Source organism: Podarcis melisellensis (genome assembly GCF_964234715.1).
Source record: "Podarcis melisellensis genome assembly, chromosome: 10".
Lineage (NCBI taxonomy): Eukaryota > Metazoa > Chordata > Lepidosauria > Squamata > Lacertidae > Podarcis > Podarcis melisellensis.
The window spans coordinates 53765581-53837669 of NC_138542.1; the positions used below are offsets into that span (position 1 = coordinate 53765581).

At 40.8% G+C, this 72089-nt stretch overlaps 1 protein-coding gene and 3 long non-coding RNA genes across 5 annotated transcripts; 2 read left to right on the forward strand and 2 right to left on the reverse strand.

Annotated features, from left to right (window-relative positions):
- Positions 1–368: 368 nt before the first annotated feature.
- Positions 369–36651, reverse strand: TRIM24 (tripartite motif containing 24). Of its 2 annotated transcripts, none has more exons than XM_081928203.1 (19): positions 36127–36651; positions 24778–24896; positions 24100–24247; positions 22590–22722; positions 21098–21214; positions 18809–18923; positions 16322–16468; positions 14589–14706; positions 12183–12460; positions 11553–11717; positions 9705–9884; positions 8242–8377; positions 7434–7494; positions 6857–7025; positions 6190–6482; positions 4439–4574; positions 3316–3390; positions 1783–1932; positions 369–1105 (listed from the first exon to the last, which is right to left on the reverse strand). In XM_081928203.1, exons 1-19 carry the CDS (start codon positions 36506–36508, stop codon positions 896–898), a joined length of 3132 nt encoding a protein of 1043 aa, XP_081784329.1. In that variant the 5' UTR covers positions 36509–36651; the 3' UTR covers positions 369–895. The 2 variants fall into 2 exon arrangements, with proteins under 2 accessions (XP_081784329.1, XP_081784328.1); XM_081928202.1 differs by having other exon boundaries at positions 11553–11720; positions 36127–36650.
- Positions 32052–45151, forward strand: LOC309379380. The gene is made up of 2 exons (XR_014172466.1): positions 32052–35780; positions 43623–45151. It is a non-coding gene; the product is annotated as an uncharacterized lncRNA (long non-coding RNA).
- LOC309379362 lies at positions 36807–38818 on the forward strand. Its single transcript, XR_014172448.1, has 2 exons — positions 36807–37177; positions 37246–38818. It is a non-coding gene; the product is annotated as an uncharacterized lncRNA (long non-coding RNA).
- LOC309379382 lies at positions 45123–47524 on the reverse strand. The gene is made up of 2 exons (XR_014172468.1): positions 47445–47524; positions 45123–47079 (listed from the first exon to the last, which is right to left on the reverse strand). It is a non-coding gene; the product is annotated as an uncharacterized lncRNA (long non-coding RNA).
- Between the last annotated feature and the right edge of the window lie 24565 nt (positions 47525–72089).

Consider the following 72089-nt stretch of genomic DNA (forward strand, 5'->3'; position numbering starts at 1 on the left):
TGTTGATTTTGATGGCACACTCAAAATTTGAAGTGAGGATAAATTTAAGGACATGATCTTCCTCTTTGTAATCATTCAGGAAAGCATCACACAGTATACGTTAATGAGTAAATCAGTGTGTTTCTAATGAAAAATTCCAAACCAGCTTATGGCAGCAGACCACACATTCTAATAAAAGCAGCAGAGGGAGGTTTCCTTCTAGCTCTCTGGGTAGGTGTAAAATAGGATAAACTATAAAGATGAAAGTCAACCTTAATACTTCCATTGCTAGATTAAAGTTTAGAAATACATGCAATGCTGGCCAGCAGGAAATTACAACCAATTGTATAAAATTTCTCTCCATATGAGCACAGCAAGACACTCAAATGTCCATTTTCAAAGTACTTTAATTCATCTCCCCACTCCTTACATTTCAGAGCACAAGTAGCTCTCTGCGGGCAACAACAATTCCATTGTATCCTAGGCCAATATCTGAGCATGTGCTTTTCTCTTCTCAGTGGCTAACAGTTATGTACAGTACAAAGAACTGAAATTATGGCCAGCCACATGTCGTTGGTAAATTAATTTCTGGTAAGATCACATTTTCCTGAAATCTACACATTAAATTTGTTTCTAACTTTAGTTTAATTTTTACAAATCCTTTCTAAATAAAAGATTTGAACAGTTGTCACTTTAGAGTGGTGGCAGAATGAATTCTAAAAACCAAGGGTAAATTTTATAGAATTTTTCTAATGTCTCCTACATGCCTCACTTCTTGGCAAATTTGTACCAAGGTAGGACTCCCAGTGAATGTCCACAATTGTAGATGTCAACGTGCTCATAAAATGCCCTCCCAAAAATCAATGTTGATAAATATTTATGAAAAAAAAAATCTTTAGCAGTGCCTATATCCAGTTCATTTTACAAACTGGCGTTCTTCCCATTTGAGACGTTTTTTCCGTGGCTGTACAAAGTCGTCATCAGAGTCATCTGTTGAGTTGGGACTATCTCTATCAGCACGGCAATAAGGCTGGGCAGGGAATTTTCTTTCTGGAAAAAAGTTCTTCAGCAGTTCCTCAAAATAAGCTTCCAGTTTCATGCCAGCATCAGCCACTTCTGAATCAGGCTGTTGGGGAAAGTCAACATATCATTGGTTTTATATTTGCAGTCCCATATAAAAAAAAAATGGGTAAGTCAAATGCCAAAGTAAATCAACTTGAACACACAAACACTACTAATAATTTTATTTGAATAAAATTCATCTTACTCAAACTAAAATTTGTGAACTCAATCAACACTTTAACAAATCAAAATATGATATGACTGTGATACAGTTGACAGTAGCATTTGTAGTATAAAACTAGTATGCAACGATATGTTAGCACCTTAGTTAGCGCTTTGGTATTTTCTATCACTTCTTGGCTAAGAGAGTTTGTTCACACACAGTGACTTACAGCAGCAGAAGAGAGATCTAACAACCTTATCTCAGAGTACAATATTACTTCTGCTGAGTAGCCCTCATTTCTCTCCCCCATGCAAATATTCTGTACTGTTCAATGTGTAAGGAAATTTATATGATTCAACTGTCACCTAATATCATATCTCAACTCCAATGCAGGCCAGACACTGCTAAAGAAAGGGACCTATAATTATATTCTGCATATAAATTACCAGCAATGTGACTCTGCAAACTATTATAGAATCCACAGTTAGACTCTGGTAGCAATGGTAGCTTCCTAGAAACACACACACACACACACACACACACACACACACACACACACACACAGAGTCTTTTCTGACCTCATTAAATTCAGCACAGTTTTGAAAGATCAGTCTGAAATCAGCTACAACATCTTCTGGTTTTGTGTACAATGGATGATGCAGTTGCAATCTATTTTTGATGGTTGACAAGTCCATTGGCTTCTTAATTATTTTGTAGTAGTCAGGCACCTAGAAAGGAATAGATGAATCTTCTCAGTAATACATTAGCATACTTCTTTGGCATTATCTGGGAAAGTGAACATCTACTGTGCAGATCTTAAGCAAATGACTCCTGCTATGAATGGAGAGAGCAATCTTTCTATCTTATTGAAAATAATTGGAAGGAATATATATACTGTAAACAGCAGTTATTGCAATGTCTCTAAAAGGCATATTATTCATCTAACATACACAAATTCTTAGATTCATTTTGCTATTTAAGATAGTGTCATAATGAAAATCTAGATAAGCTAACTGGAAATAAGTTTCCACAGAAACTGTATTTAGCAGCACATTGCAGGCTATCTCTGTAAAATCACAGCAAAACACAAACACATCCCCTATACCAGGAGAAATGTCAGAGAGCTGGGCCTCAATCTTTTATTATCTCTATTTTGGGCCCAGCACAGGATGTACAATGCTATGTATCGCTCTAGCACACTTCTAATACCTGCCTCAGAACAAGGTGGTTTATCTTTTGATCAATTTGCTGTTGCAACTGAGCCAATGACAGCATATGGATAATGGCTCCTATTTACACAGGACAACCTGCTCTAGTTCATATTGCATAGGAACTTCAAAGTAAGTGGAAAGTGTCTATGGAGTGTTTCATTTTTATTGTGTAAACTAATCTAAATATTTTGAAACTGCCAAGCCCGCCTACTACTGGGCTGTTACAAATGCTGGAGTTCCACACACATATCTGTGCATGCAACAGAATTTTGTCTCCCTCTCCTATTCCCCTCAAGCTCCTGGCATACCCTCAAAATCAGATGCGGAGGATTGGGAGACCTTCTGGAGCATAGTTTTGGGAAACTTTTTTCGGGAGGAGGGTGAAAGTTATGATGTGTAAATGCAATTACACTCATGATTAGCATTAGGTACAACCCACAGTATTTACAGATGGCATTCATTCATTGTTACTAATTAACTTTTGAAATGGAATAAAGTCTAGAAAAGGTTCCACCCTACATTTTTGGAAAGGGGTCTCTCTTTTCCCTTTTAATGCACTGCTTATGCAAAGTTATGTATCTCTAAACACACTGCATAGTAAAACACATAATGGATGGCTCTTGGTATCATTTACTTCAATGACATGCAGTAACTAATAAACAGCTGCAAGAAGATCAGAAACTGAACTACTGTATTAATAAATGTACTTCAATAAAAATTGGCAGTTAACAACTGTATTCAGATATGAGACTCAAATGGCATGCTGCTTTTACATCAGCATTTCTTCTCTCTCTGTTGAAATTATATACTGCACTGAAGCATGAATATAATATCTGACCAGTAATGAATGCCAACACAATCCTCACAGAATGTTAGTGGCAAATAAAATGACCATCATACCGTGGGAGGAACTGGATCTTGAAAAGCAAGGCTCATTTCATGGCAGTAAAGGTACAGTAGTAATCTTTCACACTTCTGCACAATAGAAAAGATAAATGATTTCAGTTACACAGAGTACCACCTTGAAGAGCTAGAACAGCAACGCAGTAGAAACTGCATTTTTCTGAGGCTACAGAAGACAGTGTTGGAATTCAGACATTGTGAGATCCACTCCCACCCTCCTAGTCAACTTTTCCTTCAGTGGCCTTTTTTGCCACCAGTACATAATTTTCAAGATGTATTGACAAAATGGACTACAGACACAGTTTGCAGGAACTCAAGAGGAAAAATTGTGGTGGCTTCACTCTTCCCCTGGTCCTGTTGCTGCTGTGTTATCCAGAGTGAATCCATGGTTTGACCTAGCATTATGTCTGAAAAACAGGATCATGGTTTGTCTTCCACAGAGAAACCAGAAGTGGAAAGCCAAGAACAAACTTGGCTACAGCTCATGATTTGTCCCTAGGGAAGGTAAGATATGAGCTTTGGGTTGGTACATTAAGTCAAACCATCTCTTAGCACTGCATAGTATAGCAGGAACAGGACAGGAGGGCTGTGATTTTTCCTCTGAATACATGCAGGCTCATCTGTTCATGCTTAGTGAGGCTATTTGTTCATGCTACTACATATACCTCAAATAATAGTTCTGCTAATTAATTAGCATATTTCCTAAAATTACAAAGAAAATGTGGGCATGGCAACTCAAATACTCCACACCTGACACACATTTACTTGATCTTCAAACCACTTTCAAAGTAAAGGAAACCCAGGAGTAAAAACCTGCCTGAGGATCAAACTGCTCTGATTTCAAGTGAGGTTTAAACTCAAGAAGAAGCATCATGGGTCTCATTTGTCCACACCTTCCTGTTTGAAAGAGTGAAGTGTTAATATGTGTTCAGTGAGATACTACAAACTTCTGGTATCAAAAAGGTCATGACCAGAGAAGAACCTAGGTGCAAGATGTATTTAGGACATATTCTCAAGTTCTCACTACTTACTAAGAAATTACAGGGGTATAATAATTTTATTACTACCATGGCATTTTTCAAGGTGTATTCACAATGCACTTCAATGACTATACTCTCACCCTCTGATCCATAGGTGGCAATCCCATATTGCCTTCCAGTTTTCTTTTTTCTTCAGTCACATGACTTGGGCCATCACAATCATATTCCATTTCTGGCTTGAACAAATCACGGCAGAATGTACAAATCCATTCTCCGCTAAACAAAGCGAAGACAAACAGGCATCAATCCATGTTCTGAGTGTTTCTAAGCAAACTCTTATCTGCTATCTATAATAAGTTTTAGAAAATACTGAGGCTGAGATGAAGTCAACTGATAAAAGATAGGCCTTGCCTCCTGCAATTTTTGAATTTCTTCACCCAAGCACCATTTGTCATCTCATTATCAGAAATAAAATCTAAGGGTACATATGAACACTTAAGGGACTTAGAAGGATGTGTGAGGCTTGCTCTATTAAAATTATTGTCTTCACGGTGCCTCCTATTTCTCTCCTCTCAGTTAGACTTGCTTCCTTCTTCTCAGAAATATAAGCATGCAGGCCATGGCTATGCAACATTCTCTTCAATCTATTGTTCTCCCTTCTCACCAAAAGCAAAGTGCTACATTGGTGGGAGGAACTTGCTGGGGGGCGTCTCTGAAGATCGAAGGAATGTGGCTTGCCATTCCCCACTGGCTTCAACAAAGTGGCCCTTGCTAAAACTGTCTTCTCATCAGTACCTTAGAAAAAGCGTGGATGAAATGTTAGCTGCCAGTAAGTACCAAAACTGCTGCCATTGTTAAAGGAAGCAATAGAAAGTATATTATGCATTACAAATCACAGGCACATTGTGGTTTAAAAACAGGGAAGTAAATGGGGAAGGTTAAGCACTGCCCTTAATATTGTGCTGTTCTTGATTAACAGCAAAACGGAAGAGACCCCTACAATTAGAAGCATTGGGCAGATCACAACCACTGGAGAAAACAGAAATTTCTCTCCAAAAGCATTTTCTCAGTGTGCAAAATGTCTCCCTCAGCCTTTCTTATTTGGATACATTATACTCTGTAACTGGATGACTAACTTATTTTGATCTGAGTTAGAATGCCACAGGTGGTCACACATATATGTATGCACAGAGAAGCAGACACACATACATGCATATATTCAGAGAACTTTTCTCCTACAACAGCGCTCCTGAAAAACATAATTTTGCCTCTATTTACCATAGAAAAAGACATCTTTCTCCTTTGAAGGATCTTAATAGCTTAGAAAACAGGAAGGAGTGCTCCTTCTTGCTTAACTAGGTAAAATAATCTTGCAATGGTACTATATCATCAGAAGATGTGCATTTCATTTCAACTGCAAATTCTGTGTGTTTGCATATGCAATTGTAGGAGAGGCTATTTGGGCCCAGAAGCGGCTCTGAGATCTTCGGATGAAGGGTAGTATACAATTTTAATAGATAAGATAGATAGATATATCTCATGTTTACATTTTCGAAATAATGTTTCTATTAAAATAGCTGAAATTGTATAACATACCACAAAAAATATTTCAAACATGACAAACAGTAACACAGAACAAATGCAGTACTAGATCAATAGCACTCCTCAGACTAAATAAATACGAACAAGAATGGAGAATGGAACAATGGAGCACTTTTTTAGGAATCACAATGCAAAACTATGGCACCACAACTGTAATGGGTATGTCGTTTCACACATCCACAATCTGAACTCCTGATGGCTCCTGTTTAGCTTTAAAATTAGAAAATGACTGTATATATAAAAAAGAATGAAGGTCTGAGGTAATATTTTACAGTCTAGCTGATTTTACCTTGGAAAATTCCTGAGTGTGGGAACATGACAAGAAAGGTGGAACACTTTAGGACATTTATCACAACACAAAAGCTCTCCTCCGTTCTGACACACTGCACACCAGTCCTCATTGGGGTCATCATCTTTCCTGCTTTCTCCAACATGAGGTGTCCCTATCCATGGTGCCTTGCCATTGGATGGTTGGTCACCAGTACTGTCTGGTGCTTCTGTTCTCAAGACGGTTGCTTCAGATGAGCGATTGCGATTGTTATTCAACAACATTGAGGTAAGTAAATTTCCTGGAAACCTAGTCTGTAGGGAAGAAGAAAAAAGTATGCAGCCTGAAAAGAATGTAAAATTGTTACATACATGTGTGTATAAAAATGCACACAGTCATGCCTCTTCTGCAGTAAGGGTCTAGCTAATTGCATCAACTACTATAGCTGGATAAATTTATGGCTTTAGAAAGAGCTTCCAGCATTTTAAAAAACCCCTGAACATTTAGTTCTTGAGTGCGGAAGAGTAGACAGCATGAGTGCTCTATGATTTCCCAGATCAGCATGAAGAACGTAGAAGTTTTCCTTTGTATTCTAGAATAATATAAATCCTGAGTAGAACAGTAACAACTCAGCCAACTTAATAATTACGCTCCCAAATTTAGAGACTATTTTTATAACTTTGATTACATTTTGCTTCCGGGATTCTTCATCTGTTTCTTGCTTCACTATTACAACAGGGAAATCATAGTGTTCACTTGGCACACCAGACTCTTGTTTTATTCTGATAGGCTCCAACATGACCACAGGGACTCGCTGGGTTGAATCTGCACCTGATGGTCTGCTAGAAGAGCCAGAGCTGTAAAAGGAAGAAGTAGTGGGGAAGAGGATAAAAGATCAAGCAAGACTAAAACAAGACTATTGTGACATGTTCTAGATAATTTGAAGAGGGTACATCATCATTGTATGAACCAGTCTGTGGTATTTTTTCCACATTTGATCATTCAAAGTTTGTGTTTCAGCCATGACAACACAAAAAATCAAGTGCTTTAAGTGGACAGTTACATTAAAAAAAGCAAAAATATTCTTCTCCATCAAGTTCAACTAAAAAAAGGGGATGGAACTAACATTCATCTGCAAGATGCAAGAAACAAATTATAACCAGCACCCATCTTCAGTTTCTTAGATTTCTGTATTGCCAGATAAAAACACCTTAATTGGACAATTCACACTGACAGTTTTTTCATAACCTATTATTTTTGCTTACCTGCCTCGACTTCCAACACTAGAGGCACTGGGTGAACGAATTGGAGGATGGACAACCGCACCTGAATTTTTACAAAAATCTTGTCAAAAAACTTATTTTATATAGATTTAAAAACTTCTGTTAGGTTGATCACATGATCTTAAGATGTAGTTAAGCATTATTTTGATTTCCACTCCACTGCCCCAATACCGCAGAAGAAATCAAGGGAAATAAATTATGAACAGCAAAAATAAGTGCCCAGAGCCCCCTGTGCTGCAGATAAGGAGGTGCATGGGGACATCCCTGAATAGGGATGAGAAATATTTTATCTCAAGGCCACATTCATGGCTTGTGGGATGAAAGAGCAAGCGTGATTCATTGCATCTCCACCTTAGTTAACTAGAACTAGGATCTTTGCTATCAAGCACGTACTTCTTGCAAGAAATGTAGCTTTCATATTTTCCTCAATTCAAGGAGTCAGTGTGATTACATCCAGGCTGAAATGTGCTCTTTCAACAGGGATCCAGTGTTCTGCTCAGCTTCCAAGAGTGTTAACTCTAAACACCAATAGTTATCAGAGAGTGAATGACTCTTGTCAGGCTCCCTTAATCTAGGAAAGACTAACTGGTGAGCCAGCCATAGTGGTGAGCCATAGTGATAGCACTGGATCAAGGCACTGCCAGCCTACATACCTGCTCCTTTAGGGGAAATACAAATACAAATCTATCCAGAGCCGGTGATTAATCAATTTTGGGGCAAGAGAATAACCCACCAACAGTAATCCATTTTATCAGAATATTAGGAGTTTAATAATAAATAATAGCCATACCTGAAAGGCCTGGAGATGGCACTGATGAATTTGGGGACTGGACAGTTTTGCGTGAAGGAGGTTTGGGTTGGCTCTGCTCAACAATTCCCTCTCTCCTCCCAATGCTTTCCAGTGAAATGCTTCCTGCACAGTCAATCTTAAAACAATTAAGAGATAGTTAGGCCAGAGAGACTCAATGCCACCACTTTTCATTACTCACTCATTTCAAGACTGCAACAGGTAAAACAAACAAATGCAGCATACATATAATCCAACTAAAATTCCCTCCAAGAGTAAAGGGGGTGGCCCTCTGCTGACCAGCAAGGGTGTTTGCATACCTGGGGAAAACTAGGGATACAGAAAAGTATTGGTTTAATTTTTTAAGGGGGAAAATCTTCAAAATATGAGAAGACACAAAGAGCTGTGTAGGTGCAAATCTTGCCTCTGCTGAAAGGCCATTGGGAGCAGTGGGTTGGGGGGAATTAGGCTCGAAGGATGCTTGCCCCCACCATTTGCTTTAAGCTGGGGAAAGAAATCCTATTTTGCTGTTGAGAGATGCATTCCCTTGGGGAAATCTGCTGCAAGAAATTCGACCAGGGACCACAAGTTCCCCACCAATACTTTAACCTGTTAAGAGCTCTGTCCTCTTTGCATCTCAAAATGTCTTTTCTGAGTAGTTCATTAGGATTGGAGGAAAGACACATCCTTCAGTACTAATTAATGCCTCCTCCAAGTGTTTTTTAACTGCTAAAAAAGAGCTTCATGGTCTGTTTCCTCTCATATTTCTCCCACACACATGGGACAGAAGGTTTAAATTTTAATTTACAGATTTAATCCTCAATCCATCTCCATCAGGACCTGCATATATATATTATAAATAGGCTTCTTAACTAGGCTACATACAGTGCTCAACACTGAATATAGCTGTTTGATTTCACAACCACTGCCAGACCTTTACAAGTGTTCAGCATACAAATCATCCAGGCAAGCTGGCTAGCCCCATAGCTCTATTGGGAGGGAACATGTATGGACAGCCCATGGGTAACTTGGCAGAGGGGTGCATGTTCTGCTAAGGGAATAACTCTAGGCAAGAACCAATTTTATGGAGTTAGGAAAGACAGTCATATCAGGGCTTTTCTTTAATATATCTATCAGATGAAGAAGTAACTACAAAGTGGCTTAATGTTAGAATTTCTTTTTTGAGTGTTTGTACATATGACAAGGTCTAGACTATAACCACATAAAATATAGGCTCTTAGCTCTGCTCTTAGCATCAAAAGAAAATAAGGGAAACAGGTAAAATCATACTAACATAAGCCCCAGTTACTGCTATATAAACTGGTGGAATATGACATACTATTGATTTGTGGACTAGACTGTTTTCTGTGTAAGCTGTCACATTCCCCATCTGCCAATTCAACACATGAAAGTAATAAAGCTTTCAAGAAGTCGAGATACAAAACATAGCGCAATATCCATCTTACATCAGGAAGAGAAGGCAGTGTATAGGAGCCACCCATTGTTGAGGACAGATCGATCATAGGTGGAACAGGTGTTTTCCCATCATATCCAGCAGCACTATTAATGGTAGGACTGGAGGGAGTGGATGTTGTACTGCTGGCATTTGAGGGAGTAGCAGAAGCATGCCCACTGTTGATTTGCCACTACAAAGAACAACAACTGTATTAAGAAAATAATAGTTTATCACATACACCAATAATAAAACTGCAGTGCACTGGGTTAATCTGCTTTATATCACTTTGCTGTACTATTTGTAGTACCTTGGTGGTGTGAGGTGATTTTGCAAAATTTGGTGTTAAGAGAAAAAAATGTTCCAAGCTGCTTTCAGTTGAATGAAATTGTTGGTTGCCAAGTTACAGTGAACACTCAGGTTTTAGTTAACTGTGGTTTACACTCAGGCACCAACTTCTCTCCAACTATGTTAACCTTTGAAAAGGAGAACAGATACAAATATCTTGTTGACAGACTAAAGTTGTAGAACTGTGCTTAGCACAGAGTTACAGTAGTGGTCAATAGTCCCATGACAGTGGGTGCTGCCATTCAATTGCAAGTTGGGAGACAACATGTTATTTCAATGTGTATTCTCTACAGTTTTTACTTTTACATGAAAAGTTAAATAGCATTATTAAAAGTGTGTCTCCTTTCCAATAACACCTCTTTTTTTTTGAGAAGCCCTAATCTCTCCCTGCTCTGCTCTGTAGTTAAAACAGATACATTAGACACAGTTGGAAGTGTTTTTCGCTCAGAGATTGTTATGGACAGCAAAGTAGCTCTTATTTATTTACTTCTAAAACCTGCATATTGCACATATCAGCCATGGCTTCAAGAGGAGTGCCTGTCATATCAATAGCAAAATCTCCCAGTCTTTTGGAAGCCAATTGGTTCCACCAGCCTCCAAAGGCAAGCTATTCTAATAGGTCCCCCATCTTGGAGGAGGGGGGACGTGGAGGGGAGAAGCTGCTAAAAGTCTAAATCTCAGCAGGAAATGATTTGACCATTACAAGGAACTGGCATTAATATTATCCACCTTAAGATCACCCTCTTCCTGCCCGGTTGAGAAGACCAGAGTCAGTTTGTGGTCAGCCACAAGTGTTGGTCTGATGACATGTTGGAACAGCCCCACAGTTGTCATGGAGGCCACAAAGTTCCAAGCCACCTCATAATGAGTGGCCTCAGCATGTCCCCCAACACCAACAACCTAGCGTGTAAGTGTGTTTCTTCAACTTCCTAGCTCAGGCAGAGAGACTGTGGAGTAGGGAGTGAGGCAGGCAGTAATCCAGCAGTATCCCTTTGATTGCCCAAAGCAAGACACGCACATGCTCTAGATCGCAATACAAGGTTTCTTAAAGAGTGGTCACAACACTGTCTCCTGCTTGAAGGCAGTTCACATAATTCACTCATTCAAAGATGCATTTATCACCTTCTGGACTGATCTTGTCAATACCCTTTGGGCTAAACATAATTACCCAAGAAGTGAAAGGGACGAAAACCTTGTCTACACCATGGTCCCTTCCAACTCTACAATTCTATGATTTTATGAGGCTGCAACAACTGAAAATCATTCCAAGTAACTAGACTAAAAGGTGCTTCAGATGCCTTCATAGGAACTTCTTCAACAGTGGTGTCAAGATCAGAGTGGATATGAACAATTTTGTCTGCAAAATACTTAGAATACTTGTTACAGCAGGACTCCATGTGGTCAATATATCCTTTCTAGGGTTCTGTCATAACCGCTTCATTGCTCCTTTTAAGTTATTGTGCTCCAGTTAAGTCTTTTGGAGGCAGGGTGTTCAACAATAAAAACGCTTTACCTGTTTAATAGCTTGCTGTGCCAAAAATGCCATCTGCAGTGGATTGGGCCGTACAGCTGACTGTGGTATATTCTGATTTTGAGGAAACCTCATTGGCTGAGCTGGGGGAACAGAGCCATTGGGTTTCAGGCTGTGATTCTGAAAGTTAACCAAACGTGGAGGTGGCTGCTGGAAAGATAAAACAATGTTCTTAATTGTCTAAGTTGGCTGCTGGGAAGATAAAACAATGTTCTTAATTTTCTGTAAGTTAAGAGAAATCCATTCTCAGATATTCAGAAAAAATGAGCAGTAACAGTTTAGAGTACTGTGGGATTCACCCTCAACATAAAGCTATGTAGCCTGATAACTAACAGTTTCACAATCTGCTTGAACAGGGAAAGCTACACAGCAATATGACAAGAGATCTCCTTAAGATGTCTGTAAGCATCTAGGAAATCTACAGAGGGGACTGAACTCTTGGACACATAAAACATACACTGGTGGTCATACAATATGGTGTTACTATAATTCTGTGAAATGCATAAAGTTCATATTAACTGTCTTTAGAGGTTGCCCTGCTGACTTCAGTTTTCCTTTTGAACAAAATACAAATGGCTAAGGGTCTTCTACTCTGGACTTGCCCTAATTTACCTGAGGAGGTGGTGGTGGTGGTGGTGGAGTCTGGTACATGGGCCCTGCAATTCTAGGATTTGGGAGCCCCACAGGACCTGCCCTCCGTTGAGCCTGCTGCCTCTGAGCGAGGACCTGCTGCTGCATGTGCTGAAGTCGCAGTTGAGCTAAACTGATCTGTGTTGGGAACTTGGATAGTTGATTTGAAGGTAAGCCACTTTGTGGCTGTATGTTTGGTTCCATCACAGGGCTTTTAGGCATGTGTGGTGGGGTCTCATTATCTTCAATTACCAGAGAACCTGGATAAAAATAATTATATTTACAAGTTAAGGATTTACTGTCTACCATTAGGCAATGTCCTCTGCCACATTAACCTTTCTGGCATGTGTCATTGCCAAATATCTAAACTAAAAACCCTTCTGTTAACTCTGGAGCTAAGTTGTGCACATACACTTTTATTTAGCTGCCTAGACCAACACAAACGTAGTCAGATAATGGTCAGATATTTACGAGCTAATAAGTATGAACTTATCGGTTATCCTCTTAACCTAGCAATGCAGGGGGTTGGACTACATAACCCTCAGGGTCCCTTCCAACTCAACAATTCTATAACTCATTCCAAGACACTGATGGCCACTTCATCATGGCAAATTTCCTACAGGATGTCACTTCCATGTAGGGATTAAAGGATCAGCCTAAATTCAGTCTGTGTCCTTTTCTTATTCGATCACAACAAAGCCTGCTCCTTCCCACTTTAGCATTTAATGTGTAGATCTTTTTCTTTAAAAAATCAGAATGAATTACATTTAAAAAGACATTAAAAATATTTACAAGGTTACCATAGGGCCAAGTTTAAACATTTTCTCTCTCTTTACATGTAACAGTTGCCTGGAAGTGCTAGAAAGTTGCTGTGCAAGTTGAAAAAGTTGGCATTAATGCCCCTGAAAGTGGTAGGGGATAATGATTTGCTGTCCATCCTAGGGACTTTGTATAGAAAAAAAGATAATTGGCCTACTGATCTGTGGCAAGTAATTCCACTTCTGCACATCCTGCCTTGGATGACATTGCTCAATGGATTGGACCTCATAGCTGATACTCAAGATAAGTAATGTCCTTCAACCTAATGAAGTACAATTCAGCTTGTTACACTGAGAATGAAGGCATTCTTTGTATCTTTGCGATGTCCTGAACATTTTACAGAGCATCATAACTGGTGAGACAAGCTGTGCTCACATATCAATCCTATGGTTTCCTTTTCTTATCTTAAAACAATGCAACTTTTGCCCTGCCATAAAATAATGAAACTTTAAGCAGTCACAGCTTGCACCCAGATAATGAAGAAAGGTTCCTCAACTATTTGATTGGTCTGATTTCTGTAATGCTTTGTTTCTGAGTTACCTCATTATACTATGTTTTTACATGTTATTGACTAACCTCACTTTTTTTCTGTAATGCTGAACTGGTCTTATTAAGTAGAAGAAATGTGTTAACTAAATCTGCATGTCTGAGGCACATTCCTGGATCCTATATTTTTTGTATACTGATGCAGACAGATTAATCCTGCTCCACCTTAACGTGACATCTGTAAAAGGAGGAACTAGTGTGCTGCTTAACCAATAAACTGAAGGAAGTCTTGTCTAAGACTTCCACCCTGAACAAAGCAAAAATTGCTTTAGATCCATGCAAGCACATTCTTTATCTGTACAAAGTCCTTGGGTGGGACAGAACATAATGCCCCCATTGTTCTTACGAGCATTTGTGCCCCAATTTTCAATGTGCACAACAGGAAACATACTTTCTAGCCACTCCAGGCAGCTACTACCTATTAAAAACAAACACCGAGAGTCTGCCCTTGGACTATGCCATAGACTCTTTTGTGTGTGTGGATTTTAAAAAGAACCATATTCCAATCGGGGATATGCAGATCAGGTGAGTTTGCTTTGGAAATACACACCCCATCTGATTCCTTGAGCATCCCTATCCCCATCTTTGAAATGTAATGTACTTGATACATACATGTGTCGTGTGACAGCACATTTTTTCAATGTGCTTATGCATGCAGTACAAACCTAATTGGGGATTCCTACCGCCTGCACAGGCAACAAGACAGATGTGTGTATTCGGAGCATACACAAAGAACACAAAATGTCCTGTCAATAAATGATATCTCTACGTAGAAATTCATCATGAGTGGAGGCTTTCTTGTTCATAATCCCGAAGTGGAGGGAAGAAGTATAAAATAACAGAAAAAGATATATTCTAAGAAGGGTATCAAGTTTGGAGGGGGAATGCATTCTCTAACCATTCCTAAGACACCGCTTAAAAGAAATCAATGCCAACAGTTATTTCAGAGAGTAAACATGTTTAGTAACATCAACAGTTTCAAACAAAGAGACTAACAAAGATGTACATGGAAATGTATCATACCTAAATTGAAGATATTTTGGGCCCAGAAGCTAGGATCACAGTGAAACACGGTGGTGGTGTTAGACACTGGTAAGGCATCACACCTTGCTCTAAGGAGGTATCTTAATCGATATGTAATCTAGAATAAATCAGGAATAATGTATGAAAAAGTTCAACTTTTTCTGCTGTTATCTGGGGAAATTGTTCCACGTAAAGGCTGTTTTTCCCCATGATACCCGCCCTAAAATTGATAAAAAATATATAGCATGTTTCTCACATTCTCCTAGCAAAGTTTTATTAACAATAATATTATATTTCATGAATTCCCATGACACAAATAGTGTTGGTTTTAAAAAAATACTATTATTTAAATTAGAATACACAGCATCACTCCTGGCAATGCAACAGGAACTCTTTCAAAACTGTGCACTAGCATGACAGATAAGATACAACTTACACTAGCTAATAATAAACAGAAATAAATACATAATATAGTATTGTAATAATAAACAGCTAATAATAAAAATGAAAGACAAAAAATGTCTAATACAGGAAGCTTTGGCTATTATTAGTTGATGTAACAACTGAGAGAGGAGATACTTCGACTGAATTTATTTAACCTAGATTCAGCAGTGGTGCATGATGGAGGTGAAGTGGCAGCTGTGCCCTCCCAGGGATAATGGTGCTACACTTTTTTAAAAACCTGGTTATTGTGGTTTTTAAAAAAATATATAATAATCAGTTTCTTGTTTCTTTCTGGATTGAACAACTGCCCTTTATGTGGCTTTGCTGGAACAAAGCAACTTCAAAGGGGGACTTCAAAGGGGCAATGTGAAACTGCTGACCTGCACCAAAGGTTCAATGCTTTCACTTGTGGATTTATTTGAGACAAATGTTTTTTTCTCATGTAAAGGTGCTACACTTGCCAAGACAAGGGCAAGAAGGCAGCAAGATCAAGGGAGCTTTGGGTTGCGGGCAGCTAAACAGGTGTACACACAGCTTTAGCACTGCCACCACAAAGATGCTGCTGTGACTTCCCCTCTCCCCACACTGCTGCTGAGTGGACTGCTTCATCCTTTGCAGTGGTAAACCCATGGTAGCCATTACCATCAGGTGCATGCTCACCTGGTCAATCCCAGCGCATTAATACATCCACCAAAAATATGACTATTAAACTGATGCATTACATTTTTTATCCCTGCTTGCCCAGTTTATTTTTAAGCACTCTTTCTAGTTTTTAGCGTGCTTTCATAGTAGAAATAGGAACAACAGTAGCACATTTATAAATAACTGTTCAGCAGACTCTTGCTTTCCCATATCCTGCTAAGAGCACACTGTCTTTGTAATCAACTTGCCATGACTATGGCTTTCCTAGACAAAAGTCCAGTAGCTCTCTATTCTTACTCTTGAAATGTATGCACAGAGTGTGGGGGCTAGCTTGTGAATCTGCTGCAATCACACATGTGGAGACACTTGTTGAGGAAAAATAACAAATAATTTATTATAAGAAATACATAACATGGAGTTTAATTTAGAATTAGAAAATCTATTCTAAGTTGGAGCACCTTTGTGTCTTGGAGAGGAGTAAATTGGAGAGAAGGCAACCTGAAAATATCAGACAAGATCAAAGGATAGGTCAGCATCGATATCAAAGGGACAGAGACAGTGAAGGAAACTGAAGCTCTCTTACTCTATTTTAGTCCCATGCAAACTCTTCTCTGCAAGCAAGTTGCACCCCAACTTCCAACACTTACTAGGCGTTTGCTGTACAGTAATGCGGTGCTGCTACCACTGGCGACAGCCCATTTAGAAAAGTCCATGACGTGTTCCAGTTGCTTAGAAAGACCTGCCACTTCCTGTTGTTGCTGTACAAGCTTCATTCGGTGTTCTTTGGCTAGACACTGCAAGGGACAAACCCAGACACTCATCGGTTCTTTTGCCAAATCAAACAGTTGAATTTTTCAGAGAAGATACAGGAACAGCTGTGTTCATAAAAAGTGGTAACTGCCGCTAAGACATTACTCTAGTTGTGTGTGTTTATTATCTCCATCTCTTCAAGTGATCAAAAACAAATAAGCTTTGTCTTTTACATCTTATTACTATTCAAACCCTTTGATTTCTAGCCTTTGTTAGCAACCCTTTGACTCAAAGTGCTATGCTAGAAGAGTGATGTGCTAGAAGTGATCATTTGAATGATAAGTGCACTCTGAAAGAGAAGTTGTAAGTGCTAAGAAGGTTGTGAAAAATCCAGGAGCTGAGAGAGAGGCACAGACCCCAAGTTCCTAGCTATCTGTCCCAATATGTAAGCTCCCGGAATCTAGGCAATACTAGATCACACTTGATTAACACACAGGCAGATAATGCCCAACAGAGTGCTTTTATTTAACAGCAGAAAATAGACAAGTAAACATTCACAATCTTCCACTGCAAAAATGTAAAACTCACGAACTTAGAAACAAAGCAGAAAAGCAAAGTTCTTTATCGATGAAAGACCACACCTGCCCAGATCTGCCCAAACAGTGTCTACCTTGATTGTCTAAGAAATGATGGTAAACAAAGACCAAGTTCTGCTTTTTATACCCTCTTACTGTATGACTATAAACTTATATGAGAAGCCTATTTAAGTTAAATAACATTTCCATCCTTAAAATGACAAAGTGGTTTTATTCTAAATAGTGCTCAAGGTTCTAAATGCTATTTCCTGTTTTCAGTGACTACTTGAACACAAGCTCATGGAAACAGACACTTTTAACCACTTTAACCATTTTAACCACACTGCTCTCTCAACCATTCTTTGCACCTGTTTTTAACCACAGAATGTACCATACATTTCCAGGTATAAGACTAGGTTGTTTTACTTTAAAAAACAGTGGTTCCTCAGGTTACAGACGCTTCAGGTTACTCCGCTAACCCAGAAATAGTACCTCGGGTTAAGAACTTTGCTTCAGGATGAGAACAGAAATCGCACAACGACGGCACGGCAGCAGCGGGAGGCCTCATTAGCTAAAGTGGTACCTCAGGTTAAGAACAGTTTCAGGTTTAGAACGGACCTTCAGAACGAATTAAGTTCTTAACCCGAGGTACCACTGTATGGTTAAAAATCTGGGGGAATCTTATACAGAGATAGTGAATATGCCCATATTACATCTTGTTCAAACACAAGAGAAGATATCCTGCTTTTCTCACTGCATTTTACCTGCAGCGATGTGGGCAGCCGAGGGAAGATGATAGCCCAAAGTGTAGTTACAATGGCCCAGCATTTCAATGCCAAACATCAAATATACAAATAGCAAATACGTTATTTGAACCTCATGCAGTCAAAATGAACCCACACTTACACAAAGGACACAAGGGGATAAAATCCCTAAACAGTCAGAAGCATCTAACATGCTCAATGGCCACAGAATACAGGTGACAGGGGGCAGAGATGGAAATGGAGTAACTAGGTAAAGATCATGACCAACCTTACTCACATGATGTGCTGTATGTACATAAAGAGGCCCTGCTCACAGGCTCGTTGCTAAGGTCAATTAGGTTGGTAAGAATAAGAGGGCTTTTTGTTGGTGACCACTCCGCTCAAAGCTTTATGCATTTCTCTCCATAACTGTGTATGGATTTTTCTGTACAAGTCTTTAAAACTGGATTCATTTGTTCTGTTTTAGCTGCTGATGGTTTTGAAATTTTTGAGCTGTTTGAAGATGTGTTATGCTAACTTACTGAAATGTCTCTGTTATGCTTTAAAGTTGCCGTTTTTCCTATTTTTTATAAATATTTGTTTGGTGATTTCCGATGTATTTTATAATGTGGGAAGGCTAAAGGCTTAAATACACTCTACACATATTTCTGTAAAAAACAAATAAGCAGGAGTACTCCACACTGCAACAATTTGTTTTCAATGTAAATATAAATTATCCAAAGTAATCACATCCCTAGTGTGAAAGCGAATACTCAATATCTGATTGTGTTTGCATGGGTAGTATTCAAAGACATACAATGGAGTTTTAAAAAATTACAGGATTGTCTATCAATATGGAATCCCTCCTATGAAGAAGAAAATTTTGAAATCTTTCAAATTGTTCTTCTGAAAAGAATTTAATAAATTATAACAACTGCATTTAATAAAGCATGATAAATACATTCAGATCTATTTAGCAGTACATATTACTGCAAAGTGATTTAAAAAATGTGCAGTAATGTCAGAGTGGGGTCTTAATGTTGCCCCTCAGTAAAGAATAATTTACCTCAAGCTGATGGAGTAGAGCTTTCCCCTTTTTGTTTATTTCTACCATCAATGTGAAAATAGCAACTTTAATGTCCTGTTCCACCAGCTTTTGATTCCGATTCACTTCATGAATCCTAAAAAGGTGGAAAACAGAAATGCTCTTTAATATGTTCAACATGGGAAATGTGCAAAATAATTTATTATGAAATCTTTGGATACTAGTAAACTTAGTCCTAACTAAGCCCTAGGAAATAAAAGGAATGAAACAGCCACAAACTCAAGATCCACTTATTTCAACTGGATTTTTGTTGCAACTAGCATTTGCTGGATTATGCCCAATCAATTTCATGAGCCTTTGGGAAAACCTTTGAATTGTCCCTTCTTACTATAACAATTCTATGATTCTATGAATCTTGAATGTTTGAACTTAAATGGTAAATTGGAAGAAAAGTGAACATTAAGACCCTCAGCCTTATGGATAAAAGAGAAATACCAAAAAAGTGCTTCTTTCACATATTGTGTTACCAGCAGTGATGTGTAGTGGACAATTTTCAATGAAATTTTTCTGCAGAAAATGTTCTGTTTCATATTTTTATTAGTAAAAATGAACAGCTGTGAACTGCAAGTGCAATGTTAGGCAAGCTTGATAGTTTCAAAGTTTTTAGCCTTGTTTACTAAAAACAATTTAAAAAGTCCTCTTTAGGCCATCAGAAAATGTTCTTATTTAAATTATGCTAATTTGCAAAGGAACATTTTCTGCAGTTTTTCCATTCAAAATTTTCTGGATAACCCACATCACTAGCTACCAGAAAGGTAAAGAATATAAAGGCACTGTTCTTTTCCCTGTCCTTTTTATTCTTCTCTGTCAGGGATTTTCTCTCAAAACATACATGCCACTATTCCTCTATGTAAGTGAACACCTCAAAATCAATCTCCTTCCCTTCCCACATAATTTAATTTTTTGAATGACTAATGTTTGTTTTTTAATGATTAATTATAAGCAATATAATATTGTAGTGTGTGTGTTTTATCAATATAATTTTGACTACACCATTATTTGCATTTTCTGTTCCATCTCCCACTCTGTCATACTTCCATTTTTTGACAGCTTGCCTTAGGGCAGAGAGTTCTCATTTGGATGAAGCTACTGAGGCAATGCTCATCAAATTTGCAGATGACACCAAACTGGGAGGGGTAGCCAATGCCGCTGAAGACAGAATAGGGATTTCAAGGTGACCTTAGCAGATTAGAGATCTGGGCCCAAACTAACAAAATTATTTTCAATAGGGACAGATGTTAAGTTCTACACTTAGGCAGCAATACCAGCTGCACAAATATAAGATGGAGGACTCCTGGATTGCCAGTAGTACATGTGAAAAGGATATAGGGGTCTTAGCAGATGACAAGCTTAACATGAGTCAGCAGTGATGTGTCAGCACAAAAAAGCAATGTTATATTCTAGGCTGCATCAACAGAAGTTCAGTGTCCTGCCTTGGTTGGACCACACCTGGAATACTGTGTCCACTTCTGGGCACCACAATTTATGAAGGATATTAGCAAGTTGGAATGTGTGCAGAGAGGGCAACCAAGGTGATAGTCTGGAAACCAAGATTTATAAGGAATGGTTGAGGGAATTGGGTATGTTTAGCTGGGTAAAGAGGAGATTGAGAGGAGATATGATAGCCATCTTCAAATACCTACAGGGCTGTCCATCAAATAGAGGGTAGCGCAAGCTTGTTTTCCCCTGCTCTGGAGGGTAGGACCCAAACCAATGAATTAAAGTTATAATAAAAGAGATTCCAACTTAATATCAGGAAGAACCTTCTGACAGTAAAATCTGTTTGACAGTGGGAAAGACTCCCATGAGAGGCGGTGGACTCTCCTTCCTTGGAAGTTTTTAAGAAGAGAGTAGTAATGTATGATTTAGTTGAGATTCCTGCATTGCAGGTGGTTAGACTAGATGACCCTTGTGGTCCCTTCCAACTCTATAATTCTATTATTCTTTTGTAAAGCAGTATATTTTTAGGAACAAAACAACAACAATAATCCATAGTAATAGTAATGCAAATGCAGTCACATTAGATATAGTTCATCAAACCTCTTTACAGTGATTCTGATAAATGTTTTGTGCACGTTAAACTGTTATATTGTATAGTACAATTCCAATGGTCATGGAAACCAATTACAGAAATACTTCTCAAGGGAAAATATCACCTGAAACCCACAACATGAGAAATAGCTATAAATTAAATTTAGCCTAGAATATATGTCGTATAAACATAATATTTTATTATTATAAAACAAGTACCTATTTTGAATCTGCTCCTCTGTATATTTTATATATTTGCTTTTCTCCATCAGCTTCGTAACTAATGTGTCAATTATAACCTTTTGATTCTGAAAGGCTTCTTCTATAAACTGGTACCTGCAGTAAAAGAAAAATAACAAACCATGCACATAGCAAAATATTCCCCATCTTGCCTTACTAAAAAAGTTGCTAAAAGACAAATTATGTGACAACAATTTTTCATATGAAATCATTTTATTTTCATAGGTCATGGGGGGCCAATAAAATAATGATCAATAAAGCATTTGATTGCCAAAATTGTATGGCCTATGGCCATAAACATTGTCCAAGATTATATTGTAAAACCTCTAAGTACTTTTGACATTTAGACTAGTCATGCCAAAATTTACCGCCCCTTTTTCTGCAAAAGAGGAAAACCAAAGTTGTACTGATATAACTACAATAGTCTCATAGGAAGTTATGTCAAATATTTTTAATTTTTGTTAAACCTGAAAAAGATCAGATTATTCTGAGAAAGTGCAGTGGTTTAATGCTATTCTTTATCAGGTAGTGTGCCCCTTAAAAATTCAACAGATGGATGTGTTTTAGCCATTTTGTATTGAGCTCTTGGTTGTAAAACCTAGGTTGTTGAATGGTTAGGGTTGAATGGTTAGAGTTTTGGTGTAAAGACTCTTATGCATAGGAAGGTCAAAAGTTTACAGGAAGGTTAAAAGAGCAAGACCATATTTTGCTCAGGTTGTTCATCCAAGAGTCAAGATGATATTTTGCATGGGAAGGTCAAAGCTTCATGCTAGGAATCTGGCAATTAAGGGGAAATAGAAACTGAACTAATACATTCTTCTCCTGATTAGCTAAAAGGTTGGAAGTGGAGATGAAATATTGTATATTAGTCAAGCTAGAAAATAGCTAGTTATGGAGTCAGAAACTCGAAGGACTGAGAGTTGAAGAGCTGCAAGAAAGAAAAGGACCTAGACTGCTTTAAGAGAACAGGAACACTGGAATGTGTCAGAGAGCACAATGAAGAAAGCCAGAAAGCTGAACCATTCGGGAAACAGTCTAGAACAGGTATAGCTGGGTGCATTTAATTTAAACTGCTCTTACGTGTAGCTACCCAAACTGAAAAATTAGGTGTGCCCCCCATCTGCTTGGGGGAAAATTGGTGCAAGGTCTTCTTACTCATTCCATGCCCAAGGGCCACACTACTCTACCCAGTATAGAAAGAAAGTTGGGCCCCTTAAAGTCCAGAAGGTTAATGGCCTGTTTAGTGGAGGTGGTCAGAGAAAAATAAAGTTACCACCTTGGCAGCAATGGTTAAGTTAACAAGGAGGAGTGGTAGGTTTGGCTGATTTGCTTGCCTCTCTTCTCTCTCACGGTTCAGACTACAACCTGAATTACCACAGAGGTTATAGGATATTTATATTTTTGGAATAAATTGAAATCTGCCTCTAACTTCCAGTTTCACCTTCAATTTGGTTACATGGAATTGTAATACCTGTGCTCTTTGTGTTCCAGCAACTGGCAATCCCGACATGTCAGCTTGTCACAAGTTTCACAATAAAGCTTTAGCTGCTCCTTCTTGTGATAAGGACAGAACACAGGTCGCTGACTAGTTACACCAACAGCTTCTGCAAAATTAAACGGGGGAATCAACTTTTCTTGTTACTGCTAGGATTAGAAGGGGCAATTTATTACTACAATTAACCCCACATATATTACTAGAAGGGAGGCGGGTGGGGCTGTGGGTTAAACCACAGAGCCTAGGACTTGCCGATCAGAAGGTCGGCAGTTCGAATCCCCGTGACGGGATGAGCTCCCGTTGCTCGGTCCCTGCTCCTGCCAACCTAGCAGTTTGAAAGCACATCAAAGTGCAAGTAGATAAATAGGTACTGTTCTGGCGGGAAGGTAAACACCGTTTCTGTGTGCTGCTCTGGTTCGCCAGAAGCAGCTTAGTCATGCTGGCCACACGACCTGGAAACTGTCTGCAGACAAACGCTGGCTCCCTCGGCCAATAAAGCAAGATGAGTGCCGCAACCCCAGAGTTGGTCACGACTGGACCTAATGGTCAGGGGTCCCTTTAAAGGTAAAGGTAAAGGTACCCCTGCCCGTACGGGCCAGTCTTGACAGACTCTGGGGTTGTGCGCCCATCTCACTTAAGAGGCCAGGGGCCAGTGCTGTCCGGAGACACTTCCGGGTCACGTGGCCAGCGTGACATCACTGCTCTGGCGAGCCAGAGCTGCACACGGAAACGCTGTTTACCTTCCCGCTGGTAAGCGGTCCCTATTTATCTACTTGCACCCGGAGGTGCTTTCGAACTGCTAGGTTGGCAGGCGCTGGGACTGAGCAGCGGGAGCGCACCCCGCCGCAGGGATTCGAACCGCCGACCTTTCGATCGGCAAGTCCTAGGCGCTGAGGCTTTAACCCACAGCGCCACCTGCGTTTACCTTATATATACAAGTATCTACAGGCTATAATACACAAGCAGTTCATATAGTCAAACAGAGTACCCGGCTGCACCTTAGGGCAAATAGGAAGACCTTTCTTTCTATCTTTCTCTCTCTGACAACACTCTTTTACACCAGCAATTACTGCTGGACAGGTTTCCCTTTTAAACCGATGGCCTCCAATCAACTGACAGCACATTACTGCTGAGTCTTTCTGACCCAGCACTTCCGTAGAAAGTATTGCAGGCTGGTTGCATCAGCTAACAAACTCAAGCCTCCAGACTTACTATCTCACATAGTATCCTGTGAATCCCGAAGCTGAATAGCCTCATTCACACGTCACATTAAATTGTAGTTTAAAACAATGGATATCCCTGGCCCCCAAAATAGCCTTGATCAGGAGATGTTTCCCTGAAAACATTTGTGTAGAATATCTGAAGACTGGTACGGATGTTAACCCTGAAGTATACTGAAATAATGAAAAGAACAAAACTATACATAGAAGAGAATGTGTAAAAAATGCATTAGATAGAACTGAGCATTAAGTAAAAGAACTTTTACCTGGAGATACTTCCTCTTTCTGTCTGACTGTATGATCCTTCGTGAATTTCACCCTTTGATGAGCTCGTATGCAGGTCTTACATAACCATTCAACACACTCCACACAAAAACCATTGGCTTCTGCATTGTCTTCACAGCTTGTACAAACCTGGTTTAAGTAGAAATAAAAAGTATGCCTATTGAAACAAATCAGCATATTTGCTTTCAGTGGTATTACTAGTAGGAATGGAAATCAGGTGAGGAACAGAAATCAGATTTCTCACCTACACATATACTTATTTTGTAGGCTTCTGTAACACTGCAATGCTAAAAACCACTGACTTTTGGTTGGAATGTAGCCTACTCTACCTTTTGCCTCTGATCCTCCTGAAGGTTATTCATGAGTGAATGTAGATACTGGGATGAAGAAAGTTCTCCCCCATTCCAAACCTTGTGCCCTCCCACATTGCAATATTCACTATTACCCTTTGATAACTAGATTCTCTCTGTAAGATGCAAATCTTACATATAAAATGTCAAACAACAAATATTTTACTCCTTCTCCTATACTTTCATTTCCTAGATGACAACTAGTATTTAAAATATGACTACAATAACATTTTCATTTTAAGTATAAGGCATGCAGAGAAGACTGACAAGTTGACAGCTTAGGGAATTTGAAAAGCACCAGACACTCACCTGATTTGACTTCTCCACTGTACTGCTAGGAACCTCAGTAGTATCCTTCACAAATATGTTATCGATGATGTGTCTTTCTGCACATTCCTGGCCACAAATTGGGCAACGAACAACACCAACTAGGGAGAAAGAAAAAAATGACATGAATTAATAAGTTTAAAAATAAAAAACAAATTTACGGTCTGGTATTTCCCCCTTTTTATAACCCCTTTTCAGGTGGATTCTTCGTTACATTTATTAATCTACAAGTTGACCACCATTTCTCTTTTTGTTTTTGTGCAGGCCATTTATATGATGTCAATTTATATGATGTAGGAAGGCAAATTTTTCAAACAACTTTTATGTTTTAATTCTTCATGCTCCTTGACCAGCTTTATTGTGTTGCAGGTATTGACTCATAAAAGAGAAGCAACAAATAACCACACCAGTCTTCAATTAAGGGCCAACAGGAATACCTTGAAATTCAGCAAACTAAACTGAATATTAAGGCTGAGGAAAACCGAAAGTGGACTGTTTAAACTTAGCCAATATCTCCATGTCTTATATACTTATTTCTTTCACTTCTGTGAACTAGGAAACATAATATTTTAAAAGCCACAGAAAAACAGAATAGCTGAAAAGTTTCCACAATACTGTACAGTGAAAGAAATGTTTGTTGTGAACGTATGATGAAACCAAGCAATTAACAATTCATACATGTTAAGACCCCATATTTATATCATATTATATCAATAGTTTAATATTTATATTATATTTGTCTCCAGAGATGATCCAGAAGATGGCAATAGGTGTTTCCCAACTCCTTGGCTCTTGAGCTATACAGTGCTGCACAGCATTATATTGTCACCTCTATTATTTAACATCTATATGAAGCAGTTGGGAGCAGCTGCCAGTATGCTGATGATACCAAACTTTATTCCTCTGTAACATCTGAATCAGGAATGACTGAGAAGGCCTTGGACCAGTACATGGATGTAGTGGTGGGTTGAATGAGGGCTAAACAACTCAGTCTGAATCCCGGCAAGATAGAGGCTCTTTGGATGAGTGATTCTGAAGTCTGGGAAGTTGTTTAGCTAAATTTATTTGCATGTGATTGCACTTTTCTTGAAGGAGCAGGTATATATAGTCTAGGCCATGTTCCTAGATCCAGCTCTGCCACTGGAGAAACAGGTGTCGTAGATGACAAGGAGTGCTTTGTACCACCTTTGGCTTGATAAGGCAGCTCTAGCAGTACCTGGATTAGTATAGCTTGACCACAGTTGCCCATGCACCGGTAAACATCAAGGTTGGATTACTGCAAGATTACAATCCAAGATTGTCTTACCGGCACACGTGTACTTTGAACATGCGCAAAATGGCTGTTCCCTGTATACCCTTTTTTAACACAAGTAAAATTTGACTATAAGGTTTGGCAAACAACTACCTCCATGTACAAGAGTTCCAGCAGACAGTTCCAAAACCCATGCCTCTGTGTGCGCAATTCCACAGAAAAAAAGTGCAGAAGGTGCTATGTCAGAAAATTTCAACTTCCAAAGCATCTCAACCATTTTACTTTTCAGCCAGCTTCTAGCCTTAATGTTTGAAAATGTGTGAGCAATGTTTGATGAAAACTCATGAGACAGAGGGATAATGGAATAAGATTTTAAATAACTGGGGCAGAGATTCAGTATACTGCATCACTCCTTGACACACTATCTCTGGAAAAACAGAATTTTGCAAAATACAAATCGTGAAATTTACATAATATACACAGTGCATGGAATTTTGATTGCCTTGGTGCAAAACTAAATTAATAAAAAGTTCACACACAGCAATTTCACAATTTCTAAACAACTCCATTAAAACTGGCACACTTTCCCCTGCACCTCTGGATACATGGCCAGCTTGTCTTGCAGTTCTTCGTGCAAGGGATCCTCAGACAGCGCCTGGTTCAAGGCGATGTTGGGTTGGCTAGGGAGGCTGACCTTGGCCCTTCATTAGAAAGTGGCCAGGTCCTCATGCTGCTCCTCCTTGTGCCTGAAGAGACCCTCAAGGCTGCAGGTGTCCAAAATGGGGCCAGCCCAAACTGTTGGTGAAGATGGCCTTGTCCACCTCCCTTTTACAAGCCTCAACCTCTACACCTGCAACAATGAGCCAAGACTGTTCTCTATGTTATGACTAATCTTCCTGATGGGCACCTGCATTCAGATAGTGCCTCTCTTGCTGTGTGTGGTTCCATGTCACTTTAATTAGTTCTTTTAATGTCTCATGTTGTTGAGCAAATTCCTTTCTCAAACTCCCTCTGGCGGGGGAGGCACCATGTTATCATCAGCCTATTTAAATCTCGGTTAACATGTGTTCTTCATCTTCTGGAGTTTTAAAAAGTTTGTAAGGTCTCCTTGTTTGCTTTGTGAAAGACCCACAGGCATCTCCTCCGCTAATTTGAGAGCTAGTAGCAGGTGGAAAATTCTTCTCATGGCCAGATTTTACAGGCAGCTCCCAGCATTTAAGGGAATGATGAAATTTACATTTAGTAATATATATTGTAGTAGGTAAGAGTAGCCAATATGGTGCCCTCCAAATATTGCTGGCTTCGAACTCTTATCAGCGCCACCCAACAAAATTTAACCAAGTAATATTTAAACCATATTAAGTGCAATAATCTTTTCCCATGATATTTCAGGTCAAATATTTGAGAAGTATTAGGTCAAAAAGATAACTGGCAACTTTTTCAGCTTTGTGTACTACATAAAAGTAAAATGAACGTGTAAAATTATATCCCTAGGACATCAAAGAATTATCCAATATAAACTGAACATTTTCTGGTGCAAATTATCCTAATTTATATGAGTATTTTTCTGAAAACCAGCATCACTAGACAGAACACTCAGAATTCCACAGAATTCTGAATTATGTAGAGGTCAGTGTTTCCTGGCACTTGACTGAATGTGACTCTTCCTTCTGGGAAGTATGCAGTCAGTTATGTAATAAATCTCTGAATCCAGCCCTATGTAAAGGCAATCCTCAATTTGTGCAGAGGTTCCACTCTGGAGCCTCACACGCATCGGTGGAGCATGCTTAAGTCCCCTCTGCCCTGACCAGTCCCTTTCCGTGATGACTTTTGATGTTTGGGGGCTACTTCCAGGTTAGACACCTACACCAGGATTTGCCTGTTATTTACCACGTAGCACTTCTTTAGCTGACATTTATGCAGATTGAAGTTTTTTCTTAAAAATAATACTAAAAGGTAAGAATTTGAGTTTAACTTCTTTCGTTTATCAATATTTCTGGCTAAACCATTTGTTGTTGTTGTTGTTTAGTCGTTTAGTCGTGTCCGACTCTTCGTGACCCCATGGACCAGAGAACGCCAGGCACCTCTGTCCTCCACTGCCTCCCGCAGTTTGGTCAAACTCATGCTGGCTAAACCATTTACAATGTTTCTTAACTCAGAATTGCTTTCGAAGGACAATAATTTTTGTTCTAATTTAAAAATGGTTGTGTCCTTGAACTTATACTGTTTCTTTGCATCAGTCATAACCTGGCTCCACTGCATTTCTTGATTATATTATCTACTGAATGTAGACAAATGTATCAGAATGAGACAAATGTATCAGAATGAGACAAATGTAACAACATCCATAACAAACATTTGCATTTCTGCCAGGCAATATTGCTTGTCAATTCACCCATTGTTTTCAAACTATTTCTTGTCTGATTTGTTTAAAAGGTAGCCCAACCAAATACCACTCATTATATGACATGCTATCGGTTTTCATTTTATTTATAGACATCATTGATGTATTTCTGCATACGCAGAAGAATCTCTGCCCTGTGGGCCAATATGGCCAGTGAAGCCATTTTCTGCAAAAAGAGCCATTTACCTATCAGCTGAATAGTGATCTTAGCTAATAGGTGGGAAGACAGGATTTAATTCTGCATTGGCTGCATGTGCTCCCAGTAGGGAACACAACTGTGCAGCCAAGACAGCAGAATTTAAATCTTCACTCGTCAGTCCCTTTCAAGTGGGACCCTTTGTAGGTTTCCCCTTTTACTTTTAAGTCTCCAGTCTTGCTCTAACTTTAAAGGGGGTGGGGGAAGCTCACAAAGGCTTTTGTAAGACTTCACTCCTCCCTTTAACACAGGAGTAAAAGGGACTTTGACAGGTAGGTGGCTACAGCCACCTACCTATCAATCGTATGACATCTTAACGACATGTGATTGATAAGGTTCTGGCCTGTGGAGCCAAAAATGTTTCCTATCCCTGACACACATGGGTGTCCTTCTGAATATACCTTTAACTGGTTTTTGCAGTGCCATTCAGTGGTACAAGGTGCCATTTACCAGAGACTGACATACTGAAATATATTATCATATAATATATTTAATGTTAATGGCTTCTTTTTTATATGTATGAATATAGTTTTATTTTTCAAGCTGTGTTTTAGTCACCAAAACAGTTATTAAGTGTAAGAGCTGTTAGAAGCACAAGATAGCCTATTACTGAATTTACTTGTATCAAACCTTAACATGCCAATTGTATTTTTTGAATTGTCCTATAACATGCATATGTTCTAATGAAATAATAAAATATGATTTAACTACTGAGTTTCCTTATACTAAACCTTTACATGACAATTACTGGTGCTATCACCTTAGAATGCTTTAACTTTAACTATAAAACATGTTTTACTTTTTAACTTGATACTTGCAAGTGACAAGTAGGCTTGTGCTTATATATTTTCCCTGTGGTACTTTACTAAACAATATGTTTCCCTATATGTCAACAGTGCTGACCTGCTAACCAATAAGAAAGAGTTTTTCAATGCATTAAAATGAATATTCTCCTATTTTAAATGAAAAATCTCTAATATTCTCATTAATTAAGAATATTCTCAATAATATTCTCCAGAAACTTATTCTCGAGAATTTAACATCACTAGTTGGGCTACAGCTCCCAACATCCCTAGCTAACTGAGCTTGCTCAACACAGCAGAACATAGTCTTCTGGAAGATGGCAAAGGTCATACTTTGCTTCTCTGTGGCTCTGTAGTCCTATGGCTGCTTGCAGCTGGAGCAACCAGGTGTTCTTTCTGATAGAAAATGGTAAACCCAGCATCTTACCACTTCTTCTATGGCTCATAAGTCATCCATACTTAACTCTGCTCCACATTTCTAGGCACAGGTCCTGGCTTTCCAGGTTTGTGTTCAAGAACTTTCTTTTACCCCTGGTGCTTTCCCCACACAAACCCACTCTTTACCACAATTGAAGTAAATGGCAAACTATGGGACTGATGTTTGCTCTGATTCAGTGATAAAAGACCAGATTTTCCTAGGGAAAGCACCAGGGCCAAACACACACACAATAACAACAAAACAAAACAAATGCATGGACAGGAAAAGTGAGGACCTGTGCCCAGAAAGCATGGCGCACCAGGTAAGTCTGGATAAGTCCTAAAATAGGCTAAAATAATATATCTTCCACGTTTGTACAAGAAAAAAGTGGGGGGTTACATATCATATTGCATGTAGCACAGGACATTACAATTACTGCAACAGTCAGAAACATCAGTAAGTGACCTGGAAAAACCATGAGCAATTTTCAAGTGATCTGGGGGCAGGGGGGAATGTTTGGTAGTTACTGCTCTAGAACAGTGGAGGGCAAATCAACAAACCATACAGACTTTCTACAGCTCCTACTTTTATCTACCATAACTATGTTATAAGTGAAGAAAGGCAGATGGAATTAAAATCATTCCTTAACAATTTAATCAAAGAACAACATAAGTAATAGGTTTCGGCTGTGTGTGCATTGCAACAGATGTTAGATAGCACAGACCAAGATGCATATGCTACAGGAAGAACCTGGTTTCCTGCTCTTCACCAAGCAATGATTTCTTGCATTGCTCAGGTGAGCTTACTGGCATAATTATGAGCTATGTGCATATAAACCATTCAATTTCTAACAGATAAATGAGTAAACTAACTTGGAATGTACTGATTGCATTGGTGTTGTTATGTCAAGAACCTCTAGCCAGCAGCCCCAAAGCTAGTCCACCAAGCATTCCTATTTGACCCGTAAGACTGTTTTGGTTAAGGAACAGAATTATAGCCATGCAGATCAATCTCTTCCATTCCTTCATTGCATTTTAGTTCAGCAGAGCATCAAAGTTGTGGATGAAATTTTCTAACTGTTCTTAAAATTCTGTCACACAGATCTCAATTGAGTCAGCATGATAGCACCACATGCTGAATAGCAGTGACTGTTGTTGCTGACATCAATCTGTCAATGAAGTGTGCCTCTCGGGGTGAAGTCAAACCAGTGAAGAATCACAGCAACTGCTGTGGCTTCAGAGACTGTTAACTCATAACTGCTGCTTTCCACATTTGGCATTACACTGGTACCTCTGGTTACTAACTCAATTCATTCCAGAGGTCCGTTCTTAACCTGAAACCGCTCTTAACCTGAAGTACCACTTTAGCCAATGGAGCTGCCCGCTGCTGCCGCACCACCAGCACACGATTTCTGTTCTCATCCTGGGGCAAAGTTCTTAACCCGAGGTACTACTTCCAGGTTAGCGGAGTCTGTAACTCGAAGTGTTTGTAACCCGAGGTGTTTGTAACCTGAGGTACCACTGCACTTGCCTACAGGAGTCGTACAAGACACATCTAACCATATTAGGGACTGCACTCAAGATTTGTGTAGGGTTTACTCCTTAGCCTTTTCTTCTCCTGAAGATGTCCCACAAGACACAGACACAGGACGGAATTTTCCTCAGGGCTTACTCCTGAAGTCTTTCTTGCGAATGAATATATCCACAAGACAGCGGAAGTATAGGATCAGTTTTTCTTCTCCCAGGGCTACTTTCCCAGGTTGATGGGCCCCAGCAGCAACCACTTTCTTGACTGTTGGTCACACTACAGTGGTACTTCAGTTTTTGAACAGCTTACTTCCCAAACTCGGAACCCGAACGCTGCAAACCTGGATGTGGGTCTCCTGAGCTTCAGTTTTTACTGTTGCGGAGTTGTGTCCCCCCCCCCACATCATAATTAAGGCTTTCCCCCTCCCGTTTTTACCCTTAAGCAGCAAATTTAAGTTGTCCCTCCCATCGTAATTAAAGCCTTCTGTTTCTGATTGCAGTGTTCTGACGTGATATTTGGTGCTTTTGTTTTTGCTGCCATTTCATTTTTGTGTCTGTGGCTTGTTTTTCATTTTATGATTGATTGACTGTGTGACTGTGGAAATGGATAAAAGCCATCCATCCAAACAATGACTATCATCAGTGCAGGTAAGAAAAAAAAATTTTCTGTGGTGTGGCCACTGTCACATGCTGACCGCTTCTAGGAGCCACAGGTGAGAGCTGAGAGCAGCGTAGAGACCAAAGGTGGACAAACTACCCCAGGATGAGTACAATGTGTCTCCCACCAGAGGCAGTACTCCTCCCCTAACACCTCATACACCCCAATAACAGTGTTGGGGGCTATGGATTTGTGAAGTTCTTGAAAGTACACAGGAATACACTGAAGCTAAGAGGCAAATAACAAAATAGTCCATGAGGAAATCCCTGCACTAAATATGTAGTTTAAAGTAAAAAGTCTAAATGCTGACATAGGGTTACATATATAAAGAATACAATATACTGTACAGGCACCCCATGCAATCTTCTTATATCTTGGGCTGGAAAGTATGAAACACTGCTACGTGCATGTGTCATTAAGATCAATGAGGCAAACACTAGGGACTCATTCATAGTTGTTTAATGTGGATAGTAAGCATCTTGTACTTCCATTAATTATCTGTTATCTATATGATGTTCTCCTAATCACTGCCTTCTCACACTTTCCCCTCCCCTAATCCAGATTTTTATCATACCTTTTCCTTTTCAGCATATCCCTGGCATTTCTGAAACTGTGGTTTTATTATTGATAAGTGTTATAAGCAACCCCGAGCTGAATTTGCACTGAAAGATGCCCTAAAATATTTTAAATAAATAGTAACCTCTAGTCTCACTTTACAAACATTTTTCTCAGCTGTACAATACAGATGTGTAACTGCAATTTGCTTGCATTCTTTTTCTATCCAAGTCTCTTCTTGCATACCCTGTTCTTGTACATTTTAGATTGTATGCTTCTTGGAGGAGAAGAACCTGTACAATTTTTGTTCACTGACTTCTGTAAACTCTTGAGCCATGTATAGTGATGTCAGGATAGTAACAATAGTAAAAAATGAAAAAAGTAGTTGCAGAAGATTGAAAGTCACAAAAATGGAATGCTAAAAGAGCTATTGCAGAATGAATTATGTTCATTAAAATAACATGTGACCAAAGTATGTAAAAGCCACAACACATTTTAGAATAGGGGTGGCGGGTCCCAGCCCACAAACTGAATTAGTCTCACCTGGCCTCCTCTTGGGACTGCCATTTCAGTCAACACACACCTACCTGCCCTACACCTGGTATTATAGTGGTACCTCTGGTTACGTATTTAATTTGTTCTGGAGGTCTGTTCTTAACCTGAAACTGTTCTTAACCTGAAGCACCACTTTAGCTAATGGGGCCTCCTGCTGCCGCCGCCGCCGCTGCACAATTTCTGTTCTCATCCTGAAGCAAAGTTCTTAACCTGAGGTACTATTTCAGGGTTAGCGGAGTCTGTAACCTGAAGCGTATGTAACCTGAAGCATATGTAACCCAAAGTACAACTGTATATCAGCGTCATGCAGCAAAGTAAAAAACGCAGAGTTTTCACAGTAAATGAATAAAACTTTACGGAGGCAATCATACTTCTTTACAAACACATAATGGAGAAGAGCAAAGTAAAACAGAATAAGATTAGACAAGGCTAGAGAGCACACTGAGCCCATTGTATTTATCTTTCCTGGCTCTGAGTGTCTTCCTGTAATTCAGGGGTCAGCAAACTTTTTCAGCAGGGGGCCGGTCCACTGTCCCTCAAACCTTGTGCGGGTCCGGAATATATTTTTAGGGGGGAAATGAATGAATTCCTATGCCCCACAAATAACCCAGAGATGCATTTTAAATAAAAGGACTCATTCTACTAATGTAAAAACACGCTGATTCCCAGACCGTCCACAGCCGGATTTAGAAGGTGATTGGGCCGGATCCGGCCTCCGGGCCTTAGTTTGCCTACCCGTGCTGTAATTGATACAATATTTGTACAAGGAATGAGTCATAGAGGATGAGTCAGAGTGAGTCAGCACTTTTCAGCATTTTCCAACACTTTCTACCCTTTACTGCTTCTGCTCTCAAAGACCTTTGTCACATGACAATCAGGTGTGGGGTATGTAAAACTTGTCAGTGAAAGAGGGCTTATGATCAGCTGATGGTTGGATCTCCAAAAGTCCTTTTCAAAACACTGTTCAAGTCCAACCCCCTATAATGAAGAAATCTCAATTAAAGCATCAGTGGCAGATGGCCCACCAACCTCTGCTTTACAATCTCCACACCTCACTCACAGGTCCTCCTTGAATTCCAGCAGAAATAAGCTATGGCTGTCTCTCTGCCTTTCTAGTCTGCAGCTTTTGCACCCAGCTTCTAGCTAACAGCACTCAAACTCTATTCTGGCCTTTTGTCTTTCTAACTAACAGACAGTTAAGGGAGGAAGGCACACTCATTTGTCATCTAGCACAGAACCACTTGTTTTGCTCCCCTACTCACTCATACCAAAAGGCCATAACCAGGCAAGTCTGGCTATTACAATAGTTGAATCTACACTGGATCTAGGAATTAGAAGGGGGGCTCAGGTATACACCCTAGCAGCCCCCAAACTCATAACACGGATAGGAACTTTTAGAACAAAATTCCAAACTGGTATATGGTATTTGTGGTCTGGGAAGTGGAACAATGGAAAAAAGAGCTTTTACTCCTTACCATGCAATATAATAATTTTGCTATGGACGAAAAATTATCAGACAGGTCAAAAGCTGAATTACCTTTACAACAGACATAAGAGAGTAAAAAACATGTCACTGGAATAATTGTATATAGTTCTTAAAGTAAGAAAAAAGCATATTATGCTTGAAATTATGTAACGTATGGGAAATCCTGACAATATAGGAGGCTCATGGAAATTTTTTAAAAGAGAGATAAATATATAACATGCATAGATGACTATCCTCAAACACACTTATCACTATTAAAACAAGCCATCTCCCTCAAGCACACAACATACTTACTATGAGCCAAGGGTTAGTGACAAGTGTTAGCTATATCTGTCATCCAGACAAAATATGCACACAAATAGCTCTTTTTTCAGCAAAAAATGCACTTTCTGAAGAAACTGGGAACTCCAGAGAGGGACAAGAAACTCTCCCTCCAAAAAAACAAAAAAAAACTACCAAGAAAAGCCTAGCCTGCTGTACCTTACTGAAGTACAAAGAAATAACAAATTGTTACTACCCTGTCATCTTTGTTGAGCAAAATGAGGACTGATGCTACAGCTCTAAAGCTTTACTTTTGAAGTGCTTATCAGCCCCAACATCTTCAGTAGAGGAACGAAATAGAGTAGACAGTTGCCTTTTGGACTATGCTGTTAAGCACAAATATTTGCTTCAGCAAGGATAATAAGGAGCCCAGCCCCTGAATGGGGAGTTCTTGGCTCGCATCTATGCTAGCACAGGATGCAGTGTATAAACAATGGGAAGTTGCAGTCCATTATGGTTTCTTTCCCAAAGGTGGCGTTTTACATCGGATCTCGGCGCCCCACGTTTAAAATCCCACAAGTTTCCTGCACAGCAGCATAAATCCCAGAGCTCTGTGGAGAGGCAGAGAGCCTGTGTCTTCATAGCTCTTGCCTCCACAACCTGAAAATGACCACATTCCTCCCCCCCCCCCCCCACTATTGTTTGCTTTTCGCATGCCAGCTCCCGGGATACTGGGTCCTTCGCACGCCTGCTTGCCTACAAGTCTCTCGACGGCTGCCTCTCAGCCTCTGCATATTTACGCACCCGACGAAGCAGGCTCCCGACTTGACTACCACAGCTCATGCCGCTACGGAACCAGGCTCAACTTGAGGTAAGACTCGGCCCAGGAGCCCATTTTGTGAACCCCGGGACTCCTCTTTGAAACGTACGTGGAGAAGAATGCTCCCCCCGCCTCCCCTCTTTTCCCCACTTCTCCTGCCTCAGGACTTGGGGGGAAAGGATTTCCATGACAAAGAGCGCTATTGCAACCTCAGCGCCACTTTTCGCCAACTGAACCCTGCCTCGGTTTGTCTTTTCTTCCGGTATCAAGTGCTGAGAGGAATCGCGACAACCGCCCTCTCCCGCCCGCCTTGCTCTGAGGTAACTACGAGCTCTTCTCCTCCTCCTCCTCCTCCTCACCCCCAGTCGTGACACGGCCGCCGCGCGGGCTTCCTTACCCGGGTTGCAGTGCAGCGGCGAGGGCGGCGTGGCGACGGGCGACGAGGGGGCCGGGGAAGGCTGAAGCAAAGGCGGCGGCGGAGGCAGCGGCGGGTCTTTGGGGCCGCCGGCTCCCGGCGAAGGCGCGGCGGGAGGCGGCAGCATGAGGTAGCGATGCGGCGGGGGTAGGCAGCGCACGCAGAACGAGTGGAGGCACGGCAGCAGCTTGGGCCGCCGGCTCTGGATGTTCTGGCCGCACACCCCGCAAGTGTCCAACAGGTTGAGCCGCGACTCTCCGTCGGCCCGGTCCGCGGGGCCTTGCCGGCTTTCAGCCTCGTTTTCCCCACCCATGGCGACAGGACCGGCCGGGGTGGGCCCTGCTCCCGCCATAGGCTCGTCCATTGTTCGGCGGCGGCGACGGCGGCCACTTCAGGCGCGAAACGCCTCTCTCCCAACGGCCGCTTCTGCTCTCACGCCCCCCCCCCCTTCTTACAAGCGGAACGCCCGCCCCTCAACGGCCGCTGGGAGCAGCGACGTCGGTTGCTCCTTGACCGAACCCGGAGAGGAGGTCGCCAGCGCGCACAGCCGCGCGCGGGCAACGGCTACCGATGCCCCGCCCCCTTCACGCCCCCTCCGGTGACAGGACCGCCGCTTCACGCCACGCCCCCTTTATCGACCCCTTCTAAGCTCCGCCCCCTTCTCCTCGGGGTTCTCGCCGTAGCCGCCTCAGAGTGTCATTTTCCTCCTCAGGTGCCTGGCGACCGTTTGGATTCCAACTGCTATTACGTTTGTATAAAAGGTGGGATTGGCAGGCTGTTCTGGGCTTGGTCGAATTCGGGGCGGGGGGGGGGGTCATTTCGGGCCATGGGAGAGAAATAGCAGGCTGGCGGCTTAAAAAGGACGAAAGACGCCTAGAGGAGGAGGAGGAGGACGGCTTGTGGTAGGTGGTTGTGGGTCAATTTGGTTTGCTCCTAGGAACCAGCGATGGGGCTGAGTAAAGTACTAGTGAAATGAGACTGTTTCCACGACCTCCTCCGCCCTAGTGCTTTGCAAGCCCCTCAGAAAGAGCAGGTAAGCACCATCGAAGCAAATGGTCGGGTGGGGGGAGAGTGAAGGTATTAACTTTTTCCTTTCTGGAGCTACACCCCTGAGGGATGCTGAGCTCCCTCCAAGGAGTTCTGCAGGGCAACTAGTGAAAGGGAGAGCCCGGGTGACCAACCTCCTCCCCAGGTCTGCAAACTGGCCAGCACTTCAATGTCAACTCTGCCAGAGGTGACGCTTAAGAAAAACCAGGATCTTCTCTCCTCACACCCCACCCTTGAGAAGACTAAACCCAGAAATGGTCCAAAGGAAAACCGGAACATGTCCTGAACTGAGCTTCCTTGAATTAGAAGGAATATCTGTGCTCTCCCAGAATGTCGGTGAGCAAAGTGGCTCCTGAAGCAGGAGAGAGATGGGAGGAGATGCCAAAGACCGACCACCCTTGTTTTTCTCCAGAGGACAGCTTGCCTCCTCAAGAAAGAGCAGCTTTTCCAGCAGAGCTGATGGAACAAGCCGGACTTCTCATCTTCCGCTGAGGCATGCTACTGGAAAAAGTGCACAATTCGTAGGGAGTTAGTTGGAATAGTAGGGATGAGTGTTGGTTTGGCTGTACCACGATTGAGTGGTTGGTGACCGCTCCTATAATGTTTTGCTTTCTGTTTACATGGGTATGGAGGAGTATTACTTGCTGTGTGAGTTGATCGTTTGAACTGTCTGCCCAAAGGCCAAGAAGCAGCAGAGAAAGTAAGAGGCTTCCTTATTCAGAAGTAATAAAAACATATACAGGAATGTAGCCATTTGGACCATACAGACAGACTAACATATGTTCTAACTGGGTTAAGGAGAATACCACATTTATCTGAGAAACAAGTGAAACTTCTGTTACTATGCAGGCCTGCTCTGAAAGAGACTGTATCCACCACCCAATATAAATTTGCAGTGGAAAGATGGACAGTTGCTGGGACAAACTCCTGGCATTGCAGGGGTGTGCTGGTCTAGCAAAAACACTGTAGCAGACCTGTGTTTAAAGCACTGCCATGGAGCTGTATATAATCCTACATTACTGGTACCAGTCTGAATATGTAATTGAAGCTTAGCAGACCACAACTCTCCCAGTCCTTAAGTTCATGTCTCTGAGGGCAGTAACACTCCCATTAACAAATTGCAAAAAGCTAGTTTCACAAGGAACAATTTGGTGGAAAGAATCTTGAAGTGAAGGGGTAGCAAGTAAAATCCACTGTTCAGAATCCTGTTTTTATCTTGAACAAGATATTTATAAATAAAAGCATGTATAACCACAGCTCACAGGAAATGCCTAATTTCCCTTTAGGTCAGGTCATCCAAAAAAAAAAAAGGAACAAATCTGTTTGATGCTGAAATACCTGAACATTTTGTTCCCTTTGGAGTAGTAAAAGAAAAAAGTTGAAATAAATGGAAACTGGTCATCTTGCTGATCATAGGAAACCTGAATTAAGCAGGGAGGAGACAATCATTTACCAATGTGTCTCTGCATTTTGACAAAGACTCTTAATAGAATACTAAATGGGCAAAATCATAGTGGTCCATTAACTAGGTGTGACAGGGCAGGGGGAGAAATTGTCTCATTTATTTTGTTCATTTATGAATCACCTCACATGAAACACCTCAAAGCTATTAACAATAAAGACATCAGTAGTAACCATTTCAAATGCAATACAGATACACTGGAGTAAGAATCTCTGCTTCAAATGCTTGTTGAAAAAAATTATATGGAGGAAATAATTGGGGAGCATACAGCCTTTGCTCAGCTACTTGAAATTGACTAAGTTCATGTCAATATCATTTTTAATAGTTTTTTATTTTGCAAATACAACAAAAAGGGAATAAAACTCACATTAACAGAAACAGTAATCCTGATTTAAACATACCTATTAATATATGTCCAAATAGTGGAATGTGGGTGTTTATCCATCCAGCCTTGAAGTATAAGTCTTTTAAAAACTATATAATCCCGACACCACAGGAATATCATTTAAAAGTGTGAATATCTGCAAGTGTCAAAGGTTTTCCCTAAAGTTAATATGAACAATCATTTATTAACAGAAAGAGAACACTACAGGACATTCTCACGTCATATGCCTCAAAAAGCATATCTGTATTTTGTCATCAGTATATATCTGAACTAGGCATTTCCCTTCTATCAAGATGCCGGAGAGCCCATTATACTCAGAACCTCAATTTCTGTTTAATCAGTATTTGCTTTAAATCTGAAGAAACACTAGATACAGATGCTAAAGCAGCTCTCCCATTTATTGAGACGAATGGAACACACCCTATTCCAGTCATCAGTAAAATGCTGAACAACTTTCACCTTTCCAATAAACATTTATAAACAACTTTTGTATTTTAAGTCTAGATGTCTGCAAAGATAAAATGATTTCCTCTAAAAATATAGGTGATGCTGAGATGCTCAAAGCCAATGGTCCATAAATGCACTCTAAAAGGTGCAGTAGTGGAAGAGTTACTGCCATTCGGCACTAGCTATCCAACTTGAAAATGACAAATAATTTCTCCATCTGATCCTATTAACTGATCTAATGTATAAATCCCAGCCTGCTTCTTCTACAAAAAAGGACTACCTCTCTATTTTCAAATCCAGGTTACCCCATAAGGTTGTGAAGGGAGAAATGGCTTCCCCCCAATTGCTCCCAAGTTACCTTAGAACAGACATAGGCAAACTTGGCCCTCCAGATGTTTTGGGACTGCAATTCCCATCATCCCTGACCACTGGTCCTGTTAGCTAGGGATCATGGGAGTTGTAGTCCCAAAACATCTGGAGGATTGAGTTTGTATGCCTGTTTAGAACATATTCTTGTTGTTGTTTAGTCGTGTCCGACTCTTTGTGACCCCATGGACCAGAGCATGCCAGGCACTCCTGTCTTCCACTGCCTCCCACAGTTTGGTCAAACTCATGTTTGTAGCTTCGAGAACAGTGTCCAACCATCTCGTCCTCTGTCGTCTCCTTCTCCTTGTGCCCTCCATCTTTCCCAACATCAGGGCCTTTTCCAGGGAGTCTTCTCTTCTCATGAGGTGGCCAAAGTATTGGAGCCTTAGCTTCAGGATCTGTCCTTCCAGTGAGCACTCAGGGCTGATTTCCTTAAGAATGAATAGGTTTGATCTTCTTGCAGTCCATGGGACTCTCAAGAGTCTCCTCCAGCACCATAATTCAAAAGCATCAATTCTTTGGCGATCAGCCTTCTTTATGGTCCAGCTCTCAAAACCATAGCTTTAACTATACGGACCTTTGTTGGCAAGGTGATGCCAACTTCTAGACTAGTATAAATGTGAAAACAGAAATAATGGAAAGTTTTATTGTTTATCTGGATGTTAAATACTAATTAATGTATCAGGGAACGCTGACTGTGTTGACCAAAGGCTGTTGACTTGTCAGCTTAACCTTTACTCAAATATGAATGACCTGTGTTCCCAAATATGAACACTGTGCTTTGTGTGTAATTATAGTTGGTAGGAACTAATGTTGGCAAGAATTAATATCAAAAGTTGAATAGTTTGGTTCATATGTCAGGGTGGTTTTTTAATGGGTGTAGAACATACAGTTTCTGAGTAGTTAGCTACATTTTATCTTAGTTATGGCAGATGTGCACCTGTTTGTGAATTAACTCTGCTGAGTCTGTAAAGAGCCAAGGTCACAGATCCGAGATATATCTGGACCTCTAAGGGGATCCAGTGATGCTGTAACTATGTTCTTAAGCTGTTGAACCTCAGTAAATTATTACTGATGAGCTTTGCTGCCTGCATGTGTTTCTGCTTGGGCACAGCACTGAATTTCTTCTCCTACTGCACATGTGTGGGCACTCTTTTTCTTACCTTTTCATGTGCATGCACTGGAAGTGCTTACCCAGGCATGGAGCCAGGTTGGTGACTGGATTTTGCACCAGCCTGGCATGGTAGTGAAAGGTAAATAACACTTTATATAGCAATAAAAGACATTAAGAATGTTAGTAAGGTAATTCAATGCATATAGGGATACATATATTCATATTTGGAAAGTATTAGTTAGCTTGAACATGGTTATAGCATAAAACTGCATAGATCCAAGATCTATGTTTGATTAGGTTAACGATTAACCATTGTGTGATCTGCTTTTGTTTGTTGTTATTGATCAAAGGTTAGTTTATTGTACTAGTATGACTTGTAGGATGTTCCGATATGGAGATGTTGTCATGGCTGATGTGGAATGGACAAGATGGAACTAGTTATGTACTTAGCATGATGTAAGCTGTATGTAAAAGAGTATAAAAGGCTGCGTGAAACCTGTGATCAGTACAGTACTTATGGGACTGTCCTTTACTGCAATAAAGTTAATAAAGGGTATTGTCTTGCTGGAATCCTTGGTTGCATTTCTTATTGAATTTCCTACCAGAAATGAACCGGACAGGGTTAATTTAACACAAGCAATTGTGGTCCACTATGCATCACACTAACTTGAAACCCATTGGGTGACCTTGGGTCAATATAGCCCTGTCAAACAAAGGGATCATTGTCAGACCTGTCCTACAACACCCCAGGCTTATAATATTGGCAAATAACGTTCCAGCACCCAGCATAATCACTCCTGCAGTAAACACCCCCTGTGACGAAAAAGTTGGTTTTGCTGGACCAGCTGGATCAAAATGTGCTTGTTTTTTTCTTGCTTTCCCTGCCAGCAAATGGTTAATGAATGGCAGCCTCTAATTGGCTGTGGTTCCAGGAGGGAGAGTTTAAAAGGAGGGGATTTGAGAGAGGAATAATAATAATAATAATAATAATAATAATAATAATAATAATAATAATTTATTATTTATACCCCGCCCATCTGGCTGGGTTTCCCCAGCCACTCTGGGCGGCTTCCAACTGAATATTAAAAACAATACAGCATCAGACATTAAAAACTTCCCTAAAGAGGGCTGCCTTCAGTTGTCTTTTGAAAGTTAAATAGTTGTTTATTGCCTTCACATCTGCTGGGAGGGCGTTCCACAGGGCAGGCGCCATTACCGAGAAGGCCCTCTGTCTGGAGAGGGTTGGTTGAAGTGGGTTGGAATAGAGGTTGGAGAGGTCAAGAGATAGGTAGGGAGACAGGTTGAGGTAGAAGTGTAGCCTTATTGGACTTTACCAATTGGTAGGGTGTGCGTTGCTCCTGGATGGGAGGAAGGAAGTCAAATGACACCGAGGGTTGGTTCAGAGAAAGAGTTTATTCTGCTCTCCGGATAGCAGAAGGCACTTGCATGGTCAGCTCACAGCAAGTCCAAAGAAATGAGAAATTTCATGCAGTATATATATCCTCCAGGCACCCTCTCCCCACTTCCCCAGGAATTCAAGCACGTCAGCTTATACACGCAAGTTGACATCCATGACCATAAACAGTTATTCCTGTTCCGGCACTCTTGACCATAAAAGGTTGTTCCTGTTCCTATTCCTATCTTGGGGCAGGAAGTCACCAACTCCTAGCACCATTCCCGGGTCTCTTGTCAGACTTGACAAGGTCTTTTGTGGTCAGGATGTAAGATAAGACCCAGACGCGTCATCCCTGCTCTACTGGAACTGGCAAGGTCACTCATTGCCGTCATGGACTGATAAGGGAGAGAGCTTTGAGCACTTGTTTATACAGCTGGGTTTTGGCTCAAGAGCTCAAGTTAGAGCATTTTAGAAATGTTCCCTTGGAGGAGGAAAAATGGGGATTATGGGTCAGTTTCAAACTGACTGCACAGAAACCCATTCCTTCAGAAGGAGTGAAAGCAAGAAAGAGTTGGTTCTGGAAAACAAAACCACAAAAAGAGTGTGGTGTCCTGTTGGAGGAACAGACCTGAATTTTACTGGGAGGCAGAGGTTGAGCCAGGAGAAGTAGGAGCTGGAAAGGTACAGCCTACTTGGGACTCAAATCTAGTCTGGAGGGGAGAGATTCTTCTAAAGAAAAGAAACTCCCAAACCCAGGGAAGGGAGGGACTGTGGGGAATCCTTGGGTCTATTGCTTTAGGTACCTCAGGAGCTGGATTGTTGAAGGGGGTGAATAACTGAAAGAAAGTATCACCGTATAAAGGAACCAAACCGATAAGGCAAAAACAACTGAGGACAGCATTAAAGTGAAATTGCACTCTATCACTGAAGTAACCATTTGTGTTAAATACTATCATGCCTTAAATAAATCTTTATTGTTTATTTAAAGAAAATCTGTTGAAGACTCCAGCTTACTAGAATTCCCCTCACAGGATACTCTGGTTTAGAATTTAAAGAGGAAAGGAAAAGAAACCTTCGGGTAAAGGGTTGTTCAGTGAGGTGGGGGCAATTTATCTAAATGGGAGCGGGCCCGAGGCATGAGAGGAAAAAGTGCCATCGTCACCCCCCCAATATGTTTTTCCTTCTCTATACCATAGCATTTCATGTAAATGAGCATATTGTTTAGTTAATATTTTCCTATCCCACCTTTCTTCCCTCACAGAACTCAATCCACTATACATGGATATTCCTGGAGGCACTGATCTACCTTGTCTTCAGTGAAGTCACTTTATCATATGCCTTCATATCATGCCTTGGGATTGTGTAAAAAGTGAAGACCTTCTTCTCCCCAATGCATAGTGGATGTAGCTTTTCCATTACAAAAGAAATCTGGAGCATGCATGATGGAATATCTTGATTTCATGGTGCTTGGCCTGCCCTTTATAATGAGGAAGTAAGCAGACAGCAAAATTGAAAGATGTGGCCTTGAATTCCTCATTCCTTTTAGTTCCTCAAAGTTTAAAGTCTTTCCGTTTGAGGAACTGAAAAATGGGCCTAGCACATGGGTAGGCAAACTAAGGCTGGATCCGGCTCAATCACCTTCTAAATTTGGCCTGCACATGGTCCAGGAATCAGCGTGTTTTTACACGAGTAGAATGTGTCCTTTTAATTAAAATGCATCTCTGGGTTACTTGTGGGACATAGGAATTCGTTCATTTATTATTATTTTTTTCAAAATATAGTCCGGTCCCCCACAAGGTCTGAGAGACAGTGGACCGGCCCCCTGCTGGAAAAAAATTGCTGACCCCTGGCTTAGCACCATGAAATCAAACCTGGAGTCATTCAATGTAATCTCTTTGCTGCATAGGAAAAACAGGCATATTTGCATTTAGACAAACAGTGACCTCACCTATTTACATGAGCTGGACAAATTTGCAGAAGATATGCACAAGGTTTCAAGAAATATGGTCAAATTAGCTGCAGGATGAAGAGCTCACACACCTTCATAATCACAGTTGGTTACAGGAAACAATTTTCTGTAGCTTGTTTCAAAACACCCCCCCCCCAACGTTGCTTATGAAATCTCTTGCAATAACTTGTGAATTAAAAGCTAAAAAGTTTGAGCAAGTGGTGTTTGTAGCTATTGTGATGTTCTGTGGTTTCTCTTGAAGGAAGCCATTTTGAACCAGAGAAGAGGGGAAAGAACATTGTGACACTATGAAAGGCTTGTCAGGGCAGGACTAAACAATGCAGTACATCAGCCTTCTCCAACCTGATGCCCTTCAGCTGTTTTAGACTACATCTCCCATCACAGTTGGGACAGATGAGAGTTGTAGGCCAAAGTAGCTGGAGGGTACCTGCTTGACAAAGGCTACAGAGAATGAACGGCTTCTGCTGAAAGCAGTAGTTCCACATCTCCCTCTCCTGCCCCCTGGAACATCTACCAAAACAAAAGGCATTGTGTGATACCACCATGCTGAGATTATTCTCACACCTGCTCCACCTCACTGGCTGCCATTTGCCAGCATTCAGTGTGCTAATATCAGAGCTTGGAAAGCTTATCTTAAAAAGGAACTACTTATAGTTCAAGTGCAACACGCCCCAAAAGTTCTATTTGTGTTTTCACATTCTAGTTCATGTTTATCCCTTTACAAAATGAACAGTTTGTGTTCAAATCACAGTTCAATTTAAGTTCCTCCAAATGTGTCTCAACCATTTCCCCCCAGCATCCAGAATGTTACAAGCAGCTGGCTGAAGGGTAAAATATATTTTAAAAGAGTAGAATGTGAATTGATTTTTCAACAGTTATGGTCTTTAAGCTTAGAGACCCAAAAAATCTTAAGGGTAGAAAATGCATGTAAGAGAATGTTCAGTTGGGCAGAAGTTCTGCTAGTGGGATGCCTACTGATAGCCAACTGTGGAAAGCCTCAAAATTGGGTATTTTGAGGGCAGTGGGCAGGAAAAGGAGCAGAGCTTACCTCATGCTCTCACTTGATGGATCTAGGCCCAATGAATCATGCCCCATTTCCCAAGTGGCATGAGCACCAAGGCTGCAAATGTGATGGTAGCTCCACCACTCCATTAAGCCCTGCTGCTGCTCGGTCAGGATTTAGATTGCAGCGTAAGCCTATAATTTCAGCATGCAGGAGCATGTGAGTCTGAGGAACATGTGATTATTGCAGCCTACTAAGAAAAATGATACGAAATCAAATGTGACAAGTGCGTTTGTAGACTGAAGACACAGGTTCTGCTAATGTTTGCCCTGTTGAAATTAATGCTGTGTGCACTAAGTGCTTGAGAATCAAAACTGATACCTTAGGCTAACTGTTCCTATCATGGCTTTTAGAATAGATCTCACATGAAAAATACTACTCACCAATAACATTATTTAAAAATAACCATTTGAAGCAGATGTAGAAAATTTGGAGACTCTGTCATGTCTAAAGATAATATTTTTGCAAAATATATTCCTATCTAGGCAATTTGTCAGTTGTTTCATCTAGAGAATGTTCTCACTGCAGAGAAAATGTGTCAGGATTTCAGTGTTGTGATTTATGATTCTGTCATAATGGCAGATGTTCCCTCATGTATCTTTGATATTACAAAGCTGGAGCCATTGTGTTCTTCTCATTTTGACTAATAAAAATAAAGCCAAGATAACATCTCAGACATGTTTAGGTTGCTGATTTTCCCACTTGATACTTTTTGGTAAGAGCTTATAGAGCTAAATCTTGCACTGAGCGATTTTCATCCTCAAAATTCACATGAAATAAATCTGCTACAATTGATTGTCCATTTTCTTAAAAACAAAAACTTAATTTTGTGTATTGCCTTATACTGTATAGGTGTAGTGTCCTGTGTCTACACCTTTTCACTTCCCTATTGTTGTTGTTGTTGTTGTTGCTGCTGCTGCTGCTGCAGTTTAATAAAATTGACTTTTAAAATCTGCAAATGATTATTAATTTATTATTACAAATGCATTGTGCTGAATCCTGCTTAAATAATTTTTAATTGAATAAAACTCATATAATTAATCAGTCTCTTCCCCCATATCAAATAAACGTGCATATGGGTAAAATCCTGTATGCAGATGACATAAAAGTCTTCTCTCATTTCCATCAGGCACCGGTGAGACAGTGTACATCCTGAATTGGAGAAAGGCTGAAAAAACAGACTCAAAATGAAAATATAGAGTGTTGGTGAGTGTTTCCTCACCCAGGTAAACTGTATTCAACTTGTTCTAGAAAAGATTATGCTCCATCAAAAGCAGGAATGAGCAACCTGTGCTGTTTCAGATGTTGCTGGACTATAACTCCCATTATCTCTGACTATTGGCCATGTTGGCTGGCACTGATGGGAGCCTGGAATCCAGCAACATCTGGAAGGCCACACGTTGCCCAACATTATCATTAAAAGCTTAAGTAGCTTCTGCGGCTCCAATTGCCTTTTATCAGCTGCAGCTGATACACCAGCTGTGATCATCTCTGAATGAAGATAGCTTAGCCACAGTTATCCATGCTGTGGTGACCTCGCATCATGCATTGCAAGTAGGGCTCCCTTTTAAAACTGTCTTGATGAAACTGCAGGTCTATTAACTAGATCTGGGTGTTTTGATTATATTTTGCCAATACTTTGCCAGCCGTACTGGTTCCTGATAAGTTTCCCAATTTAAAGTGCTACTTTAAACTTAAAGGTAAAGGTAAAGGTACCCCTGCCCGTACGGGCCAGTCTTGACAGACTCTGGGGTTGTGCGCCCATCTCACTTGAGAGGCCAGGGGCCAGCGCTGTCCGAAGACACTTCCGGGTCACGTGGCCAGCGTGACATCGCTGCTCTGGCGAGCCAGCGCAGCACTCGGAAACGCTGTTTACCTTCCCGCCAGTAAGCGGTCCCTATTTATCTACTTGCACCCGGAGGTGCTTTCGAACTGCTAGGTTGGCAGACGCTGGGACCGAGCAGCGGGAGCGCAACCCGCCACAGGGATTCGAACCGCCGACCTTTCGATCGGCAAGTCCTAGGCGCTGAGGCTTTAACCCACAGCGCCACCTTTAAACTTATCAATCCCTAAACAGCTTGGAAACAAATCACCCAAAATATTGCCTCCTTTCACAGATGCCTACCTGAACCATGAGATCTTTATCCTCTTCAGAGGATAACCTCCCTGCTAACAAAATGGAATGGCTGTTAAATAAATAGCTTCCACTGCATAACTTCCTCACAAACTGTGTGAACCATTCAGGATGGCTGCTCAGCCAACGGGTAGACTGGAAACAACCTCACTGTCAGTCTCATCACACTTCTGCACTGAAGATGGTGGGGTGATTCTGTTCAGCCAACAGATCCTCAAGTATATCATCACCTGGATAGAAAAGAAGTGATAGTTATACCAGCTTTATTTGATTTTGGAGAAGATCACCGTAGATGTAAATTTTAAAAAGCTATGGTTGGAGTTGTGGTGTGCTTCAGTTATAAATAGCCTTGTTACTGGAATCAATTAAAAAGGCAAAGTAGTCTGATCAGGAGCTAATTCCTACCCCTCCAGGTGGATTTTTTTTGGGGGGGGGTTCACAAATTCGGGGGGGGGGTAAGGCTGTGCTTTTTAAAACCTTATTGTGTAGCTTGGCAAAGAGCCAGCCAGAAAGAACACTAATTGCAGACTTGGTTATGCAAGTATGAACAATGTTTAACCATTCTGAAAGATCAGAAACTAAATTATTCAATGAGATTGTGGTCATTCCCAATGGAGATGTGAAGATTCCTATCAACAGTTGAGATTACTGCCAAACATAGCTCTTTGTTCTGCCTTTATACATGTATAACAAAACCAGGGTATCCAGAAATCTGGCAGAAATACCTTTCTTGAAAAAAGATTTTCAATGCTTCTGGCACCTGTCTCCTCGGAATGTATTGCTGCTGGAAGATCTCCTTATTCACTACTTTTGCCAAGAAAGGCAGAAACAAGAAAGCAATCGTGCTGCATAGTGATGATGACCTTTGAAAAGGGATTGGAACAAGCTCTCTCCCCACCCCTCATTCTTGTAATGACACGTATACAGCTTCTTAATAAAATGCTTTCATCTTCTAGGAATAGATAGAATGGTATCAATCCAATTTGTATTTCCAGTATCAATCTCCAATTTGTATCTCCAGTCTATGAGTAGACTGGTAAACTAATCCCATTGAATGTCTATAAGGAGGGGGTTGGTTCACTCCATAACTTGGAGTGAAACTGAAGGAATGGGTTTCCAAAACCTAAAACCTGACTGGGCAGTCAGTCTGAAACGGGCCCCAAAATCCGCATTTTTCCTTCTCCAAGGGAGCATTTCTAAAATGCTCTAACTTGAGCTCTTGAGCCAAAACCCAGCTGTATAAACAAGTGCTCAAAGCTCTCTCCTTTATCAGTCTGTGACGCCTAATGAATGGCCTTGTCCATTCCAAAGTGGAGCAGGGATGACACATCTGAGTCTTATCTTACTTCCTGACCACAATGACGCACAGACCTTGTCCGGGAACGGTGCCAGGAGTGCCAGGAGTTGGTGACCTCCTGCCCCAAGATAAGAGTATAGGAACAGGAACAACCTTTTATGGTCAGGAATACCGGAACAGGAATATCTGTTTATGGTCATGGATGTCAATTTACGTGTATAAGCTGACGTGGTTGGATTCCTGGGGAAGGGGGGAGAGGGTGCCTGGAGGATATATATACTGCATGAAATTTCTCATTTCTTTGGACTTGCTGTGAACTGACCACGCAAGTGCCTTCTGCTATCCGGAGAGCAGAATAAACTCTCTGAACCATCCTCGGTGTCTTTTGACTCTTTCTTCCCTCTCCGGGAGCAACACTCACCCAACCAATCGGTAAAGTCTAATAAGGCTACAAAACCTTTCCAGTCCACATTCAACAGATCATGCTCAGACTGGAACACAGGCATGTGTATTAGATCTCAAGTCTAGGAACTCTTTCCAAGTACTGTTTGTCTCCATTTACTTTTTCTTTAATGAGATGGTCCAAGGGCTTTCTGGTTCGTTTAAAAAAACAAAAACTTTTCTAGCTTCTTGAAGCACCTAGAAAGTGTGGTGCTTTCTGCACGTATCAACAAATTCTCATTAATCAGTTCCTGGAAGCAGTGGTATTTTATGAAGAATGATGCTCTGAAAGGTTCACAGGCATCCAATCTGATCTGCATGTTTGTGTCCCAACCCTGGATGTGGGCAGAGGAGTGAATCAAAATTCTCTCTCCCTATTGTCTTCACCTCTCTTCCCATCCTTGGGTGGGCTTTGTATGAATTCTTACACCCCTGGTACACATCCCCTCAATAATCCTGGAAACTGGTATGCCCCTCACAAAACTACAATTTCCAGCACCCTTAAAAAGCTACAGTTCCCAGGATTCTTTGGGGGGTGCCTTTAAATGTATGGTCTGTATGCTTTCTCAAAGTGCAGTAGTAGCCATTGTGAATCTGCCACCAAAAGGAAATCTGTTGCTGCTTGTAAACCACCCCAACCCCCCAAAACCTACATAAATCCCCCCTTAAGTAAGTCCCAGTCATTCACCCCAGGCTGAAAAATTCCAGCTGAAAGTTCTCTTCAGATAACTTTTTGCTCAGCAGTAAATGGTACAATCTTGCATGAGCGGCAGTTCCATATGCATGTCAGAGTGCACACAAGACTCTGGCTCCAGGCATTGTTATTTAAATAAGAAAATCCATTATATTCACCAGCAACAGCCAATTTACTTAAAATTATTCCTCCTTCTTGCCATCATTCACCCTCCTTGGCTATAAATTAACTGGTTTGTTTATAGATTAATGTTAAAAGAGTATAAATTGCCGTACCTTGAAGACGATATTTTGAAGATACCGAGGTCTTTCTTGCTTAAGTAATGCACACAATTTATTCTTTGGAAAATTCATCTTAAGCACATTGCCTGCATTTTGCATTCATTGCCCATATTGCAATGCCATCAGCCACAACACTTTTTGCAGAGGATCAGCTCTGATTAACTGAAGTTCAATGGGCAATCCATATTTCTAATCTGTGATGAGTGCATTGACTCATTCATCATACTAATTAATTAATTCATGCTTTCAGATATAACTGAACAGGCAGTTTGCAGCTAGGGACTGACGGTACAGTGTTGCAAATAGTAGTTACCTGGGAAGTGGTTTGGATGTCTTCTGTTCTGCCCTAATTGCAAGCCACTGCTAATTTTGGCTCCTGAGAAAGACTATCTTATAAGATGGACAAGATGGATCTCTCATTGTCCCCCATCCTGCCATCTAACTGACAGTTCCCAGTCCAGAATAAGTACCTAGGGTGGCACAGCCATGTTGTTCAGGGAAAGGGGGTTGATCATGCCAATGGCTGGGTTGAGGTGTCCACAACATGGAAGAAGGAATGAGTTTAGATTGAAGGAATGGGTTTCTGTGCAGTCAGTTAGAAACTGACCCAAAATCCCCATTTTCCTCCTCCTCCTAGGGAGCATTTCTAAAATGCATTAACTTGAGCTTTTCAAACTCAGGAAGCTTGATCTTGAATCAATGTATAAACAGAAAACCCAGCTGTATAAACAAAGCACTCTCCTTTATCAGTCCGTGACGGCAATGTATGGCCTTGACTGTTCCAGTAGAGCAGGGATGGCGCCTCTGGGTCTTATCTTACATCCTGACCACAAAGACCACACTATGATGCACAGACCTAGTCCAGGAACAGCGCCAGGAGAGTTGGTGACCTTCTTACCCCAAGATAAGAGTGCCTGAACAGGAATACCCTTATATGGTCAAGAGTACAGGAAGAGGAACACCCTTTTATGGTTAAAAGTACTGGAGCAGGAACATCTGTGATGTCAACCTGCATGTATAAGCTGACGTGGCTGGATTCCTGGGGAAGGGGGGAGAGGGTGCCTGGAGGATATATACACTGCATGAAATTTCTCATTTCTTTGGACTTGCTGTGAGCTGACCATGCAAGTGCCTTCTGCTATCCAGAGAGCAGAATAAACTCTTTCTCTGAACCAACCCTCGGTGTCATTTGACTTCCTTCCTCCCGCCCGGGAGCAACGCTCACCCTACCAATTGGTAAAGTCCAATAAGTCTACAAGATCAGGGGTAGGGAACCTTAGGTCCAGGAGCCAAATGTGGCCCTCTAGGAATCTGTCTCACACTTGGTCCTCTCCCAAAGCTACACACCTCTTCTCCTGCCCAGACCCTTTACTGGCCCTGCTGCACATCCTTGAACTCTGATGATAACTCATTACTCAAGATCAGGGTTTCCCAAACTTGGGTCTGCAGCTGATTTTGGACCACACTTCCCATCATCCCTAGAGAGCCAGTGTGGTGCAGTGGTTAAGAGCGATAGACTCGTAATCTGGTGAACTGGGTTCGTGTCTCTGCTCCTCCACATGCAACTGCTGGGTGACCTTGGGCTAGTCACACTTCTCTGAAGTCTCTCAGCCTCACTCACCTCACAGAGTGTTTGTTGTGGGGGAGGAAGGGAAAAGAGAATGTTAGCCGCTTTGAGACTCCTTCGGGTAGTGATAAAGCGGGATATCTTCTTCATCTCTTAACAGGACCAGTGGTCAGGGATGATGGGAATTGTAGCCCAAACACAGCTGGAGGCCCAAGTTAAGGAAACCCTGGCCAAGATGGTGGGCAGAGAGGGTGTGTATGTGTGTGTGGAAACTAGCTTGCTATACAAAGGTAAACTTTTGTCTGTTGCTCCACCCACTTTGGCCCTGCCTACTACTGGTGAGACTTCAAAAGGCCCACTACTGGTGAGACTTCAGAATGAAGACAAAAAGGTTTCTCATCCCTGGTCTAGATCCATACATCAGGTTCTTTGAGCTGCTGTCTCAGCACGGGAGGGAAGGGACAACATGAATGGAACTAAAACTTATAGGAGACATGAGCCTGATCTCCCCCTTCTCAACCATGTTTAGTTATATAGTCTAGCATCACTGAGTCATATGCCATCTCTCATGACAACAGCTGGTGATGTGAGTTGACATCAGGGTGATGAACCAAAGAATGCCATGCGTTGTAATGTTTGTATAGTATCTAGCAATTTTAGGTGGTGGTGATGATAGATAGATAGATAGATAGATAGATAGATAGATAGATAGATAGATGATAGATAGATGATAGATAGATAGATAGATAGATAGATAGATGATAGAGAGATAGATAGATAGATAGATAGATAGATAGATAGATAGATAGATAGATAATGTTATACTACGTATTATGAGAAGGAAAGAGAAGCATGGAGCATCATTTCTTCTAAAGTTTAATTTTGATCTGTATATTTCCACAGAGCCATCAATTTATTTATTTTTAAGAAATGCTTTCTTTCATCTTCATTTGGAGAAAACATTTCCAGACAAAGTATATTATGTTAACTCTCATTTATCCAAGTTTCTTCAATATGAGCTGCTCTTTCTACACTGCTTTTGGGGGGGGGGGTATACTCAAGGGGATACCGTACCCTTTTCTTTTTCAAATGTTAAAAGTGTGGCACTTACTATAACAACTTAATGGTGAGTACCAGCACCTTTCCCCACCCCCACCCCTAAAACAGAGCACAACTTCTATGGGAGATTTTTCTGTTTCATTTGATAACTATATCTCACACCAACCTTAATTCCTACCAATCTCTTTTGTCCATTTAAAACCCCCCAGCATTTTTATTGTTTTCAAATAATTATGGAACCACAAAGACAAGTAAACAACAATAAAAGTTCAATAATACATCCAACCAAAGGCAGGTCAAACAAAACCTAAAAATTAAATATACACCCAATCAAAAATCATGGCAACCATATTTCTCTAGATGGCATGGGGAGCGATGTCTGCAAGTCTGAAACAAAAGTATATTAAATAAAGTCCCATTATACTGAATAGAAATTATCAGGATATTCCTGTCTGATAGAGACCTGTCACTTATGTATTATTTTGTCTTCAATAACTAAATTCCAGAGATTTTTATACCATAAGGATATAGTCAGATTTTTTTCAACGATTTGCCAGCATCTGTGACAGAAGTTTCTTTTGGCAAAATGTCTTCATAGCATCTGTCCCCACATTCAGTAGTGAGAACGAGGAGAAAATTGAATGTGTGCTTTAATCATCTTTTGTATCTCCTGATAAATCTTATTCCAGAAGAAAGCAAGATGTGGGTATTCCCACCATAGATGAACCGTCTGAAGGCAATCCTGTACTGTATAAGGAAGTTTTTTTTTAATATTTAATGTTTCATTATGTTTTTATATACAGTATGTTGGAAGCTGCCCAGAGTGGCTGGAGCAACCCAGTAAGATGTGTGGGGTATAAATAGAAAATTATCATTATGGAATAGAACATCTCTATTTTCATTGGAGAAATGTTGGAGCATATGTTTGTCCCTTTTAATTCTAAAGATCTCTCTGATATATTAGATGTGTGTCTACCAGGGTCTACCAACAAGAGTAAAGTCAGCCAGTCACTTTCTGTGTTGCCTTATTCTTTTAAGGATTCTGAGATTATTTGCATTTGATCAATGGCAATCGTTGTCCTACATTTCAAAGGAATCATCACCTAGAGATGTCTAATCAGATCAGTACAGACCTCTTCGAGAATTATGATCTGACACACAGGAAAACACTGAGACACTGAATAGCTTGCAGTGGGAAAGTGGGTGGGAGGTTGCGGTGGGAGGTTGCATGGAACTGAGCCATTGAAAATGCACAAATACATGCTTGATTTTTGATTTTTGATAATGACTCTTTTATATTGTTGAATATAATATACCTGATCATAAAACTCCAATAGCAGTCTTTAAACAACCCCCCCATAAAGTGGTGTCATTGTTTATCCCCAATCCTCCCCTCTTTTTATATAGATGTCTTCATGGCTCCTCATCAAGAGCTTGGCCAGATCTTAATATATCCTGTCTGGCCCTCGTCAAACTGTATTTGTGCCTGCATTCCATTACCTACAGTTCATTCCCTTTTAGATGGTGGCCTTATATATTACCTTAGAAACCCTTTTTTTTGTATGCATGACACATCTCCGCATGAAGTCCTAGGTTCTCCCTGCACCCCCTTTTCTCTCATCTTTTGTCGAAGCCTGCATTCATTTCCAAAGAATGCCTTACACAGCCTTTTATGTAGGACACTTTAAACTCTTTCATTTCTCCCTGCATTCTCAGACATCCATTCTCTTCCTTATTGGGTGGCAGATCTTCCCTGAACTCATTATGCAGCAAGAGAGAGAGAGAGAGAGAGAGAGAGAGAGAGAGAGAGAGAGAGAGAGAAGGCCCCATTATTTGTGGACTCTGTGTTTGATTTCACATGCCATTTAGATTAATGGGAATGATATGTGCAACTGGCGGATTCTCATTAATACAGCTAAATTCAATCACGTCTTTTAAGTGGTAAAGAAAGGCTCTGATGGGTGAAAGAGAAAAGAGTCAGTCTTTGGGAAGAATTCTCTAATTCCGAATAAATATTATATGGCCACATAAAATATTACAGTATACCTCTGCGGCATTGGTATTTCAACTAAGTCAACCACAGCCTACTACTAGTTTTATGATAAAATGTGGAAGAATACTTGATGCTATGATCCTAAAGATATATGAAGGCAAAATTTCATTGAAGTCTGGTGTGGAGATGCTTTATCAGATCAAGGACCACCTTCTCATCTGGGCAATCTTCTGGAGGCCACTTGTTAATAGTGGGCAGGGCTTGCAGCATAAGGGAGTCAAGCAGCTCATGTAAATTTCACCTTTGCAGAGTAGGCTGGTTTCTACACACACACTCATCTGCAAATAACACAGATAATCAATGAAGACACTGTGAGCTTCCAGTGGTCTCTCATCCAAAGGAAACCAAACCCTGTATTGCTTTTCACTAAACCTTCTAGTACGGTGGAAAATAGGGAATAAGCTTGGTTTCCGGTATTATTCTGCTGCACCATCACAACACACACCTATTTTGTGCTTCCGCAAGAGGAAAAGCAATATGAGGGTTACAATACAGTCTCAGGACTCCAAATCTGTGGGCTGAATATTTATGACCTGTCACAGATGGCTGCAGGGCTTGGTGGATGGGTTTAGCCAGTCTTCTGTCATATAATATTAATTGTGGCTGCAGACGGGGACGATATCTTCAAATACCCAGGAGCTGGGCCTTTGTTACAGAGCTAGTGGAATATGGGAGATAAAGGTGGATGGTTGCAGTATCTGCAGGGAGAAAAACTGTGCTGTGATGTGCATGATTAGTATGCTGTTTGCCTTTATCCCTATGGGAATTCCCCAGCTTTAAGTTCAAATATTCCATTTTTAAGTATTCACGGTTCCAACAATGATAATGAACTAGCAAATTCATAGTGAACAATGTGTTTTGTTCGTAGGTCTTTTGGCTTGAAATCCCATGGTTTATGGCTTGGACCACATTATCTCAAATGCATGAATGGCATATTTAATGTTAAAATTAATAAGAGAAAGAAATTTGTCTCTGTGGGCCTTCTGTTTAATGAAACAGGTCAAATCTATACAAATGAGGTTGAGAAAATCCTACATTTCTGCTATAATATGGGGGGGGGGAATTAAGGCGCAGATGCCTTTGTGAAAGGAAAATTTGACTACTGATGAACTGAAAATATTTTTTTCTTTCCTAGTAACCATCTTATGAACAAAAAGAACTATTAGAAGATTATATTAACTGAAACAACAGTGTGTGGCCGCATATCATCATGAAACGTGCCATTCCAAAACATTGCAAATGAAACCTTTTTCTTAACAAGTTGTTTATTAATTTGGCTTCTCTCACACTCAATTATTTTATTATTGGGACAATTATCTGTATTATTATTATTATTTACAATCAACCTGTTATTGAAGGATAGTTATTTTACCACCCTCCAGGCTTATGTCACAACCCTTCTGACAGCAGTCAAAAGTGGATATCTTTTCTAAGTCCTTAATTTCTTCTGTTTCAGGTAACCATTCAGTTAATGGATGTAGGGGTTCTTCATGTATATTATAACCCATCATTTATTCAATACATTGAAAAACTGAGGATTAATACAGCATATTTTCTGTCAGCTCCACAATGTATGAACTGCTGCTGTTCATAAGTTACATCTCCATCATTTGTCATGCTCCAGTTTATAAATGTTTTAGACTGCAACCATATATATAGTTACCTGGGAGTCAGCCATATTAATAGAGCTGAGTAGAAATGTATTGGTTTGTAGCCTTAAAAAACTATATGGCCCAACAGACCAATGAGTGGCAGTGGATGTTTTGGACCACTGTCTTGCCTCAGTAAACTGTCTTGCCATTAAACTGAAACTCAGTCCAGATAAAACAGAGGCACTGTTGGTGGGCAGTTCCCTAGACCAGATGGATGGGAGGTGGCCTGCTCTTGATGGGGTAACATTCCCTGTGAAGGAGCAGGTACTTCTGGGTCAATTGCTGTTGCTTGAGGCCCAGGTGGCCTCAGCGGCACAGAGTGCCTTCCATCACCTTGGGCTGGTGGCCTATCTGGACAGGGATAGGAAAGTGTTAGGTAGGCAAGTATTAGAGCACAAAAACAAGATTTGGGAACATTTATTGGCTATAATAGCAGATGTGAATAGCAGGCATTCACATCTGTTAAATATTTAGAGCAATCTTCCTATATATAATTTATATAATTTCTTTTGATTATACTGTATAAGCTTATGAACATCTTGTTGGATCTGTATCTTAGGGCAAAGACAGACATATCTCTAAGTGTAGTGGAAATGGTTTGACAATTCTGCGCCAACAATTTCATAGCACAGAATGCAGCAAATATGTGTTCAAACCATTTCCGTCATGCTTTAAAATGTTGCATTTGTCTTCACCATTACCAGCCTCTCTCTCTCTTACAGGACATTTTTTGGGGACAGGCTAAAGCATATGAAACTGGACTTAATAATTCAGATTTGCTGAAATTAATTTTATATCCTCATGAGCTACCACAGTATATGTCATGGCTTGCATCTTTGAGTACAGAAAGTATTGGTTTAAAGTGTAGAGATTTATTCTATTTGATTCAATAAGGTTCTGGAACTTTCTCTGTGTGATACAAGCTGGACCAAGCTGGAAGTTTCTAGCTGACAAGTTTCCATTCTGCCTTGAAACGAGCTGAAGGTTCCTGATGTTTGGGTTATTCCTTCAGAGAATCTGAGTTAATCTAGTTCAATCTGGTCCTGTTATCTCTCTCTCTCTCAAGGTTATGCTGACTATAAGAACAGGCCAGAAGGAGCCTGGCTTTCCCTTCTTGTCTCTCATTTCTTCTTGATTCTCTCTAATTAGGTCCTGTGTGATGATCTCAGCAACTGGTATCCAGAAGCTTATAGCATGAACTACATACACTGGGGGTTCATTTCCCCTTTTAAGACTGATTAGATAACTAAGGTACATGGGTGGCGCTGTGGGTTAAACCACAGAGCCTAGGGCTTGCCGATCAGAAGGTCGGTGGTTCGAATCCCTGTGACGGGGTGAGCTCCCATTGCTCAGTTCCTGCTCCTGCCCACCTAGCAGTTTGAAATCACGTCAAGTGCAAGTAGATAAATAGGTACCGCTCCAGCAGGAAGGTAAACGGCATTTCCATGCACTGCTCTGGTTCGCCAGAAGCGGCTTAGTCATGCTGGCCACATGACCTGGAAGCTGTACAGCAGCTCCCTTGGCCAGTAAAGTGAGATGAGCGCCACAACCCCAGAGTCGTCAGGAGCCCCTTTACCTTTATATTATTGAGGTAGTTGCAAACAACCAAAGCTCTACATGAGAGTAAGGAGTTTTTGTGGTACGGAGAACAATGTACAGTCTCTGTGCTAAAACATGTGTTACTGTAGCATGATATATCTTGGATCTTACTAAATCCCTATAAAGTGATGGAGAATGTTTCTGTGTGTGAGCTCTAAAGCTCAACATATATAGGAGTAGAAAAATGAACACTTTTCTTACCTGCACTTTCTTTTTAAGGCTGCTTTTTATAAATATTTTTTTCTCCTGGTCAGGGTTATAGCCAATCAAAACAGCCCATCCAAGAGCCAGCCCACCCAGAGGTAAGGAATCACCAGCCCACTGGCCTGCAGTGCTCATCTTCCAAGGTGGCTGTATTGAAAGAGAGATACCTCAAAGGGAGACTTCAACACAAAACCACCAAATTACAATTCAGCAAAGGGTTCGCTGCTCTCTAATTTATGGACCGATTTGATACAGTGAATGTTTATTGCGCTACACGTGCTAATTGGCTTACCAGTTTCAAAATGACTGTTCTCAACACGCTACTTGCAATGGATTCAGTTTGGGGAATCAGAAGATCATCACGATTATAATCTTCTGTCAGGCTTTTTGTCAAGCATTCTGTGCCTCAGTTTCAAACTAGTATAGGTAGCTACAAACCCACTGGCATTCTTCAGAAATTTGAACACATATACAGTATACGCATCTATCTATTACGGTCTGCAAATAAAAACATCCTAAAGATCCCAGGCCACAGAGATGTTAGGCTGGCCTCAACTAGAGCCAGGGCTTTCTCGGCCGCGGCTCCAATCTGGTGGAATGCTCTGTCACAAGAGACTAGGGCCCTGTGGAACCTGACATCTTTCTGCAGGGCCTGCAAGACAGAGCTGTTCCACCAGGCCTTTGGTCAGGGCGCAGCCTGACCCCCTCCTCTGGCAATCTGCACAGAATTTTGCTTGATAGTTGCCATTAATTTGATCTTAATTTGATTTTAATTAATTTTATAATGAATGTTTTTAGAATGTTGGACTATTTTGATTGTTGTTAGCCGCCCTGAGCCCAGCTTCGGCTGGGGAGGGCGGGATATAAATAAAATTTATTATTATTATTTTCTACATATATACACTGTTGACACGTGAGCATCTACTCTTGAGTTGTATTCTTTTTCAGGCTTGCAGCAGAGTTTCTTTTTACAGAGAATCTTTATTATATACAAAAATTTACACTGGTCAAATAAAACAAATAAAACATAATTCCTTCTCCTCTAGCCATCCGGCTCTGAGACTCAATTGCTGACTCTGTTCATTTACATACTGACTGACCTTTATTGGCCACATGCCCTTAATAAAGGCACCTGTTGCTGGGGGAATTTTCTGTTGCCTAGCAACTTGTTCAAGACCATTTTTCACGTTTCTTCTGGAATATTCCAACATACACAACAGGTGTACAATATTACTGACTGTACTTCCCTGCCCTTCATTTCCTTCTGTTTGCAATTCTACCCCAACCATGTATGTGCAACTCAGGATAATACTTCATGCACCTAGAAGCTTATGCATCGATAAAATTGTTAGTCTTTTAAGTTGCCACAAGATTTGTGACCTCATAATCCAGCTCCTCCTGACAAGAGATACAGGAGGATTAGTATGCTCTTTCAATGTGCATCTCAGGGCAAACGGTCTACCTGCATTGTTTTCAATGAATGCTCCCTCAGATGTACATACAAATCAGAGTTTCAGAGAGATGCAACATTCAATTTTGGTGCATGGTTGTAACTATTATGGATTGGGACCTAACACCCTATCTAGGTGGAGAGGGGTGTTATGTATTCAGACTGGCTGCAGTTCTCACTCTGGGCCACCAGTATGCAAATGAAGTATTGAGAGTTGTTTTCACCGATTGGGTAGTTAGTTGGAATTTGTTACTGTTACAAGTTATTAGGCAGCCAGCTTTGCTGTTGTTCAGAGAGACTTAAAGCAGTGCTAACTGCTGTAATAAAGAGCTGTTGCTTAAAAGAGCTGTGTCTGTCACCCATCTTTCCCACTATACCACACATATTATCAAGGCCACCGCACAAAATGTGGCCATGTTGCCAGTGGGTCAGCAGAAGTGGAAACTGGAGAAGCCATTCTTTCTTGAGACACTGACAGAAGCTGCAGGGCTGGGAAGGGGACAGCAGTTCAAAAAGAAAGCAAGTCCTCCAGAGAGTCTTTCTCAGTCTCTCGCTCTCTCATGCCCCGAATTAAATTGATTGCTTCATTACCATTTTGCACAGTAGGATAGAACCACTTAAAAAAAATACACTCGGTGATCAGAGGGCTTATTAATGCCTCTCATCTGCAACCTGGCCTGCTGTTCTGTGGGACTCAGGAGTGTCAGGTCTCATTTTCACAGGTGAGAGCTGAGGACCTAAATTGGGACGGAACAATATTCCCACCCCCATTTTTAGGTTTATAGTTCAATGAACTCCATTTTCAATATCCAGTTTAAAACACACTCATACCCCTTGAAAATTTACAGTTTGGTTTTAAAGTTAAATGGTGAAATCCCATGCTAAATTTGAAAGTACTTAGCACTGCTTCTGTGACCACTAGCACAAACAGCACACTTGAGCAGGAGATCTGAGAGCATCTTTCCTCACAGAGACCTCATCCCATATAGCAGGCCTATTTATATGAACAAAAACAAATGCGTTTTCATACCCCTTTCTATAGTTGGGCGACAGCACTGTACTTCATAGGCCATAAATCATATTATTATTCCCCTTCTAAACCACCATCTCAAGGCAATTTAAAAACAGTGAAAAACACAAGAAATACATTTAAAACGTAACTAAAACCTTAACAAGTTAACACTCATGGTAAAGACACAATGATCTAGGTGGGAAAGTCTGTCAGAACAAACATGTCTTCTATACCTGCAATTAAGTCCCATTTAAGTCAGTGAGGCTTTTTTCAAGTTGACTTGTATAGGCTTATTCTGTTAATGCTATGGGAAAAGCAGCCTCATATAACCAGCAGGCTTAAGTCTAATTCATGCATGAAGGGGTTAAAACCATAGAGTAAGCTGTCCTGCCAGGTTTAGCTCACCTTGGGAGGGGCTAGGTAATGAAGATTTGTTCCCCTAAGCTGCTTGTTCCAGCTAAGTCACATGGTTCTAAGGCTCTCTTGAATTCCTATATTAATAACTTAGGAACTTTCACCACTTTGCAACTAAGCCAAGTTTTACTGCCTGTGCAAATTTTCTGACTGATGCATGGAAAAGCACATAAATCTGACCTTTGAAGTGTTTGTAAGTAAACCTGTTTTTAACTTACCAAACATGTGGTCTAGACTGGGGAAGAGGGAAGTTTTGGAACTCACAAGGGTATATTTTAAAGGTCTAAGAGCCTTTATTTCCATGCTTTACTTTGCTGAATATTTTGTGATTTAAAAATCTCTGCCCTTTCACCAAAGGGAACTTGCCCCAAACTTGGCTCTTAGCGTTCATTTTATACCTATATTTTTCCTCCTGAACTAACAAATGCTCCTATTTAAATTATTGTTCCAATTCAACTTTTAGTTCATTTTTATTAAAAACATTTGTATCTCACCTTTTGGTCTTAGGACCCCCAAGGTTACTAACAGCAATTAACACAGCAATTTAACATCTAAACCTTGAAGATGATAGAGATATATAACAGATATATTGCAATCCTATGCTATGCAAGATTACTCAAAAGGAATTCCCACTAACATCTATGGGCTTTTCTTACAGATACTGTAAGTCTTAATTGGACTGCAGCCTTAAAGGGATTCCCCCCCCCCTTTAAATAAGGTGGTATAATTTTGGGATGTTATCAAATAATTAGCATTGCGGGCCTAGAGTCTTACAAAAAGTTAAATATTGGCAATTGGTTGACTTCTGGGAAATATGGTATCATTATAGTTCTCCACCTAACACTTCTTTGTTTTATTTGCCTCAGGGAATAAGTTGGCTCTGGTGTGGCGTAGTAATGGAAATCTCCATTGAACAAAGCTCAGCATGGATTGTTTTAATCAAAACCCTTTTGGAAAGAGAGAAATTCCAGTGGCTAGCCTACTGCTGTCTTCCTGAGCTCCAGACAATTCAATAGTTTTGCTATCTGATTTCCCAAAGGAAGAAGAAGCATTAATATTCAGCTGTATCCTTTTATAGTATCGTGCTTTATTTATACTTTACTCTGCATTGAAGGAATACTGAACTGTATGTCTTTCTGCATACAGAAATAGTAGAGATCTCAACAGCTGACAACACAAGCAGATCAAACAACGTGATCAAGAAACTATTCTTTTTCCTTTGCTTCTTATTTTGCACCCCTTTTATCTGCGCTTGCTTTCTTGCTCTTACAACTTTCATATAATTGACATAAACCATGTGACATTTCTTGGGGCCAGTGAAATCCCAGTAGCTCACTGTGATGACATACCTTCCAACACCTTTAAATATGAAACTAGGAAAAGCCTTGCCTATTCTCATCCCAAGGATTGCAGTCCACTACACATGGTTATAAAGACCCTTCTCCTCCAGCTGAATTCTCCACTCATTTTATTTACTTCTCCCATCAATTTAAAGGCAAAGAAAGTGAATACTTGTTGCTAGAAAAACATAACTACAATATGTTCTCAACAGTTCAAAACAAGCCTAACCAACATGTAAAGCAACAGATGGAATGGCACCTTAATATTTACTGTGTTGACACACACAGGCATTAGAGACAAGATACTATCACCAGAAATGGGAGTGCCTGATCACTTCATCTGTCTCCTGAGAAATCTCTATGTGGGACAAGAAGCTACAGTTAGAACTGGATATGGAACAACTGATTGGTTCAAAATTGGGAAAGGAGTACGACAAGGCTGTATATTGTCTCCCTGCTTATTTAACTTATATGCAGAATTCATCATGTGAAAGGCTGGGCTGGATGAATCCCTAGCCGGAATTAAGATTGCCGGAAGAAATATCAACAACCTCAGATATGCAGATGACACAACCTTGATGGCAGAAAGTGAGGAGGAATTAAAGAACCTTTTATTGAGGGTGAAAGAGGAGAGTGCAAAATATAGTCTGAAGCTCAACATCAAAAAAACGAAGATCATGGCCACTGGTCCCATCACCTCCTGGCAAATAGAAGGGGAAGAAATGGAGTCAGTGAGAGATTTTACTTTCTTGGGCTCCATGATCACTGCAGATGGTGACAGCAGCCACGAAATTAAAAGATGCCTGCTTCTTGGGAGAAAAGCAATGAGAAACCTAGACAGCATCTTAAAAAGTAGAGACATCACCTTGCCAACAAAGGTCTGTATAGTAAAAGCTATGGTTTCCCAGTAGTGATGTATGGAAGTGAAAGCTGGATCATAAAGAAGGCTGATCGCCAAAGAGTTGCTGCTTTTGAATTATGGTGCTGGAGGAGACACTATCACCATCCCATTTGGGCTTGCAGGGTCTGATATTCCATTAGTATGGCTGATTCCCCCCACCCCCCGGAAACATGTACAGTGGTACTTTGGTTTAAGAACAGCTTAGTTTATGAACAACTTGGATTAAGAACCCTGCAAACTCAGAAGTAGGTGTTTGGGTTTGTGAACTTTGCCTTGGAAGCAGAACATGTTCTGCTTCCTGTTGAGTGTGTTCCATTTGTAAATTGAGTCCCCCACTGCTATGGGAAAGCACACCTTGGTTTAAGAACGCTTTGGTTTAAGAACGGACTTCCAGAATGGATTAAGTTTGTAAACCAAGGTACCACTGTACTAATAATTTTATTATATCAGGGATTTGGATTGGCTGGCTCTCAGAGTCCCTTCCAGCTCTATGTTCTAGGATTCTATGATTCTATGATCCACTAATCTTAGTTTCAGAAAAAAACTGATGATTGGTCTTAAAATTCACCATGGCCACAAAAATATTTCTTTTACATTCAGATTGTTCCTTGATGCCTTTTTGCCTTCATTCACTGCATATATTTCTTTGGGGCCAAAGAATTAATTAATAAATCCTAATTGTAATCAACCATTTCATTTTCCCTCCATAGATTACTAATAAAACATGCAATGCAGAGGCTTCTGTGGTTTTGCCTGGTTTTTGCAGGGGAAAATATTTATGCATAGTGCATATCAGCTTTAGGTGTGAGCTAATTTATTATGTATTTGCGCAAATATGAGGAAGTCTGAAAGGAAGTTCTAACAATATGTGCCTCTGACAGACAGGAAATGGAACTGTTCCCTTGCATGAATATATTTTAACATCCTTTACAAACAAGGATTATTGTTGCATTTAACCCCAGATGGTAACCATAAAGCTACTTAGATCAAGCTATTAGAAAGGAAGTTAAAAACCAGGGGTGCATAAGGAATTCTTAATTTAGCTGTTCTTTTGTACTTACTTGCTAAAAATATTTACTTATTTTTTTTAAAAAAATCTTTCTACAATGTTAACTCATATAGAAAACATCTAAGTGGTATACAACAAATATTAAATCAGAATGTGAGAAAAATATAAAAGCAGAAAACATTGCAAGGAACTTGCCAAACACATATCATTCATCCAAATAAAAAGGCCTAATTGATGCAAGAAAGGCTTCAAAAGGCTTCTGAAAATAAGAAACGAGGAGGCTTGGCAGATTTCCATCAGGAGAACATTCCTCACTGTATACTCAACGATTAATTTCTCATAGCGATCATGACCTCATTCACACGGGCAGGAGAGGCCCATTCTGTTTCGCCGCCTGAGGTGAAGCAGTAAGATGCTGCAGCCACAACCAACCTGGTCTTTTGCTGGAACCTGGAGGGTGGTGCTAGAGTCACTTTCCCTTGCTTCTCAGGTGGTGGGTCGTGAGTGAGAGGCACCTGCGACGGCGCCAGAAAAGTGAGAAGTGGCGGCAGCGGCAATACCTTGCACAGAGCCCTGTGAGAGCTTGGATCTCATGGGGCTCTCACAAAATCTTGATGGAACCTGCTGCTGCTTCTCCTGGCTTTTCCAGTGGTGGTTGGTGGGGTTTCCACCCCATTGGGATTCCATCACCCAAGGCAGCTGCTTCAGTCTGCAACATGGCATTCCTCCAGTAGATTTCAGTGATAAAGCTGAGATATAAGTGCTCAGGTGGTCCTTAATCTTCATCTAGTGTTGGACCTAATTTTTTTTAAAAACCACACTGTTTTTGAGGCGTATTTTCTACTCCAGGAGATTTCTACCGTATGGTGAGGTAGAAGTTGAACCCCAGATAATGTTTGTTTCTACGGTGTCAGATGAAGGGTGGGAGTGGGGGAAATAGCCTGGGCAAAGAAAGGTGGTCCTTGAGGGTGTGATTACAAGCTTGTTTACTTCTTTGTCATGAGACTGCAAATTTGCTTGACTCCAGTGCTCTTCGGTGGCCTGCTCCTGGCCATTTTCCTATGAAGAAAACAACTGAGTGTTTTTATTCCCCTAATCGGCTAACATTGACTGGGTCTAGGACGTTTTATGCCGCAGGTGTGCAATCAGGATAGTGCCCCTCTCTTAGAAAAAACAGAGCGGAACAAGCAGCGTACCTAGTCCTAAGCCTTGTCAAATGTGGCTTGCAGTTACATACTACAATATCACAATGGAGTTCTTTCTGGCCTGGTGTTTTGTGAAAATACATTCAGTAACTCAAGCATTAATGCTTGATACAATGATACAATAAAGCCTTTGCTAGTTTGTTTTGATAAAATCCAATGTGCATTTACTACAACAACCAGCTTCCCAGTTCCCGGTATACTGGAGCTGATTATTCTTATTGTTGCTCAGTGCGTGCGGTAACATGCATTACTATTGCACTCAGTGGTGAAAAACCCCACAGCCTCTTGCAGCTAACCCAGGTGAAGGTAGCCAAAGGGTTAACAGTGAGTTAGGGACTTCCCTTGCATGTGAAGAGAGGCTCTGGCGGAGAGAGCGGACAAGACCCATAGTGGGTTCAACAGTCAAGAAGGTGGTTTCTGCATGTTACAGATAGGTAGCCGTGTTGGTCTGCCATAGTCAAAACAAAACAAAATTCCTTCCAGTAGCACCTTAAAGACCAACTAAGTTAGTTCTTGGTATGAGCTTTCGTGTGCATGCACACTTCTTCAGATACACTGAAACAGAAGTTTCCAGACAGAAGTTTCTTGTATAGAATCTCCCAGGACATTCTATACAAGATCTCAAAGAAGCTGTTTTACTACAAAGGAATTTCAGAAATAGACTGGAAAGAGAAGCTGCTTAATTGCAACTTATCACTAAACTTAAAACCATGGAGAGACCTGGTCTGAACAAAGACATTGGATTCTTGTCTCATTATACATGACAAAGCCACTTTTCACCTTCTCACCCCTTGCTTTTTCCTGTAAGACCTATTGCAGTCGTTAAGAGTCGTCAACAGGCTCATCATAGCTACCTGCCAATCACCCATTCCCACCACCCTTCTGAGTAATACCCCTCCCCACTTTCTCACTATATAGAAGGGTCTGGAAACTTCTGTTTCAGTGTATCTGAAGAAGTGTGCATGCACACGAAAGCTCATACCAAGAACTAACTTAGTTGGTCTTTAAGGTGCTACTGGAAGGAATTTTTTTTGTTTCTGCATGTGTTGTTGAGGGAAGCAAGGGGTAGATGGGGCTCGTCAAGCTGGGAAGGTTGCCCATCTAGGGGAAGAAAAACTCTGGTCCTAAATCTCCACTCCTTCTTGGGAGAAGAGAAGTCTAAGCCCTTCACAAATCCAAAGTGAAGTTCCTAAGGTGGTTGAATGACGCCTTGAATGCCTCCTTCAGCAACTCCTGCAGCCAAGCTGGTGCCAAATGTATTGCTCTGCTTTCCTTTGGACCATATCAGCAACCCAGGACCTCCATACACATTGCCCAGGCCTGTGTTCCAGGGAGGTTACTTTGGTGCTGCTAACAACACAGTTTGACTTCACCCCAAGAGGTGCACTCCAGTGTCTCTCGAGACAGACGGATGTCAACAACAGCTTGTTGTACAACTTGTTTTCTCAGAAGTAAGTCCAGGACCTTACTTCCTTGGCTGTAAATTGGTATACTTTCAAATAGCAAACTCAAGCAGTAAATGGAAGTGACGTCAAATTTTATGGCAGGGAAGTGGCGAGAAAGAACACGACAATGGAAAAGACACAAAGAGTAGCCCCAGGGCCTATTAGACTAGACCACACCGAGTAGAAGAAATAGCTTGCACAATCAAAAACTGTTTTTACATGAAAGCTGGCAAAATTGCTACAGTAATTCAGGGCGGGGGTAGCCAACATTTGGTCCTCAAAATGTTGGACTACAGTTCCCATCATCCTTGACCATCGGCCATGCTGACTGGGGCTAATAGGAGTTGGCGTCAACAAGAAGAAGAGGACACCGTGTTGCCTATCCCTGGTTTTAGGGTACTGTCAGGTTAATAATACCAATTCTCAGTGCTTTTTTTCTAGAGAAATGTTTAGGGGTACTCTCATTTTCCTACTCATATTGAAATACTGCCCCTCAATGAGGCCAACCTTAGATTCACAAAATGTTTAGGGGTATGTGTACCCCTGCTTTCCCCCCCAGGAGAAAAGCACTGCCAATTCTTATATCCCAACTTGGCCCTTTCTGAAGTGTACAGCTGAAGCTAATCAGAACAGTACAGAACATCAATAAATTATATTCCTTGATCTAGTTAAAATATATTGTGAAATTGCAAGAACCTGTTTTGAGATGGAGAATAATTTGAATTTCAGTTTATAATGTTAGCATTCTATTACTGAGTCATCTCTTAGATCTGTACTGGTAACTGAGTGGTTTGGTCAGTCTCTTAATATAAAAAAATATATATTGAGATTTATTTCCAGTTCCTTAACAATTTGCTCACGTTATGGATTCTCTTTCCTTGCTCAGTGGAAATAGTTATTTTGAATGGTGAGATTATTCTCCGATTCACCACTGAACTGAAAAGTCATTAAGCAAACACTGCTCTATTAGCATTGACACCAATGATACTCAGAGGAATTTGGGAGTTTTGTTGATGCACACAAGAGCTCAAATAAGGGGTTCTTTAGGAGCTCAAGTGAGCTTGTGTAAAGGACTGAGCTAACCTTCCTGAAGCTAACAGCTGCCTTCAAGGGGGGAGGGAAGAGGAATCTAGTCTCCATGGAAACATTTGAGGTGGACCGAGCATGGATTAATCAAAATACAATGAATCCCCCTTTCTTCTTCTTCTTCTTCTTCTTCTTCTTCTTCTTCTTCTTCTTCTTCTTCTTCTTCTTCTTCTTCTTCTTTTTGCAAGATACTGGAAGAGGAAGGGGAGAATTCATTCACACTTGAAAGAATGGGAAATCTACCATAGATGTGTCTTGAACATGCACTTCAATGCATTTATAATTAGTGTGTGGCCATGGGTTTCTCAGCGAAGAAAGTGTTTTCCGTGTTAAAGGGCCAAAAGTAAATTGTGTATGCTGGTTAGGTTTCTCTTTTTCATCCACTGCTAGTTTTCATATCAAATTCACACCATTTGAATTACTTTTGGCAGGGGCAGGGGGTGTGTGGGAAGACTTCAAATGAATGTATAAAACGGCTAGCCTTTTAATACCACCAGTATCCAGTATTTCATTGAATAAGCCAGCTGTTTCGAACTGGAGGTGGCAGTGGTTAGAATCTTCTTTCTGTTGACACCATACTCTGGTCAACCAGGCTGCTTCCTGTTGTGCCAAAACCTACAGGCTCCACCTTCTGACATGCCAAACTCGCCACACCTTTCCTCTTGATTTGCAAAAGCTTTACTAGACTCCGTTCCATGGGAAGCTGCCTTTTCCTGAGCAGAGGCGAATCAGCCCAGATTCTGAAGTCCAGCTCCGAGGGCCTTCTGGTGGATCCCTAGCTGCAAGAAGTGAAGTTACAGGGAACCAGGCAGAGGGCCTTCTCAGTAGTGGCACCTGCCCTGTGGAACATCCTCCCATCAGATGTCAACCTAGTCAACTTTTAGAAGACAACTGAAGTCATCCCTGTGTACAGGGAAGTTTTTAATGCTTGATATTTTATTAAACCCAGTCAGATGGATGGGGTATAATAATAATAATAATAATAATAATAATAATAATAATAATAATAGTAGTAGTAGTAGTAGTAGTAGTAGTAGAAGTAGTACCACCATCCAGTGTGGCAGAACTGGTTGAACTGCCCTAAATAATAATAATAATAGTTGTTGTTGTTGTTGTTGTTGTTATTATTATTATTTAGGACAGCTCAACCAGTTCTGCCACACTGGATGGCTAGCCTAGGGGGCGCTGCAGGTTGTCATAACAACCATATTTAGTCAAATCTAACGCTCACCTTTTTGGGCCAAATTATGTTGCAAAAATTAAGGCGTGCATTAGATTCAATGACACATTTACATTCTCCAGCAAATACATTTTTGGTTTCAAGGTTCTGAAAACTGAGGTGTGCCTTAAATTCAGTGGCACATTAGACTTGAGTAAATACAGTATGACGTAGTGAACCAAGCAGGACAGAAAGCAAGAAGCAAGGCGTGCAGCGAATGTTGGCCTAGTACAGCACATCAATGAAATCTGAAAGACCAAAGTCTGCCCCATAGATCCATCTAGTTCAGTATTACCTGCAGTGATCGGCAGTGGCCAGATTTTCAGACAGGGGACATTTCCAGGTCTCGCAGGAGATGCCAGGAATTCAGTCTGGAACATTCCACATACAGAGCACTACTACTGAGCTACAGCCCTTCCTTTGACCTGTCAACCCCTGCTTTGGGGTTCACAGTAATTTATGTTAAATGTGCACATGGAGAACAAAAAACTCTCGTAGGTTCTTGTAGTTTCCAGCGTCACATGTGTCATACGTGTGGAGGAAAAACTGAAACACGTTGCAGAGCTGCCAAAAAGTAGACCAGAGGCAATTGTATTTCATCCAGCAGTGCTTGACTGAACTGAAGGCAAATGAGCAGAATGGTCACAAATCCAATACTTTCAGGATTGGCACAGTCCATAAGAATCCAGTTGCAGCAGACTTAACTACCGTAACTTATAATACTTATAATAATACTAAACCTTAACACTAAGCATACTATGTACAGAACACCACACCAGAAGGAAAAGAGATAGAAAAGGAAAACAAGTGAGTGAAACCCAGGCTCTTGCCACTTGCTATAGTCTCTATGACTTTGACAGAAAGATAACAGAACCAGTTTAAACCAGCTGTACTCAGCTTCCCAGAAGGTATAACCCAAACAACTCATGAACCATCTTGCTTGCTTCTTTCGCACAGAGAAGCTTCCAGCACCCTCCTGAACTAATCAGAATAGGAAAGATCTCTACACATCAGATCAATACTTTCTGTACTAAGAAATGCAAACTGACAAATATATGTTGCCCAGTAACTTGTTGTAAGAAGACACATATTTTGCCTAGAGATATGCAAGTTATCTCTCAAATGGATTGTGTGTTCTAACCTGCCAGAAATGAAGCCCATCGGCAAGCAATTTCCTCACCATCGTATTTCATCTATTAGCTAGAGTGGTTGCTGGTGATGTGGTAGGGATTGGTGAATCTGTCCGTTTCAGTTTCTCATTTTCCCAGTCTTCAGTTCCCCACATTTCCATATCAGGTTGTGATTTTTTTAAATCAAAAAAGTCCTCATGAAACATCACCAGCATTTTAATACGAATTTCTCCTAATATACACATTTTTCTACACAGCTTTGCCTAATACAGACAAATTTGACAAGCAATTTCCCCAAATATAAAATGATCTGCATGCTATTTTCACGAAGATTTGCATTTGTATGTACGCATTACACATGCATTTTTGTACATGCACGTATATCCATTTTGGCACACATTACTTGGTTGGAGAACTGCAAAATGTGGAAAGTGCAAATTTCACAGGCTGTGTTTCAGTCCCCAGATTCTTTTGGAAAATGCAAATCAGGTGGGTTCGCTTTTAAATGTGAACTGAATTGTTTTTCTCCGCTATCTTCATGAGGCACTACTGCTATTAATTGTAAGTGGGATACACAGACACACAGCAAACACTGTTTACCCGGTGAGGAATAAAATTGTGTGGAATGGCCTGTTGAATAATGAACATCAGTGGAGCGTTACTTTGATATCCTCATTAATCAGGCATCAAGTAATGGGGTAGGGGGGTTGAGGGCACTGAAGGAGATTAATAGGGTCATAAATCTTAAGGTGAATATAGGTTTCACAAGCACAGAATACACATATAATAACAACAGTTCATAGGGCAACGTTCTCAGCTAAAAAGGACTACTGTGGGCACCAGTGCTTTATTTCTAAAAAAAAATGTTTAGGGGTACTCTCATTTTCCTACTCATATTGAAATACTGCCCCTCAATGAGGCCAAACTTAGATTCACAAAATGTTTAGGGGTATGCGTACCCCCAGAAAAAAGCACTGGTAGGTACTAAGATTAATTCAAATTTTGGGAATGTGTAAATCTGCCTATAGGAGGCCTACATAACAACTGGACAAGGATCAGGCGATCCTTAAAATATCCAGATGTCAAAGAGAAAAACAACTACCAGACTTTTAAAAGACATCTGAAGGCAGCCCTGTTTAGGGAAGCTTTTAATGTTTGATGGACTATTGTACAGTATTTTAATATTTTGTTGGAAGCCGCCCAGAGTGGCTGGGGAAACCCAGCCAGATGGGTAGGGTATAAATAAATTGTTGTTGTTGTTGTTGTTATCGTTATCCTGGAGTCAAGGGCCTTGTAAATTAATACAAGAACCTTCCTGGTAACTTATGAGCAGCCAGTACAAAGTTTTAAGCACTGAAGTGATGTCCTGGTGGTAGCCTGTCCCCATTCAGTGTTTCTCAAACTGTTGTTGGACTACAACTTCCATCATCCCTAGCTAGCAGGACCAGTGGTGAGGGATGATGGGAGTTGTAGTCCCACAACAGCTGGCACCATGGACTGGTTA

What these genes read in the sequence shown, in the direction of transcription:
- TRIM24 (XM_081928202.1), bottom strand. Translation starts at nt 36,508, where the DNA reads ATGGACGAGCCTATGGCGGGAGCAGGGCCCACCCCGGCCGGTCCTGTC. An exon ending in GAGGAGCAGATTCAAAATAG is followed by an intron (nt 18,924 to 21,097) that starts GTACTTGTTTTA and finishes CCACCTTTTTAG; the next exon opens with GATTCATGAAGTGAATCGGA. An exon ending in CACCACCACCACCTCCTCAG is followed by an intron (nt 11,721 to 12,182) that starts GTAAATTAGGGC and finishes TTATCTTTCCAG; the next exon opens with CAGCCACCTCCACGTTTGGT.